Raw genomic sequence first — 72,089 nt, forward strand, 5'->3', positions numbered from 1 at the left:
CTACATACAGGTTGTTCCATTTAAATCATTGATAAAAATTTCACTTGCCATGAGAAAATTCTGAAGAGTATTACAAAATATTATCCAGTCAACCAGGCAATATGCATTTTCAGTAGGAGAAATCACAAATGGCAGGCTACATATTTCTCTCATATGACACAAAACTATTTGTGAGCTCCCGACTGCGATGTAAATACCTGTAATGCCTCACCACGCACAGTGCACCTAGTGCATGTCTTCACACATTACCGGTACCAGCATCTCCAGATAAACAAGAAAAATACATGTATGTGAACTGTTAGGAATGAAAGAAGGTGGTAGGAAGATGATATTATTTTTGGTTCCACTTTTCTGCTTTCTGTGCCACCCATATTCTCATTGAACATTGCACTGACAGTTTGATGATGATAACTGGGCAGACTAGGTGTAAGAGTGGATACAGGAAGATTCAAAGATAAGCAACACATAGTGGTGTCAACTGTCTGGCTGTGTATTGTGGCAGAAGCTACACTTTATTACCAAAAGTATTGGGACGCCTGCCTTTATACACACATGAACTTTAATGGCATCCCAGTCTTATTCCGTAGGGTTCAAAATTGAGTTGGCCCACCCTTTGCAGCTATAACAGCTTCAACTCTTCTGGGAAGGCTGTCCACAAGGTTTAGGAGTGTGTCTATGGGAATGTTTGACCATTCTTTCATCTGTGTATTGATCTGTTACTCTGGTGTTCTAGAGTTATCTGAGTTAAAAATTGACTACCACCCCTTCCTCCTCTGCATAAGTCGGAAAAAATACAAAATTTGTCTAGAGGGGATCTAGTACAAGGAAATACCTGCCTTATTTCCACAGCAGCCAACTCTCCATTTTTTTTCTCTTGCATTTTGTGTGCTGCTATTAATCTTTTTTTTTCACCAAGATAATTATCCATACAATATTCGGGTGAAGAAAATAATCACTGAGACATTTTTCTTCCTATCCATTATTAGTCTTCGTTTAATTGAAATGATTATTGCTGGAAATAATATGCTAGGCACACAATTGACTTTAAACACAATTATTTCCCTATCCAGGCTTTGTACGTACTGTGTGTACTTAATTACATGTACATAAAGAGCAAAGTAATGTGAGTAATAGTCAAAACAACATTTTTATATATAGATATATACTGTATACAAAGAGTATATGTGAGCTGGCAATACAGAAAATAATTGACTTCTAAAATCCACAGGTCGCTCATGTTGGTAATGGCTTACAAAATTGAAAATATGTATTTTGATATAGTTCAAGAGAGCATTCAAGACCTTTTTGACATTATTATTTCTGCACGTTGAGGGCTATGTGACTGTGTTAACCATACCTTGTACCTATAGGCATTTCCTTGTCATATACAGCAATTCCTGCATACTTTGATTTACTAAAAGGAAAACTCCCTCCTCATATATTACTTATATTTCCGCTACACAAGCTATTTTGAAATAGAATGGTATTAAAAATTACCTTTGCATTTCAGTCTGCTATAGTTATGATTTTTCTGTCAGAATATTCAAATGTTGCTTTCTTGCAATATGCCAGCATGAGGACATTTTGTACCCTGCATAGAATAGAGAGTATTGTGAGCCTTCCAGGAAAATGTATTTACCCCTTGTGTGATTGTCACAGACATCCCCAACAGTAGTGGTACCATAGGTTCTTTCTAAGGCTATTTCACACCTAAATGAATGCAGACTCTGCAGCTTTTCCTACACTATAAAGCCAGACATATGTGGGCATCCCTCCATATTTTTGAGTTTAGGTGCACAAAGCCAGATCCAATTAAAAACATAGTTTGACTAATTTTGCCATGGAAGAACTTGTATTTCCTGAAAAGAGCTCTGACATCAAACCTACTAAATACCTTTGGGATAAACTAGAATGTGTGGAAAGCCTTCTCTAAAGGTTGGAGGCTGCTTTAGTTGCAAAGTGGGGGCTAGATCCATCATTTTTCCCTTGGTTTTGGAATAGGATGTCTAACAATTCCATATAGGTGTGATGATCAGATGTTCACAAATTTTCGGCTCTATAGTGCATTATTACCCTGAAAGTGACCAGTTAGCTGGTAATAATAAGGAAGGATAGGCTTAATGTTCAAGTCGAATTTACGTTCGACTTGAACATTGGGTGTTCGTGTGTTCGCTGAACACATGAACACCCAGGGCGCTCGGTAGGAAGTTTGCCCGCCAACGAGCGCCCCATAATGCACTGCGTGATCATAGTGCATTAAGTGCCTGTGATTGGCCAAACCATGCACCTGACCTGTACACTTTGGCCAATCACAGCACAATGTCCTGTGAGAGCCATGATTGGCAGGGTGCCTTTAGCCAACCATGGCTCAGGGGCTAAGTCCACGCCCCACACTATATAAGGCTGCTGCTTACAGGCGTGTATAGTGTATGATAATTAGGTAGGTAGTAAGTTCAGTCAGTTTAGTGCAGTCAGTGTAGTGTACAGGCATACTCCACTTTTAAAATGTATGGATATGTTGTAGTCCTGGGTCCCCTCTTGGTGCTCTCCAAGTTTGGTGTCCCCGTCACTTATGGTTCATGAGCAGTGCCATGCCAAGCTGACCAACAATTCCTATAGATGCCAATGTTAAAGACAGGGAGCAGTGCCATGTCAAGCTTACCAATATTTCCCAGATGCCAATGAGAACTGAAAGCTAAAAATTGGTCTAGGCAGGAAGGGGTTGAAAGTGCCCTGTATTTAGGTGGTTAAGGGAAACCCTATGACAGAATTAAAAAAAACAAAGGTCTGGGGTCCCCCCCAAAATCTATACCCGGCCCTTTGGGTCTGTTATAGATTTTAAGGGGAACTCCATGCCAAAACTAAAAAAAAATGGGGCGGCCCCCCCCAAAATCCATACCAGACCCTTACCCAAGCAAGCAGCCTGGCAGCCCCCCCCCCCCCCCCTTAAACCATACCAGGCCACTTGCCCTCAAACATATGGAGGGTGCTTTGGGGTGAGGCACGGATGATGATGAAACGTAATAAAAGCATAGTCACTGCACCTCTCCTCTTGCCTTTTAGTGAAGGGTTAGTATACTGGATTCTCAAGGATTAAGTCTTTGTAAATGTAGGTATGGGCCCACTACCTCTGCTACAGCGGGACCTTGATAAGCATCAATGTGGATCAGCAGCAATGCCTTCAGAGATGGCAACTTTTCCAGCTGGTGAATCTCCCATGCCAGATGTGTAGCTGTATACCCAACAAATGCTGGGCCCCTAACAGGTTTTTAGGTCTAGCAGCATAGACAGTCCAATAGTAACTTCTCAGGCCTAAGCCTGGGGCAAGAGAACAAGTACACGGCCCTCCCAAATATTTATACCCTCCCCCATCATGCCCCAATGATCTGAACCTCCTACTAGGATGGCTTGGGGAAAAATAAATATTCATAACTCTACCTGGCAGAGAAGCCTCATACTATAGCCAGCGGTGAAGTGACACCTACTGGCAAAAGTGAGAGATCACCACCCCACTGAGCTTAAGGAGAAACCAAGTACACAACTATACACATTAAAACTGGGCTGACTACCAACCAGCCAAAAATTAATTTTTTTCTATCACTTAAAACCTATCAAGGAGGGTGCTACACTTATATATACACACAAAGCTTTTCCTTGCATTTCTATTTAAGGTCAAATGGATTTTGTTTTAATAGTTAAGGGTACATACTGTATACTTTAGGGCAGAAATTTGTTTGAGAAATTACCTGCTAAGGCAAGCATGAGTTTAAGTAGAACATTATAAATCTGCAAAATAAATTTGCTAAAATTCTTACAATGTATGTAGGTCATCTGAAATGGATTTTTTAAAACAAAACTGAAGATACTTAACACCAGAAATAATCGATTAAATCTGGTGGAAAAACATTTAGAATAAAGATGTCATTTTTCTGGGACACAGATGAGGAAAACAATAGCAGTGTGAACATTTCTGTCATATAAATGCATCTTCATAGGATATTTATCTCTGAGCACCTTATATACAGAGTTGTGAAATGTATTTATTTGAAATTTGGATCTAATTTTGAGAGGATAGGGTTACTCTGCTAACATAGGTTTATTTTGCTGCTGTGGGTGATATTATAACATAGATCTACAGTATATACACAAACACAAGGGTTTTGTTTTTCATGACGGCTTTAGTTGGTTTTATCTCAAATATGTCCATGGTTATACATACATACTAATATGTATGCATCTTTGTCATAATTACTTACCTTTGTGGTTGTGATTTCCAAATGTCCTGTATTTTCTTCATAGTATGTATTTGTACATCACATTTCCTTTACCTTATTTACTGTGATACCCATTTTTGGAGATGTCAGTGCCACTAGATACAGTGCCTTGCGAAAGTATTCGGCCCCCTTGAACTTTTCGACCTTTTGCCACATTTCAGGCTTCAAACATAAAGATATAAAACTATATTTTTTTGTGAAGAATCAACAACAAGTGGGACACAATCATGAAGTGGAACGAAATTTATTGGATATTTCAAACTTTTTTAACAAATAAAAAACTGAAAAATTGGGCGTGCAAATATGAATGCTTGGGATGCCTGAACACCTATCCATCCTACTCTGAATTCTTTAAACCAGTTGTCCCAAAACTGTGGCACATTGGCCAGATGCAGCCCTTTGCTACTAACACCAATAATGGGGCACAATTCATTCTACTGACACCAACGCTGAGGCCCAATTCCTCCCACTGATATCAACAACGATGAGGCAAAATTTCTTTGTGAATTCCAATGATGAGCCACTATTCCTCCAACTATCACAAACAATAAGTTCCTGACACTTACGATGGGGGACTAATTCTCCCACTGATACCAACAAGAGAGCACAAGTTCCCCCATTGACACCAATGATGGGGCGCTATTCTTCTCACAGATTCCAACAACGGGGCACAATTCTTCCAACTGACACCAAGGATCGGGCATTTTTCTGCCTCCCCCTAAATTCAGGTACTCTGATCATTTTCACACCCACTGAACACCATGTCTGGGTGATTGTTTATTTTCTGATGACTGATGTTGGGGCATTTTCTACTCTTATGGGCTACAGTCTGATCCCCATAAAGTCTGAAGGACTGTGTACTGACCATTCATTTAGATAGTTTGAGGAGCCCTACTTTGCTTCAAACAGCAAAACTGGAGACACGTTGTTTCTTTTTCTCAGTAACGTTTGATCAGCCTCTTCTCTCCTACATCAACAGCCAAGAAGCAATTTCAAAGACCAATTTGAAAATTCAGATGATATATAAAAACATTAATTACATGTTGAGTAGTTTACAGAAATAGTTTGTGTTCTTTAATTATTATCAAAGGGGCTTTTATTTTGTGTTTTGCATTTTTTTTATACATTAAAGCTCTATTATTGGATTCTTTGTATATAGAGCACAAGTTGGCTAGGGGCCCGATATGAGCAACCAAGTGTTACTGGAGGCAAATGAATGTCACAAGCGTCTGCGCACACTCTAACAGATGTTTCTGCACATACTCAATTACAGTTCTCCCATGACATTCATCCATACACTGTATATGGAGAGCCACTTGTAGATACTGACTATTCACAATTCAGACGGAAAAGAGTTCCCTCTTGACATCTGCCCCATAAAATGATCTGTGAATTAGGTAAATCACTGGAAATCTAAGAACAAGTAAAGAACGGCCTAGAAAATGATCAGCTGGTGTTGTAAGTTGATTTACAGAAAGCAAAATAGTTGCCTAAAGGTTTTTTAAAGATATCAGAAAGTATAGTTAATTAAAGGTCACAACAGCTTTTATAATTTCAGTCTTTCAGTACAAAGAGTAGAATTTACAGCTCATTCCTCCAGGCACAGACAAAGGTTCCCATAGTCATGAGATGGCATCCAAACATTTCTATGGGTAAGGCAAACACGGGCAAACCAAATGGTAGACTGGACAAGTTAGATAACCTGTTAAAGTTGCTCCCACTCCCCCAAGAGTCAAGTAGTGGCAGCAAATGTGCAGGCACAACCTGAAATTCTTTAGGGACTTGAATTTGTCCGTAAGCAAACAAACGTGGGCACTCATCTCTGCCAAGCATTCATGCTATTCCTATATTAGGATGACAGCACTGCTTGTATTAACCCACCAATTAAAGCTATTTTCTCCCTTAATGGTTTGTTTAAACATACCTGCTATTTTAGCTAGTAGTTAGAGTTGTAATCCCTTGAATTGAGGTCTTCTGTATACAGCATGATCCATACGCATGATCCATAAATGGATTCAATTTAGCCAAGAAAGTCATTTTAAGAGGTTCACTTGGAAAGAGTTAAAGTATATCTAAAGCCAAACATTTTTTGACTTTAAATGGTGGTGAGGAGAATAGGCATATGCAAGGGGTGTGCCTGGGCACACCCTAATCCAGGGGCAGATCAAGGGGGGTGCTTGAGTTAACCTCCATCTCTGCAGCCATCTCTGTCACTGGGTTGGCAAGGTCTGCCTTTGACTTTCTGCCCCAGCTGCAATGTTTTTCTAGTGCCCTGTACATAGCATGCTGAGGCTTGCAGTCGGCGGGGGCTTCCAGCTGTATCTCCTCGGACTAATAAGGGGGTGGGCGGGCTTATTACACACTGACAGGTGGCTACTCTGGCTGATCGAGCAGCTGAAAACTGGGAAGAAGGCAGAACAGAGATGGCACCTGGCAGTCCTCTAATTCCAGCCATCTGGTAAGTGGCTGATGGGGAGAAGTTTACCTTTATCACTGGAGGAATTCCCTCTATGCTCTATTTGTGCTGCTCCATCCCCTACACTAGACACAAAGAACTGGGGATTGCACCTAATCTTTTTTGTTAATTTTGCAAAAAAGAAAAAGAAAACTCAGTTGTGATCAAGTTCCACCAAAAGAAAGCTCTATTTGTGTGGAAAAAAAAGATAAAAATGTCATTTGGGTACAGTGTTGCATGACTGCGCAACTGCCAGTTAAAGTAATGCAGTGCTGAATAGCAAAAATGGCTTGATCATGAAGGGGTGAAACCTTCTAAAGCTGAAGTGGTTAAAAAATGCTTTAATACATTTTAAAATTTTTGTTTACATATATGTATAAAAGTATGCATGTATTTATGTATATATATATATATATATACAGTATATCTATCTATCTATTTATCTATCTATATAATATATATATATATCTATATATACACATACATGTGTTTAAACTTAGGGGTGTACACCCAAATGCAACAGGCTGTGCAGACTTATGGTGAGGGGCTATAATATTGTATTGCTGTCTGTGTCCCATTTAGGGGACACTTGAGGGACATAACTCCATAGAGAAAATGTGCCTGGTGGGATTTAAAGCCTACACCCAACCATGCAAAGCAAACGGCATTTAGCTACTGAGGTAAATGCTGAGTAATTTCAAACAGTTTAAAAATACACTGTCCTCTTGTCTATGCAGTACAATGTGAAAGTGTCTCTGGAAGGGACTTCCACCATCCTCGTATACTCAACTTGCCTACACTCTCTTGAAGCTCCTTTCTCCTGGCATAAGCAAGGTGACATTGGGGTTGATTTACTTAAAATGGAGAGTGAAAAATCTGGTGCAGCTGTGCATAGTAGCCAATCAGCTTCTAACTTCAGCTTGTTCAATTAAGCTTTCACAAAACAAAAAAACGGAAGCTGATTGGTTTCTGTTCAGAGCTGCACCAGGTTTTGGACTCTCCAGTTTTATTTCAACCCCATTGTCTCTTTAACTTATTTCTGGAGAACATTTTTAAATTTGGACACCAGGTACAATAAAAAACACAAATAAAAGCAGTTCAACACCATTTCCAGCTAGTGTAAGTGCCTGAATGTCTTATTAGCCTCTTCTAATTCTCTGTACATCAAAAGCAATTTAGGAGATAGAGGACAGCCAATCAGATATATGCTATGCCCATGTGCTGATAAGGAACAAACTGACAGAGGTAGAGATCAGTGTAAGCAAAGGGGTAACCTGCTGCTACTCCTTTGCTGTCTATTGATCTTTGGTTTTGGCTAGTTGGAGAGGGATTGGAAACACCTGTCAGGTTTATATTGCTGTCTATGTCCTTGTTAGAAAGACTCTCCATCTTTGTTTGTCCTGATGACCAATATCACTGAAAGTGAAATAAAATCTCAAAGTTTGAGTTGTCATCAGAACAGCAATAGAAATAAATTTTCCAATGGCGAAATTAGTTCTGGCAACCCTGGTATTCTCTCAGTTTGGAGGGATTTCCTCTCATCTCTTGGGGAAATTTCCCAAAGGGGCACAGATAGTAAAAAATACTGGGGTTATAACCCCAGATCTTACCTAATCTAACCTGTTCTCCCCCTCCACAGATACTGTACATACTTTCCTAGATCTGATGGCAAAGGTTTTGCTGTTCGTTTTCATGCAGAGGTGCAAGTCTTCCTGACCATGCCTGTGCATTAATGCCTTATAGACATTTGTGGTGCTGTGAGCTGAGACTGATGAGAGGCAGTCCCATAGAAGTCTGTTTGGCTGTTATATGGAAGCATGACCTGGACGATGAAGACTTGAGGTGCTGGGCAGAGATGTATAGTAACTAAGTAGAACTACTTCACTACTGTACTTAAGTACTGAAAGGCGATATCTGTACTTTCCTGGAGTAGAATTTCTTTCTCCTACTTCCACTTTTACTTCACTACATTTTTTCGATGATTTCAATACTTCTACTCCAATATTTTTTTTCGTGCTGCATAGTTACTCGTTACTATTATAAAAATTACCACTGCCAGAACAGTAGATGGCAGGTTTCATGAAGCTCAAAATGTGTATTATCAGCGCATACGAAAATAAATGCTACTGTATGTATAAATAAAAGCTGCATTTGAAATAATAAAAAACAATATGATGTTCAAACTTTTGACTTCTTTCTTTAATAACTACATAACACAGAACTTGTACTTTTACTTTCAGTACTTGAGTAGCAAAATTTAAAAAAAAACTACTTGCAATACTTAAGTACAAAAAATGTTGAATACTTTAGTACTTCTACTCAAGTCACTTTTTGATTGAGCACTTCCACTTCTACTCAAGTCACTTTTTGATCGAGCACTTGTACTATTACTCAAGTATGGGTTTCGAGTACTTTATACAACTCTGGTGCTGGGTGTAAACAAACAGGAATCATGGCCATTAGATAAAGGTAAGTATGTATCAGCGGAAAGGGAGGTGGGTTAAGTTAGGTCAGAGGAAGAATAAGAGCATTTATTATGGCCTAACAAAATACATTAAAAGTGCACCCAAAAATGTATCATAATGCAAGTGTGTAAATTTAATTCCAGTCTTGGCTCCCCAGTGTCTCTAATCTCCATCTTGAAGGCAATTCTTCTAGGAATGTAGAATAGCAGTTACATAATTGGCTTAATCTCTTCCCTTGACTAGGAAAGCCAATTTGGAGTTTCCTATCCTGAAGAAACTGCAGTTTGCTATAGGTTTGCATTACCTGCACACATGCTGTATGTTATTTCACGGAAGGAGGTGCTTTCATAATTGTTTTTCTCTTTTGTAAAGAGAAAGTGTGCACCTCACATAAAAATCAGCACCATAGAAAACCTCTACACACCTTAACCTCTTGCTGACCACGTATCATATATATGAAGTAGCAGAGTGAGTAAGACCAAGGTTTCCATGCCAACAACACATTTACTGTGTATTCTTAGCAAAATTACCAAGCTGTCGCTAGTATCTGTGTACAATTGGGCTCTCAATCATTTGACCAGTGTGACAGCCAATCACAATGATCACTTGAACAGGAAGTCCAGCCTGCCTCTCGACATTAAGACCAACCTAAAGGTCTGCCAATAGACAGAGGGAAGGGGTTAATACAAGCTCTGCAGCTGCCATATTGTTGGGTACAAACGAACACACAATTAAACTCACCTTTTACAAGTACAAGCGGGGTGATTCTTCTTCAACACTGTAGTAAGGAGCATTCTCTTTTGGGAGGGTTGTTTTTTTTAATGGATGCACTCACTTAATACTTTAAAAATAGTTGACCAGTCTCTTTTTTTACTGTTGATCTGCCTGATTTCTCTTTTACAACGTTATTTTTTGTTATTGCACTTGTTCATATGTTGAAAATCTCAATAAAATTTGATTAAAAAAAAAAAATAATAGTTGACCAGAAAAAAAATCTTTTAGATTAGGAGATGAAAAATAAGATGTAGATTTTTAAGTCTTGTTTTCAATAAACCATTAATCAGTTCCTACCAGATAAATGCTTTTAATTTTCTGGTATTTGAAGATCACTGTTATCTATTAAAGGTAATTGGCAACCTTTATTTTGTTATAGAGGGACAAAGAAAACCGAAAGTTGGTTTTTACAGCTGGGTACAAAATTCTTCCAGGGAACTGACCCGTGTCAAGTCACAAAGTCTTAACATCTCTATGTCAGGCTAGTCTATCAGTCTATAAAGCCCCGCTCTATTTGCAGAATGTTTTGTTTTATGCATGGCAGGATCTATATTGCTGATGTACTTGAGTTTGTTTGGTCAACGGACAAAAGTAAACCATTAAATAGTATGCTGATAGGAATGTTAGTGGGTACTGTTTTCATTCTTACAAAAACTGGCCTTCTCCCTGTCAACATGTTGAAAAAACATTACCATCATCCCTTGGTGTTCCCAGGATGCCTTTGTTCAAGTTTCATCAAACACTAGGGTGGTATGCAGAAACTCTGTCAAGGGGAAGTACAGGGACTGCCATTGCTAGTGTCCTTCTGAAAATGCTGAATGTGTTGCAGTGTATGCTTTCGGGGCATGTGAGGCTCAGACCCAGAACAAGCAGTAAATAAATGTCAGGAAATGATCAGAACTCTTTATCTTTATACATGTTTCAACAACTCAGCAAAGAAGTCAGCAATGGCAACCCCCATTATTCTCTCTAAAAATATGCCCTTACTATAGTTTAAATGTACAATTAATTTTGTGTTCTGAAGTGGGCAGAGCGTGGTCCTTTGGGCATTAAGCCCCTAGTGTATGACATCCTGGTGATCTGGTGTGAAGGGAAGGCACAGGTAAGCCATCCAGGTATGGAGAGTACACCAAGTGTTACTAACATTTAGGGCAGTATGTGCCTAGGGACTAATTACATTCCGGAAATTCACCCTTGGGCATGAGGCCTAAAGGTCCCTGCAATAGAAGAAGTAATACACTTAACTCTACTGTGATAGTGCAATCCCAGTGTCCAAAATCATGTGTCTCTGTGGCCAGCCCAGTATAAGTAAAGCGTATCTATTCTAAACCCAAGAACAAAAATGGAATGTATTTCAACTTATCTTTCCTCGGACAACTTGGCTGTATTTGTCCCCCGCACACACACGATTCTGCCAGGAACACATTTCCTTTCCTAGGGTGACAACAACCATACTGTATTTAGGAGGAGTAGTGTTGTTAACCTAGGAAAAGGAGTGTGTTCTGACTACCTAACACCTCCCTCTCACCTCATCTCCATAACATAGGCAGTAGGTGTTTTGTAGTCCATTGAGATTTCAGGAAACTTTACTAACTATTAACAGTCTGCAGAGGCACAGCACAGAAAATTATCAGCTCAAAAGATTTCTGGCTGGATGAACAACTAGCTTTTGCACTGTTAAACAAATATAATAAAATATTTTCAGTGTTATATTTAACTGACCATTAGGGAGCAAATAAAACAAGATTATTGTTTACATACACTTTAAAAATCACCTTAGCCTGACTGGCAGGAGAATATTTAGTCCCACTCCGCTATATGTTTCTTGTCTCTGCATTGTGACTATGCTCTATTCCTGCCTAACCCACCTCTCTTGTACCTCATCTACCTCTCCAGTAGCATGTAGCCTCCTATTAGTTTCTGGACAGGTTGCCTTGTAGTCAAGGCCGGGACAAGGGGAGGGCAGAAGGGGGGGGCAGCCCTGGGCACTATAGTATTGTGTGAGGTGGGGGGTGCCACAAGGATATGGGGTGGGAGGGAATTTGTGTTGGAAGGGGGAATGTGGGGGTAAGTATTGTTCTAGGAGAAGAAATGTGGGGAGGTACTAAAAGTGGTGATCAAGGGGGATTTATGTTGGGAAGGGGGATGGGGGGGGGGGAAGAAGATTGGTGCTGGGAGGGGAAATTTTAGGTGGTGGGGGTGGGGGGGGGGGGGGTTGTGGGGGCATTTGAGCTAGGGGGATTCGGGGGCAAATATTTGTGCTGAGAGGGGAGTTTCAGCAGAGGGCAGATTAGTACTGGGAGGAGGGGGAATTTATGTTAAGGGAGTAAGCATGCAGATTAGTGCTCGGTGTTTTTGTGGGGGGGGGGGGGGATTTTGCTGACACATAATGCTCATAGATCTTTGGGGGGGGGGGCACAGTTTGGCATGTTCACCCTAGGCTCTACATGACTTTGTCTCTCCACTGCTTGTGGTTGATCTAGCTCTGAGTCTAACCTATTCTTTCCTTTTCTTCCCTCTCCCCTCTCTCTCCTATTATTACTTAACCAACATTGCTGAAAAATATGCAAGCCAGTTATGTTTTATATATTTTACAACAACTTATACATCTTTTTAAAAGTTGCATGGACTTTAGTTGTAAGTTTACTAAAAAACTTAATGACCTTCACATGGGTGCATGGAACTTCTGCTACCCTTGGAATTGCTATCCCAGAATAAATTACGCACTATAATTACCAGCACATTTGCAATTTCACATCCATGACAAAACTGCACATTGCCCTGATCGATACATCTATTCATCAAAGGAGTGATATTGTCTCAGATGAGATAACATCATGTTATGCTGTCATTCTCAGAGGATATTCATCAACATGTCTAACTTCACCCATTTTTTGATGAATCAGCTTTACAGAAGAACAGCACAAGGTTACTTCAACTTACATGATAGAACAACAGGACTTGATGTGTTTACAATATCTTATGTCATTGAATGTGCACAAGTCATCTATACTTCCGAAACCTAACATTAAAACAGTTTTCAAAGTGAGATGGATGGTAAACCTAAGCTGCACGTTATAAATGACCAGTCCTTATATTTTTTTACATGTACAAAGAAGTATTTATTTGATTCCATGCCTCAGAGAGGTTACCATATAATTTCCTTGCCACAGTCATCGAGACACACATACTAGAGACATTTTCTTACCAGTTCATTTTATGTTTGTAGCACCCTCCTAGGTAGGTGCTAGGTAAAAGCATCTTATGCTCCTTCTGCTTATCAGGGGAGCCTGATCTATTAGGTTGCCTGTTGCATGTTCTCAGGTGTAATTCACTGGGTTTGAGGGAGTGTCCCAACTGTATCCAATAAGGGAGCTTGTTGGACAGTGGAGGAAACCTAACCAGTGGCACATTGGCTTTTATGGGAGTCCCAGTGGGAGAGCACTCCTGCAGGGCTTCCTGGGATTGCTCATAAAAGCTGAGGAGACATGTGACAGGGCGTCTATGGTGGGAAGCAGAGTCCCAGGAGGAGGCTGATGGCTGTCTCTCCTCCTGTTGTATGAGGAAAGTGGACATAGGCAGACCGCCTAGTGAACCAGGTGTGGAGCTGAGCTGCAGAGAATCCAGTAAAGCTGACAGTAGAGCTGCTGGCAGAGTCTTCCAGGAAAAACAGTGTCTGTGAGTACCAGGGGACTTGCCAAAGGGTCTGCCCAGGAAAGGGAACCACTGCAGTGAAGTCAGAGGATCAAGGGGTCAGCTCACACAGAGTGTCAGAGTAAAGGGGATGCCGTGTAGAACCCTGAAGAATAGGGACAAAGGGGGTGCCAAGTATGACCCTGAAGAGTGATTCACAAATACATTGCAGTTCATTTAATTCTTCTTCACTATAGTGGCAAGGTGAAGCAGCGGCCTTGCCACATTCAGTGTTAAGCAGAAGTCCCAGCAATTGTGCATAGTTAATCAGTTGGAGTATCCCACTCATCCCTTCTCCCATCCCAGTTATCAAATAAAACAACAAAAACCTAAACCCCTGGACTGTTTTCTGACTGAGCCAAGCACTTAGAATATGCTATATTGTCAAGTTGTTGCTATGGGTAATCCAGGGGAATCCGAAAACTGCAGCTCCCACGGGAGTAGTACTACATGTTACAGGCAGAACACAAAGCAAAAACTGCAAACTTAAGGCTATGAATGTACTAATTTATTCAGGTCATGGTATATCTAGTAGTAGGTAATTACATTTAACTGGGTTCAAAATCTTGAAGACATTTCATGGCTTACCAAGGCCACTTCAGTTACAATGAGCACCAGGAAAACTCCCCAGTATTTAGATCTATAAAGGTATCACCAATACCTTGATCTAATTGCTGTAGAAAGTTTGTATTCGTTTCCAAGAACAGGATGGGAGGTGTAAAATTGTGGAACCACCTGTTCTAGTTACAAGTATGGAATTAAATAAACAAAGCAGGAATGTTCCACAACTTTTACACCTCTCGTCCTGTCTTTGCACAATGACATCTTTCTTTCCATAGTGGTTGGATCAAGATGTTGGTACTACCGATGTGGATATAGGTGCTGGAATATTTTCTTGACACGGGAGAACTAATGTGACCTGGATAAGCTATGAAACATATTCAACATTACAGGACAAGTCTAATTGAATCTGAATACCTACAACTAGATAATGCAAACATATGCTAAAATAATATTCAAACCCAAGATCCAGGATTGACCCAATCCAGTCATTATGATGATTATAAGGATGATCAAGATAATTCTTACGATTATTTACCTAGAAATAAATGCTCTATCTTTCTGAGGTCTCAAATTAATGATAAACTGACAGGGGTTTTAGAAAAATGTTTAGTGGATACAAAGCCTGAGCAAGGTTATGTTAAAGTTATTGTAAAGTCTATTTTGTTTTTGTACAAATAACAAATATGTCATGTCTGTGTAATGGTTTTGCACAGAGTGGCCCAGATCCTCCCCTTCTCGGGTCCTTCTTCAGTGCTCCTGGCCCCTCCCTCCTGTTGAGTGCCCCACAGCAAGCAGCTTCTATGGGGGCACCTGAGCTAGGCAGTAGCTCCCTGTGTCCATTCAGACAGGGAGCCATGACCCGGCCCCACCTCTCTCTCCTCATTGGCTCACTGAATTTGATTTTACAGCAGCGGGAGGCAATGTTGCCGAGCTGCCGTCTCAGCTAAGGAGGAGGGAGAGTCTCGGGCAGCCAAGACAGTCCTTCAACATCGTTTGATAGAGATGGGGCTCAGGTACGTATAAGGGGGGGCTGAGGGGGGATGCTGCACACAGAAGGTTTTTTTATCCTAATGCATAGAATGCATTAAGATAAAAACCTTCTGACTTTACAACCACTTTAAATTACATAGGACATGTTAATATTTGTTACAGAAAGAACAAAGATTAGCTCACATAGTTGATCATTGCCTTTGCAAAATGGAAATGACCGGCTGCTTACAGGTTGTATTGATGACCGATTAGTCATAAAAAAACAAGTCATAAAGACTACTGTATTCCACACTAATGAACATGTTTAATAAATAATGCAAATGGGATGTGCAAAGTACAGCATCCCACCAGTACCAATAAGAAATAATCTCTAAAATCAACCCTTACTTTTGCCCCTCATTCCCTATTAAGCTGTCCCTTTCACATACTTCTCTGACCCGAGTCCTATGAAATAATTGGTGATTTCAGAAGATTTCCTTCCCCCTATGATGCAAAACTTGGCATCTGAGTGGATGATGGCTGGTGTGTGCTATTACTTGGTCCAACAATTTCACAGGAATCTAGTGGTTAATTGGTGTGATAAGGGAGCCAATGTGCAAAATACTGTTTTGTCTTTTTATAAGTTACTGTATTTTTTGTGTAGACGTATGAGCATACAAGCTTACAGATACTGTATATTATGTGATACTGATTTAAGAAATGTTGATGGAGTATATAAATAGTGTCTGTATACACTAATGACCTAGGAAATCGATCATATGACACACACTGTAGTGTGGGCCAAACATTGGCCGGGTCTTCTAAGGGTCCCCCAAGACTTTGGAAAAAAGGTAATGACAGTAGAAGGAAAATAGAGACGAGGGAAAGGAAATAGAGTAGAGGGAAAGGAAATAGAGTAGAGGGTAAAAATATAAAAATTTAAAAGGGCACACCAGGCTTCCTGACCAAGTTTTGTCCACCGATCATTACTCCTATGAACTGTTCATGAAGATATTTTTCTATTTAGGCAAAAGTTGAAATTGTATCCAAAAACAGATTTGTTTTAACTTATCACAGTTATCCCAAATCTGGTTTGTTGCTATTTGTTGCTTCACTTTGTACTTTCTTATCGCTCTTTACACAGTCTTACTTATACAGTAAGGCATAACCTGAGCATGATTAACTCAATGTTTGACAAATCTTCCTGTCCCTAACAGTCATTTTCATGTGGGAGAAAAAAAAAAATAAGAAACTTAGTGTAGCTACTCCTCCTCAGAAGCTCACATTGTCAGTAATGGGATGGGCACGATCCTAAACATGGTAGGCACATACAATCAGTTATTCTAATTGTACATTTTAGGCAATTAACAATTGGCATAGTTCCATCACCAGAAATTTAGACAAATGTGTTAAATGACTTTATATTGTGAATATGGTGGTTTACCTTTTATGAAATAACGTTCTACTTCCATCAATGCTATCTGCAGCCTCCTGTCACTCTGCTGGGAGAAGGGGTGGTCCCTCGTCATTCGGTGCCCCATCTGAAAACAGTGCCCTCTAACTGTGGCCAGGAAAAGATCACAGCGCAGATGGGGCAAATACACGGTCAGGCCAATCTGTTGGAAAATCCATTTATATTGAGTAAATGCAGTACTGACTTTTTCATAGGCTGTAATGACAGGTGTGTGCAAAAAGCTGTGGTCACTCAACCTATACAATGCAATGACAGGCTGAAGGCCACAGCTACATGTGACTGTTCACAGCTGTTTGTACAGCTAGCGGTTAGAGTCAGGTAATCCTTGCAGGATGCAATCTGTTTGCATTCAGCCAGGATCAGTGCAGGTAATAGCTGGCTGTGTGAACAGCTGCGAACAGTCCAAGAAAGCTGCTTTTCGCACACATCTGTCATTTCAGATGCAGGAATCCATAGACTCTTGCAGCTGGAATCTGTAGTGTGTGCTAATTTCCAATGTGAATGGATCCTCACACAATTTTTCCAATCGTGTTTTGGGTCAGTAACCTGGAAAATTAAGGCCAGAGAGTCATCATAACAGCCAAGCAAAAAAAATTTTTAGTATTTTGTCAGCAGTGGCAGAACCCAGTTTTTTTTCTCGTTGTTGTTTATTTTAATGTTATAAAAAAAAAGTCAATGTTAGCTTCATTTGAATTCCTTTAATGCTTAGGTAACAAATGATGTGAGATTTCTACAATGTAGTATCATATAACATCTTTTATTGCCTTATGTATTCCTATTTATGTATTCTGTTCAGTCTTAAGAAATGGGATACTGTATGTAATCAGCAGCCAGATATTGATAAGCATTAAAGAATCCAGGTAAAGCAGGTCAGGTCACAAGCACTTGCTGAATTTCGTTGCAGCAAACATCAATGCGCCACCTTGCAAGAGATTGATTTGACTCACAAGAGTTCAAGAGCAAGGTCATCCCGATAGCAGGTTTAGTCAATGATGGGGGTGGCGTTTTAGATTTCCTTAGACCACGCAGCTTCAAGGTCACAAAGGTGGCATCTCGATAATGCTCTGTGAGCTGATTGTCTTTCTAAGTTAAATCTATGTCTGAGTTGCCCATTTGGTTTCAGGGGTAAAGCATCAATAGTTACATGCTCCTGGGCTGAATCTTATTCAGGTTCTCTAAAAATATTAACACAACACATAAAATGGCTGTAAGGCCATTTTGTAAGTTAAATCAAAGCCTGTAAAAAGAAACACAGGGACTGTCATCACGACTGACTTCTTAAAAAAATGCTAGATACCTGGAAATCTCTGGCTTCCTTAATAACAGTTTTCTGCAATGTTATAAAAGTATCTTTCAACCCTCATCCATCTTTTATTTTCTATGTAGCTCCCTTCTAGCATAGGATGCTAGGCAAATTTAATTTTGCCTCCATCTGTAGTTAAGGGAGCAGTGATAGCTTGCTCTGGTCTGTTCGGGGTTTCACAGGCTGGGGGTTTGATTGCTTCTCCCTGCTTCAGGAAAAAGTTTAAAAAATATGGGGTTGGGAGAGTCAATTGACCAGACTGCATATTTATGATACAGGGATGGTTCCATAGTCTTCGGACTGCTGCCCCTGAGGCAGCCTGTGGACTGTGTAGCTCATTTTGAGACTTCACCTGTGGCAGAGCTGAGAGCCTGAAGTAATCCTTTTGAACAGCTGTGGGATTTCACCATAAGGAATCTAGTCTGGAGAAGGATTGTCTCCCTCACTGGGACATGTGTGAAGAAAGCTGGAAGGTGTGCAGCTGTCCCGGGCACTTTTAACTACTGACCCTTGTCAGGAACTTGTAAATGCTCCTGTTCTTTGAGAGCTGCTAGTCTCATTCCAGCATCCTGGTTTTGGCTATGGTGCATCTCTGTCTGTATGTCCACCTGCAAAGAAATTGATGTGGTCAGTCTCTGGGTGATGACCAAGCCTGATTTAAGCCAGCCAAGCCTGCAGTCTCTTGCTTGTTATATTGTGTTTGTTACACGTGTTCCAAGCTCCCTGTTTGTCTGACCTGCCCTGCTCATCATTAATGACCTCGGATCGGATATCAGCTATTCTCTGAACCACTCTGCCTGTCTGCCAACCACAAGTAGCTGTTTGCTTTGCTCAGTTTGCGCAAGCCCTGGCATGGTAGCCAGGCACTATAGCATTGTGTCTACATCCCTGCGGCAACTGAGGACCAATTGGCCTGCTTGCCTTATGGGAAAGGGGGCTGTTATAGGCAAAGAACACAAAAGCCAGCTATAGTGTATGACCACCTGCGTTAAGGGTAAGCATGACAACCTGAATTGTAATCCCTAATGATTATGTGCTTTGGGATGTAATTGCCATAGGTTGCTATGGACTGAGAAAACTCCCATAGGGTCTCAGAGTACTATAAAGGGAAAAGATAAATTGCCCATCGTTCTCAACCTGTTCAGGAACTCCTAAACCACATGTTGCTAAAAATAAAGCTCAGTAAAAGAGAGCTCCAGCGAAAGCTGTAGTAAAACTATATAGCAATAAATAGCAGGTTAGCAGCTCATAGATCAAAAATACCCATACACAAGGAATGAAACAGATTGAAGTAGGGGAAAACTGAAAATTACAATTATAAGAGTATTGGATTATTATTAATAGGTATGCTAAATAAATGCGTAACAAATAAACAAATATATTTTTATAAATATCACCCGGAGATATAGCTGAATCTAAACAATAAGACACCTAAGGCCCCTTTCACACTTGTGGGACTTGTCCTGCGACTTGGGACTTCAAAGTCGCATGACAAGTCGTACCTCATGATTTCCAATGAGTCCGGTTCATATCTGTGCAACTCCAAGTCGCAGCAACCTCAAAGTAGTCCCTGCACTACTTTGGTATGACTTTGATGCAACTTGAGGCCCATAGACCTCAAGAATACACAGGAATTGCTTCAAGTTGTGTCAAAGTCACGGTAAAAATCGTGGCAAAATTGCGGTTTCAATTTCAGGTTGCACAAGTGTTAAAGGAGCTGGATAAAGCTAAACTGCCTCCTCTTATTCAGGCTTAAAACCCGGTAGCTGCAAGACAGACGAAAGGAGAGAGGGGCGCCAAGCAGCCATACAGTATAGTGTAATAATAATTTTTTATTGAAAATACATTGAAAACAAAGATGTTGCACTCACAAGGGCATGAAAGATCCAAGCATGTTACAGGGAAGCCGGTTGTAAACCAAGGGTGGATGAGGGCTCAACTGTGAGAGCAGGGACTCCTGAAGCTGCCGCAGCCTGTTGCTGCCACCAAAGGTTAACCCACTGGAGCCACCACTGGGAAGATGCCAGGACACCGCCGTGGGATCTATCAGAGTCACAAGGACTTTCCTGTGCCTCCCTATGACATGCTCAGATATTTTATGCGCTTGTGAGTGCAACACCTTTGTTTTCAATGTATTTTCAACAAAACATAATTACTACATAATAGTGCTATTTGGTGCCCCTCTCTCCTTTCGTCTGTCTTTCAGAGGACTGGTCATTTCTCTGTGTCCCCAGAATAATCAATGTGTGTGAGCCTAGAGAATAGTGTCCTCCTATTACCATATATGCGTTTAGTAGTATCTCATGCCCTAACCCCTCTCCTATTTTATAGTTCTTCAAGCAATAAATATCTAAAACACATCCTGTAGACTGAGTTATTGGAGCCTGTGTGCATGGATTGGTGCTTGTGGGCACAGCAGTCTCTGTGCTATTAGGAAAGAACCAATTATTACAAGTGGCTCCTACAGTGGTATCACTATATCTCTATTTGTCATATTGATCAAATGTATCTTCTTTGCAGCCATATTTGAGGACATGGCTTTCCAGAACCCTTAATACAGTACTATGTTCTTCTAACTGATTCTCTGCCTCTACCACAAGAGATACAGAGATCTGCATGTGTAAATCAATGCAAATAGGTACCATACTACAACAAAGAGACCAATAATGTGATTATAGTAGAAAGAACTTTTGGACTGTACTGCCAAAAAATAACAAGAAACCCCATTCTTACTTTATCATATAGACTTACCTTGTGTTACTGCTGATGTTATGGCCACCACCTATTTATCTGACCTTACAGAAAAAATGGTCCAACATACAATGTTCTATAGCTCTGCAATAGTTTTTCATTCACATTGATTTTTTTAAAGTGAACCCAATTGTAGGAGTCTTAAATATAAAAAATCTAAAGATTGTTTAAAGCCCAACGAACATTTAGTTTAAATCATCTGAATACATTTTATATGCATTCAAACAAAGGGTGCTTTGGGGTCTTACATATTGTTTTATATTGAGAGAATACACAACTTGGGTAGAAAAGCCTGTCTCCTGCCAACATGTTGTAGGGGAAATCCATTGCTCTATGTGTGGAAGCAGTGGTCTTTCTGCAGAGGTCCAATATGCCCCCTGCTTCTTCAGAATGAACAAAGGGAAAGCCGCTCAGGTGCAAGTTCAAAGCCTGGTGCAGGTCAGATCCGTCATCCAAACACAGAAAAATCCAAAAATTGAGACCGCACTCAAGGTAGTAAGATGAAATCAAATGAACTCCTTTATTCCTCATAAATGAAGCAAACAGACAGTGCACAAACAGACGTGTCGGGTTGACGCGTTTCACGATGCTGTAGATTGCTTACTCATAACCACACACTAAGCGATCTACAGCATCGTGAAAGCCGTCAACCCGACACGTCTGTTTGTGCACTGTCTGTTTGCTTCATTTATGAGGAATAAAGGAGTTCATTTGATTTCATCTTACTACCTTGAGTGCGGTCTCAATTCCCCTGCTTCTTCAGAGTCAGAGCTCTCCAATTAGCAGGACACATGATGCAAAAAAGTCTTTCCTGTAAAAAAAAAAAAAGGTATTACTTACCGGTTCAACTACCTATGCCTCAGAAAGAGTTTATTGAAAGGACAGCTCTCTTGAAAATGGCAGCTTATATTAACTGACAAATACAGATGGGAGGAACTCATATATTCTATGGGTCTGATGCAGATAAACAAGCCAAACCCTGGGCCATTTAGAAAATTAAAAGATGTTGGCTACTCAATGGAGCTCCTACACATTAATTGACCCAGGCCACAAAGGCTCTCAACCAGAAAGATCTCCCTCAGGAGCAGCCTGGATTAAAGTCCAGAAATACTTTGCAAAAGCAATTCTACAGTAGTCATCACTAATCCTGGTCTGATCCGGCACCACCACAACCACTACTATATACAGTATAAATATTTAAAAGTAATTTAGGATGATAGGGTGTTAATAGGAGCTTAACTTAGTAGGGTGTTGCAATGTGCAGCGACCAGTTTTATTTAATTTCAAAACTGAAAACACGTGAAATCTGATTGTACATTGTCATTATTATTTCCACAATTTACGAAGAAGGGTCAGATGGAGTTTTTATTCTCTGCAACAGGGGATGCCTATTAATTTAGGGGAAGTGTGTTTTCTTATGAGGAACTGTAGGAGGTTCCTCTTTATTGCACTGGAGCAAAAATGTAGAAAATAATGGCAGCTTATATCTAGTGATTATCACTAGGGTATTCATCGTATATATCTTTAAGATAGTTATGATCTTTTCACTGGTTCTAAATCAAATGACAATGATATGAACCAGTCCTTATAGCTGCTAAGGCTGTCTTTGCATGGGAACGGAGTAAAATTTTGTATGCTAAGTACAAAGGCTCTGAGCAGCATGCAAGCAGACAGACATCTATTTTACTACAACAGATGTCTCCTGAAATGGCTCATCTGCCACTTTGAATGAGTAATCATGGACTTGACACTGGCGCTGCAACATCATCCATCTTAACCCTAAATTTCCTTTTACACTAAATATGTATCAGAAGGGGCCCATCAATCATTTTACTAGACGCCTAAAAAGTTTTTGAAAATCAGTTTATTATGTTTATTCACCTGGAAATGACTCTTCATACATCTGAATCCCAGGTTTTAGAAAGGAATAGACATGTTCAAGAAGGTAACAAGGGGCAGTGTCACTGTTGTTTAAATCTTATATTAAATCAGTGGTAAGAGGTATACATGAAGCCACACTGAGGTCTTCAACAAAGATCTAATAATAATTGACAAAATTACCATTTGTTGGTTTAGAGAATGATTTTAAGTGACCGTTGTCTAAAAGTTTTTGTTTTAACTAGATGGAGCAATTATTGTTTTCTGTGGGTACCAGAAGGCAGCCCAAGCTCAGGAAAATAAATTATTGACTAGAATGTTTGTTTTTTTTTCTTTCTGGTTTACTGCTATTATTTGACCGGAAGAGCATTACGGTACCAGGGGTTCCTGTTTTCTCTCCTCCATTGCAATACCATTAGTGATTGTGATATTTTTTCATATTCTGCATGATATTTTCAGAGTGTTTGCTTACATACACCCTGTATGTATTTAAGAGAATATGGTAAATCAGAAACCTGGTCTAAACAGCACATTTGGCATCCTAAAGGCAAAAATAATTTTATGTATTAGGCTATACAAGTTTTTTCTTTTAAGAAAGACCTAGTGTGCAGAAATCGAATATGTACTTCAAATCTTCTAAGCCTGGAATAATTTGCTGTCTGTACCAAATTTCTCAACAAAAGTTTAAAATGTTTCCATTACGGAACTGCGAGAGGTACATGGTACACCTTAACCGGTTGCCGACCGCAGCAGGATATAGTCAGCCCCGGCCAGGCAGAGTGACGTATCGGTACATCACTCGCCTGTCACTGACTTGCGAGCCTATTGCGGGCGGGCGCGCGCCCGCCGCGGCTCGTTCACAGACAAGTCAGTGCGTGTGACCGGCGGACTCGATGTCCGCCAGTCACACTGCGATCGCTCCTGTGAAGGGAGAAAGATAGAGCGGCTTGTGTAAACAAGCTGCCTGTCAGTTCTCCCTGTGTAAAAGTGAAGATCTGTCCGTTCTACTATGTAGAACGGTTGATCTTTGCTTTTACACCAATAGGAATGTCCCTGCACAGTTAGAATCACGCCCCTAGGACACACTTAACCCCTCCCTGTCCAATAAAGTTAACCCCTTCCCTGCCAGTGTCATTTTTGCAGTAACAGTGCATATGTATAGCACTGATTACTGCAGTAATGTCACTGGTATCCCCCAAAAGTGTCAAAAATGTCAGTCAAGGGTCCGATCTGTCCGCCGCAATATCGCAGTACCGAAAAAAAAATCGCAGATCGCCGCCATTACGCGTTAAAAAAAAAAAACACCAAAAATGACAAAAATCTTTCCCTTTGTTAGTAAACGCAATAACTTTTGCGCAAACCAATCAAAATACCCTTTTTGCGATTTTTTTTTACCAAACATAGGTAGCATAAAACAAATTGGCCGAAAAATGTTAAAAAATTTTGATTTTTGCATTTTTTTTGGGGAATTTCATATAAAAAAATGTGAAAAATATTGTTATTTTTGCAAAATTTACGCTCTTTTTTTGTTTATAGCGCGTGATCAAAAAATCGCACAGGTGATCAAATACCACCAAAAGAAAGCTCTGTTTGTGGGAAAAAAAGGACGTCAAATTCGTTTAGGTACAGCGTCGCACGACCGCGCAATTGTCCGTTAAAGTCACGCAGTAAAAAATCGCAAAAAAACCCCTGGTCCTTTAGCAGCCAAATCCTCCGGGGCTTAAGTGGTTAAAGTGTTTTTGACAGAAAGAATTGTGGTTTCTTTCACTTGGGTTATGTTGTAGGGTCATTTAAACTAGAAATTGTGTTTTATAAAGTTGCTTTTTAAAAAAAGAAATGATGGTCACATACTATAATAAATAACATCCGTTAAGGTTGGTATAGAATTTGTGTTTATGCAGAAAGAGTGAAGATAGGTGAGGAGGTGAGTGCCCAGGAGAGTAATGGTGGGACTGGGGGGTAGACATGTTTTCCCCTTTCAGTGGGGTATCTTTTGGTAATAGTGTGGTAGGGCACCAATCACTTACATTTTGCACAGAGTAGCCATTTATCTTAATGTCTGTTTGTGGAAAGATTATAGGTTGGGGTCTACTCATAGGCAGCAGTGCTTTAGATTTATACATCAGATGTAAAGGTATGAGACAGTACGCTTTTTTTTACAGGAGGATTTCCAGACAAAAGTCTGGGCACAATTGACTCTTCTTGAAGTTTTCCATAAAATAGCAAATGTGACTTTTTGAGTTCAGGTCCCCTTTAAAATGTACAGTAATCCCCCGCTACATCGCGGTTCAGTTTTTGCGGTCCCGGTAATTCGCGTTTTTTTTTGTAATGTTATTTTACTATATAAATCATTAAAAATGAAAGATTTTTGTGTTTTTCATAGCTCTTGCTCTGTCTCTAAGTATCTTTTATGTGTTTAAATGAGTTTCTATTGTTTTAAAAGTGTGTTTAAAGACCTTAAAATGCTTCTACACGTACAGTGACAGTAAAAAAATCATGCCTACAATGCATTTTAATAGGGTTTTTCTATTTCGCGGAATTTCACTTTTCGCGGCTGGGTCCGGAACGTAACCCCCGCAATGGAGGGGGGTTTACTGTAATTCTTATTTCAAAACATAACCCTTAACATTTTATGTAGATCTAAAACTAGCTCATGTAAATTTGACAAAGTTGTTTTCACTCTTTTTAAAACTGAGGCTTTTAGTAAAAAAAAAATAATCGGTCATCCTGCCATGTAGATGCTTGCTCAGGCACTTCCTGTTTTGGAATGACAACTGCCAAGCAGGGTTCACCACTGTCCGTATTAGAAATATGGCACAGACCAGTGATGTGCAACCTACACTGAGTGCATGAAGACAGGAAGTGGCTGAAAAGGGCTGGAGATTAATAGCACAGAGTTAAAGGGTTAAACTCTATTTTGGGAAAAGCAAACATGGCATTTGTTTAGTATGCATTAGCATTTGCTTTAGGGTACAGATCTACTTTAAAACATAACCTCCTTACTCTAACACTTAACCTAACTTCTAAAGTGAGTCTCTTGTCCTCGCTTCGGCAGGACATATGCTAAAATTGGAGCGATACAGAGAAGATTAGCGTGGCCCCTGCTCAAGGATGACACGCAAATTCGTGAAGTGTTCCATATTTTTTCTCTTTCTTCTGTTTATGTCATGAGATTCAGTTTATGTTACTAGCGTGCCTTAAACCGATTGCAAGTTTCCCCCTATCTTGAGGTGAGTTATACAATCCTACGTTTAATGCCTATATTGCTTAACAGGATCTCTCTTCTGGTTGGCACCTCACTTTATAGTTTGCAATTGCTTTATCTTGTCTTCAACCTCTAGACTTAACGTTTATGATTTTATTATACCATTTATGGTGACTGTGCGGGCTGGCTATGGGCGATAGCCATCGGCTGGGCCTTCACTTCACCCTGTGGCTCTTTTTCATGTTTTCTTGTTTTTTTTCTTGTTTTTTTGACTCTAAAGTGAGTCTCTTACCCATCCATTCTCACCATTTACCAACCCTTTCAAAACCAAAACCGAATATTAACCCTAACACGCAATCCCTGAGCCTAACATTTATCCAACATAACTGCTAAATTCCTGTCACTAAATTTCCCCTTTCTGCAGCATACATACTCTGTCGTGTGTCTAATATATCTTCCACCAAGACACAACAATACTAAAATCCTTAGAGCAGCAGCTACTCACATGGTGAAAGAGACCTCCGGTAGACAAGTAAGTGAAATTCAAAATGATTTCATGACGTGCTGTATTACTGGATTTGGTCCATGCTAAAGTTCGCAGTTAAATTTTAAAATTGAACTAATGTGTGAAATCTCAACTTTAAGCCTAGAAATTCCAGTGTAGTGGACATGTTTGAGCACCAAAATCAGAGTGAGAGCTGTCATTAGCCTTTGTAATAGAAGGAAGACACCTTCCGCTACCAAACTGTATCATAATATGCAGTTTTCTAAATATATTTTATTTTATGGTCATAATACCAGAATATTTATATGTCATTTTTATTAATTCTAGAGCGTTTTTTTAACACCTTGTAAATGGAGCCTGCAATTTAATTACCACATGGCCCCACATAATTAAGGCATATGTAAATTTAATTGAAACTAAAACAAAACAAAAAGCAAGTAGTAAAATATTTAGTTAAGCCCCATAACATTTAAGTAGATAGTTCTGTTTTAGTGACTTTGTAGTGGTGTGTCACCCTAGTTAATGTAGCAATGTTATTAACCTTTTTAAATAAAATAAAAAAAGGATACTACTTATGAAAACAAAAACCCATTAGGTTTGTATGTGAAGCGTGAAAACTGTATTTATTTGCCAGTGGGATTTATAATTAGCCATTTTATTTTTTTGCTGTACCAAATATCATGTGACCCAGGGGTACCTGCTGATATCAGAAATAGCTAATTGGATAATTTCTTGATCTGATCAGGAAATCAGATTCTGCTTTACTATTGTTTATGGGAGGATAATATAAAAGCTAATATAAAAGCAGGTTGATATATCATTTAAAATGCACTGTAAGGGTTTTTATCCCTTTTCTGCAAGAGCTAATTTTTCCTTTTTGCACACATCTTAAAACTCCCAAAATATGAAATATTTCTGAAAGCAGAGAACCAGGAGAATAAAATGATATGCAATTTTAGCAAAACTGTTTATTCAGACCATTTTTTAAGGAAAAAAATACACTAATATAGATTTTTTATGCCCACATACATAATATATTATGTATATATTATGCATTCGAATTTGTTTGTGCATGTAAATGGGGGTGGGAGGCTTTAAACATATTTGGATATTTTTTTATTGATTTTATATTCTTTTCACTTTTTTCTACTTTTTTTTTCCCCCTAACCCTATTTTTATTACTATCATAGTGCAATAAAAGTGACAGGTTCTTTTTGAGAACATCAGGGTTCCACGGCAGCTGGGGAGTGAAAGTACTACTCAGTCAAGTGATGAAATGCATTTCACTTTCATTTACATTCACCAGAGGGATGATTGGGAAATGGATGTTTACTTATCCCCTTTCGCTCTACCTGTTAACACCCACCATGACCATACTGGGCCTGCAGGAGGGACAGCAGAGCCTAGGATACATGGTGGTGGCGGCACCTTCCAGTGTGTGTGAAAGAGATCAGGCAGTGTTACAGCCAATCAAATTACTTCCAACAGAAAGTCAACAGTCAGTTGAACAAACACAGTCCCAGCGGCTTTAGAAGCCTGGACTGTATTTAAGTAATTGTGCTTTTACAAACATAAGTCGTACATCAGTGGCAGCAAAATGGTAATGCATAATGTACATAACTGGATTCATTGTGAGTCTTTCTTATCTATAGTTCTGTTTAAAGGATGCATTGCTGCATAGCACAAAACCTTTCTGTTACAGGAGATAATAGCATTTACTTGTTACTCCAAGCAAGAAACAGATATAGTCAGAACCATTAGAGTCTACCTCAAAGCTACAGCTTTGATCAGACAGATGGAATCCCTGTTTGTCCTATCCCCAGGACCTCGCGAAAGACACCCTGCTTCCAATTCCACCATCACTTGATGGATATCTAATCGCTGAGTTTACACACCCAATAACAAATCTCCTCCTGCTTTTTTAAATGCCCATTCCACCAGGGGCTTTCAGGATCAGGCCTCTTTTTGCCTAGCTTTGTAAGACATAAACCTCTGTTTATACTTTTACAAAGTTCTAATGGGGGTTGCTGGTGCCTCAGACCAGATAAAGTGGGACTTTATGGGCAAGTGAAGGGTATATCAAGCAATATACATTGTATCATTCAAAAAATTATGAGTAAGGTAAAATACAATAGTATTTAATCTGTAAATACCGGTAGTGTATGTTATACAACAAGCATTAAGTGACAGTAGTGCTTGGGACAGAGCCCAAGTGTGAAGAAAAGAAAGATGATTCCGTGGAATCAGTGACAATGGTGTTATCAGGTGACTTAAACAGTGGATTTTTCTGTTTTCCCTTTGATGTTGGAATGGGAAATAAACTCAGAAAAAATCCTAAATTGCTGACGCGTTTCGGCTCTCTTGTGGGCCTTTCTCAAAGCGTTCAGTCACTCAGTCTGTGGTCTATGAGAGTAATATAAAATATAATATGTAAGGATAATTTTAACCAATCCTTAAAATAAATCATACATTCTTGGAGTTTGAAATAATGTATAGTTACATACATGGGTGCATCCATTCCTTCCGCGCATCAGCCCCTGTATCCGTTCACATTCACAACGGGAATCATGTGTTGCAGGGCCTAGGATTATAATTATATTGTTGCTTATGGTGTGGCTCAGATGGATCAGATGAGTATATATATGTATTTTCTTATGTATATATATATGTGTATATATTTCACTTACATCTAAATGCACTGGTGGGAGGGTGTCTCCAGGATCCTGGGGGTTGGTTTCCCTCTTTTTTATATACCAGGTTTGGATCTAGGGTATAATGGACAATTGTATCGATAGTATTTAGCCAGACATACATACAGTGTCCGGTAAATATCCCAAAAATATATATGTGTGGCAGTATCTATAAATACTTAAAAATGTAAGTGCTTAGAAGACTACCAGATGGTGGTGTGTTACATCAAAATAAAATAAAAGTGACTAGAAATGCTTGGGTGCCAAGTTTATTAAAAACCATAGTAAGGGCTTTGCAGTCCGTTGCACTTACATTTGTTGTCCTTCTGGCTTGCGCAGTGTAAGAGGTCCGTCCTCTCCTCTCCACTGGAGAGAAGTGAGGATTGCCTCACGTTCCCCGGCCTTATGAAGCGCCTCGCGCATGCGCATTGCGCATTGCACCTAGATGGTCTCCATGGCGGCGTGACGTAGGCACCGACGTCTGCGCCTGCGTTGGCTGGATGCGTGCGCAGGCTGCAACCCCGTTGCTGGGGACGCCGCTCTGGCCGCCGACACGGAAGGAGGAGCCGTCTTCTCCCCGAAGGGATTGGTGGGTCCTGATAATCCCCCACAAAGTAGGGGTTACCGTGCCGGGTGTGATTGTGCGGTATACCTAGATCGACCCGCGGGGACATGGAACACACCCCAGTATGCACTACTCATATACATTACAATGGTATAATGGTATAAATCATCACATAGGATTCAAACAATATTGTAAATTCTCTATATATAAACTTATAAGGCGGAATGAGAATAGAATGTTATAATTAACAGCAGTATTACATATAGCTCCACCATGGGTAGCCGTGGGTCAAGGAGGGACAGTCCTGATTACTTGACAATACTAAAGATCGTCCCAGGACTATGTCAACATGGAATCGGGTTCCTAAGTATTAATAAAGGAACAGTATTTTTTCAGTATGCTATTATAGCACTAGAGAGGATTGAGGGTAAGGGGTGGGAGGGGGGGGGAAAGGGGAAGAGGGGGGGGGAAATCTAATGTATATTGAATCCTGTTAGGAGATGTATATGGCAGTCACAATAATAAGGACGTTTAGGATGGATGGATGGGTATTTAATCTGTCTTGCCAGAAGCAAAACCTTCAAGAAACGGACGAAAACTTTCATTTTCATTCAGGCCAGGGTATTTAGTGGCATGGAGGCGTCTAATCCACCTCATTTCCATCTGAAGTAGTCTCTTGTTCCAATCCCCCCCACGATGTGGTATATGGATTCTTTCAAGTGCATTAAAGGTCACTTGAGGCATTCTATTTTTGTGTTCGTGGGCAACATGCCTCCCTAGGGGTACATAAAAATTACATAATTGCATGCTGTTGATGTGTAGATTTACTCGTTTGCCAAATTCTTGTTTGGTCTTGCCTACATAGTAGGAACCACATTGACAACGCATGAGGTAGACGACTCCTCTTGTTCTGCAATTTGTAAAATGTCGGGGTTTAAAGAGCTCCCCATTGGGGAGTATGGTGTTGACGCATTTTTGTATCACACTGCATTGTCCACAGTTTCCGCATGGGAATGTACCCATATGTTTACAGGGGTCTTTCCTTGTTTCCCTGTACTCACTATGCGTGAGTGCTTGCTTCATTGATCCTGCTTTGCGGAATGTTATTTGTGGTTTTTCTGGTATGAATGGTTTTACCATCGGGTCTTCTTTTAAAATCAACCAATGTTTGGAAATAATTTTCCGTATTTTTTGGTGGTCGTTGATGAACCTCATAATTATGCGGGTTTTGTTATCCTGTTCTTTAAGTTTTGTGGTATTTTTATTTTTAAACAGAATGTTGTGTCTTTCTTGTTTCTTGACTCTGTTAAACGTTTTTCTCAGTGTCGTCTTAGTGTAACCCCTTTTAAGTAACCTTGCGGTAAGGATGTTGGCCTCTCTTTGGAAATCTTGTTCAAGAGTACAGTTTCTTTTAAGCCTAAGAAACTGGCTGTAAGGAATGGCGTTTTTCAGTGGGGTCGGGTGGAAACTTGACGCGTCCAGTATGGAGTTGCCTGCTGTTTCCTTTCTATATAACGTTGTCTTTAGGAGTCCATCTTCACCTTTGATAATCCAGGTGTCCACAAAGGTCACTTTGAACAAGATTTCCAAAGAGAGGCCAACATCCTTACTGCAAGGTTACTTAAAAGGGGTTACACTAAGACGAAACTGAGAAAAACGTTTAACAGAGTCAAGAAACAAGAAAGACACAACATTCTGTTTAAAAATAAAAATACCACAAAACTTAAAGAACAGGATAACAAAACCCGCATAATTATGAGGTTCACCAACGACCACCAAAAAATACGGAAAATTATTTCCAAACATTGGTTGATTTTAAAAGAAGACCCGATGGTAAAACCATTCATACCAGAAAAACCACAAATAACATTCCGCAAAGCAGGATCAATGAAGCAAGCACTCACGCATAGTGAGTACAGGGAAACAAGGAAAGACCCCTGTAAACATATGGGTACATTCCCATGCGGAAACTGTGGACAATGCAGTGTGATACAAAAATGCGTCAACATACCTTGTGTGTTTTAATAAAATTGCTATTTGCTACGTATATATTTATTTAATATATGGTACCATTTGCACGTTGTCGCATTTTCATTGCACCATTTCATATGTACGTGGGTTCACAACACCTTCTTAGGTTGTGATCCTATGTTGTATGTTGTTTATTGATATTTTATATCACATTATATGTACATGTTTCAATAACATAAATCACCAGTAGCGCAGCTTTACTATTGATATATGCATTTTTGGTGTTTTCAACTTCTAGCTGCAGCATTTTCATTTTATTTTTGGGGTGTCTAGCGTGGTTATTTTTGTTAATACTCTTAAAATAGATATAAACCTTTACTAAATGGCCTTTAGGGAGAAAAATGTTGTGTATTTTGGGGAATTTGATAGTGGAGGGAGGGAACAGTTTTAAATTTGCTGTCTCCCAAATCCTCTCCACATGCACTGTCTTCCTTCATAACAGGCTGGGTGTCTATTTTTATAAGTGAATATTATCTATTTTTTTGCTGCCTGCAATTTATTTGTTTTACAGCTTGTCTTCCAGTTCAGTATTTTGACAGGTTAGAATACTTAAATGTTGCTAGCCGCAATTTCTTTATAGGCCCCTTTTATCCTACTCTAACCTACAAGGTGGTATTCCTTGCAGCCATCACTTTTGCTTGTCCATTCATTTTGTTGCTTCAAGGCAACGGGCCATAGAGAGTTTCATTGTATTTTTCTGACTGGATCAGAACTTCTGTATTTGCTTAAGGCCAGCATGACCTGCATGACTGTTTTCAGTGAAGGACCTTTTCAAAGTTTGGTGTAATCAAAGTGTAGCATTCAATGTTTCTGATCATCTGTTCTTGGCAGGGATGCATCGATACCAGTTTTTTTTAAGCCTGAGTAAAGGTACCGATACTTTCCCTCAAGTACTCGCCGATAACTTTTTTATTTAAAATTATTTTAACACTGTTGCTTTAACTTTTTTTTTTATCAACTTTATTGCTATTACAAGGGATGAATGAACAACATCCCTTGTAAAAGCTTGGGCCATGACAGGTCCTCTTTATGGATCTGAGGTCTATTAGATGCAGTTGATCAGACACAGATCAGTCTGATCGGTTGCTTTACTGGCCAGATAAACAAAGAGCCGAAACCCTCATCGCTTCCTGTTTCTGATGTCACACAGTGGGAGGAACAACATCTGTTCCGCTCACTGTCTGCATAGAACTGGATGCCACCAGTCGCATTCTCTACGGGCTCACTGATCACTTAGGAGAGCCCGGTAGAGGCGGCGATGATGGGAGGGGGTGGAACCCGCTATTGCCACCTGTAAGAGTAATTCTGTAGCTTGTTAGCTGCATGGATTACTTTATCTAGTGCAGAATCACTGGGGCTAAAGAATTATATCTCAATCATTGCTGCAGTAATGACCAAGATATCACCCTTCCCGTCCAAGCACATCCATAAACGTGGGGCCGATGGGAAATGGTTAAATGCAGGACACCTTGTTGGGTCCAAGAACTGTCTATCTCTCACAATGTGAGTGATACTGAACAGAGTATAAAAGAATATAAAGTGAAGGCGATGTCTGATCTCTGATGCCTTCACTTTACCTTCTGTTATCCTTTGTTCAGTTTCGCTTTCATTGTGAGAGAGACACACATTGACCAAAGAATCCTTCGATCACAGGTGAACTGACAATACAGCACTCACTTTTTCTGCAGTTTATGGTGTCTGCAGTGACACCTATCCCAACACGTGGTTATGGGGTCTCCTCTCCAGCTCCTCCCCTTCATGGTCCGCATTGTTATTTGTGAGTATCTGAGGCGGTGGCCTTATCTGGGAAGGAACCCCCTTTTTTTTTTTTTTTTTTGCATAGGGACAAGGTGGTGTTGAGGGCTAGGACTTTCTTCTTGCCTAAGAAAAGTATCCTGTCTGTGCTTGCATCAGGGCAGGAATGGACCTATGAGGAAACAAAATGTAAAAAGTGGATCTGTAAATAATATTAGAATAAGAATTAAAACATAGTGATGGCGGGTGGAAAAATAGCCGGGTCTGGACCATAGTTTGGCTCTCAGTACTATTAAAGGTAAGGTTTTTGCTCATACTTTGTTGTTTTAGAGACTGCTGGCCCTTCACTCCTTGTTTAAGACCTAAACTGGTTCTTTGTGCTTCACAAATTTCCTTTTTTGCCCATGAGAGTCATTCTTCTCTCTACTGTCACCTACAAGGACCAGTGTCTAAGCTGGGCGCCTTTTTTGTTTTTGCATAAGGACAAGGTGGTGCTAAGACCAAGGACTTTTATCTTGCCTAAAGTGTTACGCAATATGCATTGCCATGTTTGCCTGTGTTTGCTTGACCAAAGCAGAGATAGCCTTATGAGGAAAAAAAAAAATGTTAACATTTTATAAATTAAATCTGAAAATAATGTTTAACAAAAAAGAAAAAAAAACAAAAAAACATTCTGCCTCTGAGTGCAGAACTTCTGCATATCCCTTTAGGCCTGCCTGAAAAATTTGAAATTAAGGGGATTGCTTAAATTTATTGGCAGATATGACAAATATTTGATGACATATGCTATGATATAACATACTGCAAACAAAGGGCAGCCTAGCGAGTGTCAGCAAGCACCTCAATCTTCCTCCTCACTGATAATATCCCAACCCTCCTCCTCCTCCTTGTAGTCCTTCTCTTCCTCCTGCTGCCCTCATGGCATTTTATGTGTTGGTGGATAGCGTGGATGACCTTTTGTGCAAATTCCTGGGTCTGGTGTATGGCCTTCTGGACAAAAAAGTTTAATTCATGCCACTGCCTTGTAGCACAGGCCACATTGTTTCAAAAAGAGGTGTTTGGAAATACTGGAATTAAGATGCTGGAACGGTTCTGCTGCACCAGAAGTTACATCAAAAAAGGCCCATAAGAAAAAAAATAAAAATACTGCTGAGTTCTGTTAAAGGGTTTGTAAAGTAAAGGTTTTTCACCTTAATGCATTCTAAACATTAAGGTGAAGCTGCCCCCAGAGCCCCCCGCCCCTTTTTCTTACCTGAGCCCAGACACAGTGGGAGCCACTCAGCGAGTCTGATGGATGCGATGGCCCCCGGGACCTGCCGATCGTTCAAGAGAAAGGCAGAACACCAGTCTGCTTATGTAAACAAGGCAGACCGCCAATCTGTGAGAGGGGAAAGTGCTGATCCTGTGTTCCTGCTAAACAGGAACACGGATCTTTACATTCCCCCAGTCAAAGCACCTCCCCCACAGTTAGTAATCACTCCCAGGGAACACAGTGAACCCTTGGATCGCCCCTGATTTTAATGCCTTCCCTGCCAGTGTCATCAGTACAGTAACAATGCATATTTTTTAGCACTGATCACTGTATTGGAGGGGAGGGGCACAGCCGCTCTCCTTCTTGGCACCCACCATCATCCACTGAGACATCACACAGGACCTTTATACTGCAGTACACCTAGGAGACACAGCTGATTATACCATGGAGACAGGTTGGTTTCTACCCAGGCAGATCACTTCCTGTCATCTTTTCAGCCTTGGGTCCCTGGTATGTGCAGCCTTAATACAGTGTTATTGTTGGTATGATGGATCACAAAATTTTTTTGTACATTTCGTACAGCCGTTCCAAGTCTGTTTGAAAGTTTTATTTGACTTATGAATAAACTATTCACTATTATCATCCATTGTGATTGTATCCATATTGTGGGACTACAAGTAACAGCCGGCAAGTACATGGATTATCATAGGGCTGTATAGACTCACATCCCCCAGAGCAATATTTAGAGGTTCCTTTGTTGCTTCTTTCCGCAGAATTCCCCCCCCCCCTTCCATACCAGGCCCTTCAAAGCACATTATCCCCATGTTAATGGGGACAAGGGCCTCTTCCCAACAACCCTGGGCTGTGGTTCTGGGGGTCTGCAGGTGGGGGGCTTATTTTGTACTCCTACTCATTCACCAAAAAAGTGTCAAAATGTAAGAACCACAGGAAACAGTTTTTGACAAGTCCCTCAATGTAAATCCATTGTCAATCACAAAGCCGTTGGACCCAAAAAAAAAAGCTTCCACCTCTTGGGAGGCGCCCCGCCAAATGCCTTCTCTACATTTTGACAGCTTCTATAAAGGCAAGGGGCAGGGCCATCTGGCTACGTCACCCAGTGGCCCTGCCTTTTCTGATGTCACATGACGTCAGAAGAGGGCAGTGCAACTGAGTGATGTAGCTGGGTGGCCCTGCCCCTTGTCTATATAAGAGTGTGTCAAAGTGGAGAGAAGGTATTCGGCGGGACACCTCCTAAGAGGCGGAAGCATATTTTTTAAAAAAACTATTTTGGGTCCAGTGGGCGTCGTGATTGACAATGGATTTACATCGAGGGACACTGTTTTTTTTTTTATTTTTATTTTTTATTAAAGGACTTGTCAAAAACTGTTTCCTGTGGTTCTAACTTTTTGACACTTTTTTTGGTGAATGGGTAGGGGTACGATGTATCCAGATTCTGATAAGCCCCCCCCCCCCCAAGGATCCCAACAACCACAGCCCAGGGTTGTCGGAAAGAGGCCCTTGTTCCCATCAACATGGGGATAAGATACTTTGGGGTGAAGGGGCAGAGCTTCCCTGCCCCAAAGCACCCAACCCCCATATTGTGGGCATGTGGCCTGGTATGGTTCAGGAGGGGGGCACTCGCTCATCCCCCCCCCCCTTTTCTTGACCTGCCAGGCTGCAAGCTCAGATAAGGGTCTGGTATGGATTTTGGGGGGGATCCTACACCATTTTTTAAAACTATTTTGGCATGGGGTTCCCATTTAAATGAAGGGCATGGACAGGGCGGGGGGGGGGGAGACTCCAGGCTGTTTTTTCTATTTTTTTTTATTTGTATTACCAGGAGCCGGCAATACATTACAGCTGCGAGCAAGTTAAATTAAATTTTTTCCCTTAGAAATATTAGTATTGCTGCAGCATGTTCTATACATCATACAGATGCGCCACTTTACAGGCAGACTAAGGGGCCCCCCAGGCACGATATTTGAAGGAATTTTTCATTTTTATTGTTTCACTTTAAGCATCATTAAAATCACTGCTGCTGTAAAAACGATTGTTTTAAAAAAATGTTTGCATTGATACATGTCCCCCAGGGCAGTAACCCGGGTCCCCATATTCTGGCAGTAAATTGCATATAAGCCTTCAAAATTAGGACTTTTGATTATTCATGTTCGTGTCACATAGACTTTAATGGAGTTCCCATGTTCGCTAGAACTTTTTCCATATTCAAGATGTTCTGGTGCGAACCGAACAGGGGGGTGTTCGGCCCATCCCTAGTGGCTGCATTTGTTTTCTTTTGTTTCCTGGCTTTTTTAGTGGTAGTTAGAGGGTGGTGACAAATCATTTAACAATGACAAAGAGTGCTTACAATGGCCAACTTTTATACATTTATGCAAAATATTTTTCCCAAATAGAAAAAATTGCTGCTATAACTCCTTAAAAAGTGTTAGCAGGAATTCTGCTTAAACCACTTCAATACCAAGCACTTTTTCCCCCTTCCTGCCTAAACCAATTTTCAGCTTTCACCACTATTGTACTTTTAATGACAATTGCATGTTCATTAAATAAGAGGGGGGGTTTTGGGACTTTGAGTGAGGTATGGGACCAATGATGACCATGTTGAACCAAAAAAGTAAGAGACGTAAATGCATAATAAAACAATACATATGAGATAGATCAGAATATGGACTGATTTAATGATATGCAAAAGATGGTAAAACGTATAATAATGAAGACAGTGGATTGCGTAGATGTGGTTTAGCAAAGACCGACAATTGTAAAAAATGTATACAATAAAAATACAATGTGAAGACAGGAATGGTTGTAAATCATGATAAAATACATAATTCGTAGAGATTGTGACCATGTAAGCTCTACGCGTTTCGTGTTGAGTACACTTCTTCAGGAGCTGGTACAATCAGTAATCTACAAGAGAGGTATGTATAAAAAATATAGCAATGTATATACAGTTATAAATGCCCAGAACGGGCCATGTCCACCACAATGCATAAATAACTTACACAGATAATTCAACACTGTACCCATAAGAAATTTTTATTAATTTTTAAACACAAATAGAGCTTTTTTTGGTGGCATTTAATTTGGTGTTTTTTTAAAATTTGTTCTAAATAAACAAAAAAAGACTGAAAAGTTTTTCTTAGTTTCTGTTATAAAATATTGCAAATAAATAACCTTTCTTGATAAGTTTAGATCAAGATATATTCTGCTACATTTCCTTAGTGAAAATAACCCAAATTTGTGTACATTACTTAGTCTGTAGGAAAGTTATAGAGCCCACAAACAGTATATCTGGAAATTGATCAATCCTGATGTATTGACAACCTATCTTATTTCTTGAGACCCAAAAATGCCAGGACAGTACAAATATCCCCCAAATGACCCCATTTTGGAAAGTGGACAATACAAGGTATTTAGTAAGAGGCATGGAGAGTTTTTTAAATTTGTTATTTTTTGTCACATTATTTTGGAAAATAAAGAATTTATTTTCAAAATTGGAAAAAAAAATACTGTCACCAGTGCAGTACAGTCAAGTATATAACTGGTGTGGCAGTGATCAGGGACACTGACTGCTGACAATATGTAAAAAAAACCCCAAAAAAACATTGTAATTACAAACATTGTAAACATTTTTTTTCTTTTTTTTGTTTTTTAACACACTGTGACTGAAGCAATATAGTGTTACCATGGTAACACTGTACTACTTTGGGGAAGTGATTTGTACAAAACCATGTGCATATATGCACAACAAACCCCTCAAGGACTCTAAGACAGACTCATATTATAGAGTAAAAAACATATTTTTATTTAGACATTAACATCATGAAAGATTTTTTCTTTGAAAGATACAATGTGAACATTTAGACATATACAAACATTAATGTGTTACAAGTGAATGCCCTTAAGCCAAATACACAACATCAAAAGAGCCACGCTAGGACAATGATGGGCTAGCTCCCATGAGCAGTGGTGATGGAACCCGACTGTTTAAGTCCTTTCCCAGGGATTATACATTGGGCATTAGCATTTCTAAAATATAAATATATATTTATATTAGTGAGCATCATAATAAACACATTTGTAATATTACAGTTGTCTTACATACTGCAATAAATTTACATATCACACAGGCTGAGGGTGAGGACATATAATCTGTAAAAAAAAAAAGTACAGTTGATTCCTGCTGGATGTTGTGGTGTACAGCTGGTAAACAGGAGGGGGAGCCGTCAAGGCTAATTTTCCAAGCACAAGGTACATTAGATTGTAAGCTCTTCTGAGCAGGGCCCTCTTAATCCTCTTGTATTTTATTGTATTGTAACTGTATTGTCTCCCTCTAACATTGTAAAGCGCTGCGTAAACTGCTGGCGCTAAAGAAATCCTGAATAATAATAATAATAATACTCGAAAGGGGCAGTGAGCCCCAAAATCAAACAGTCAGCAGGGATGAGATCTATAAGTAAGTAAACAATAGGGCATAATAATGTTTGGACATGATATCTAGGAAATTATATGATTATATAAGATATCGGCACAGTTGAGTGAGTCACAGATGCATCAAAACCGTCTTCCTGTTAAGGACAGGCATCAGATATTTAGGGTCTCAAAAAGTAAGAAACAAAGAAAAATACCTGTCTGTCATATAAATCCCTGTGTCACCAGTCAGCACACCCCATGCAGCATATAATGGCTGCATGGGATGCTGAATAAATACCTTTCTGGCCATGCGCGCATTCCAATCGCCCTGATGGCGATGTATTGCAGCTGGCTGTTGGCACCAAGCAGCTCGCTTGATCCACATAGTGGTGAGTGGCGTCCATGGTGGGTCCCTCGATGTCACGGCACGAACCCGCCCCACTAGAAAGGCAAATAAGAAAGGGAGGCAGTGGCAATGAACTAACTGATCACAGTTGTGGGCAAAGAGCAATTCATACGCGACTTGCTCTTTGCTCATTTGTATGAGCTTTCTTGAAAACAGTTTTGGAACACCCACTTTGAAGGAGTCTAGTTTACAATGGGCCTCCTTTTCAAAGACTAGATCAGTAGAACAATAGTGTCTTGTCCTTATGTACAGCCCATATGGGATAAAGGCCAGTAAGGGTTTGGGGTGAAAGCTTGAGGCATCTAATGTCGTATTACCCATTGTCAGGTTGCAAAATAATTCACTGTAGAGTTGTGCGTTTTGATGTTTATGGATCATAACATCCAAAAAGGTGATATTTGATAGGTTGTAGGACATGGTGAATTTCACATTAAAGGTATTATTGTTGTTGATGTAATTAAGAAATTAATTTAGGAGGCTCTCAGGTCCATCCCATAGCATAAAAATGTTGTCAATGTAGCGGTATCACGCGACAATGTGATCTACATACATTGACGCTGAATCATCAGAAAAAAGGAAATGCTCCCACTCCTCCAGGTACAGGTTGGCATAGAAGGGGGCACAACCAGTCCCCATTGCCTCCCCCTGCACCTGGGGGTAGTGTGAGTCTTGAAATGCAAAGAAAATACGTCTAAGGATGAGTTCTAAGGATAGCAAAATAAACTAGTTGAGTTGGCATTTGTGTTGGCTCCTCTGGGAGAGAATGTGTTGAACTGCCGACAAACCCTTGTCATGGGGAATTGAGCTGTAAAGGGCCTCCACATCAATGGCCACCATAATTGTTTGATCAGTGATGTTGAGGTCCTCCAGTATTTGCAGAAGATGGATGGTGTCGCGTGTGTACGATTGTAAACCATCAACAAAAGATCTAAGATGGCTATCGACAAAACGACTCACATTCTCCATGAGGCTACCTTTCCCAGATATAATGGGCCGTCCAGGGGGATCCAGGGGATTTTATGTACTTTTGGAAGAGCATAGAACATTTTTGAGGGCGTGGCTTGGACCCGATCCAATATGGCCGCTTGAATCTGAGCTCCTGCGCTGTGGAGTCTGCCATTGCCTTTTTCTGAGCCCTTTCCCCGCGTCTGTTACATTCAGAGACATGGGAAGCAAGGCTAGAAGCTCTTCTGCCACTCGGGTGGGCACCCCGAGGGAAATGGAGTCACAGCCCAGCCGCAATATCCCGGAGATCTTCCGGACACAGCGGCCTTCTCCATCCCCCTCAGCTTCTCAGCCCGCCCGCTCACGTTCCCGCTCGCCGAACAGGCAATCTGCGGAGCTGGGTGCCTCCCTGCCTATGCCTCTTCACGATCCCCCGAGGCCACCGCTGACTCCTCCGACCCTCTCCATGGCGGATTTACAACTTGTTGCGGCTGACATTAAGGCTGCCATGGCGGCGGCCATAGCTGAACTGCGCAGTGATTTCCAGGCCATGTCGGCAAGAGTGGAGGAAGTTGAACAAATCACTGCCCGCCATGACACCTCCCTGGGTCATGTCCACCAAGTGACTGAGTCGCACGCTGTGCTCCTAAGGGACCTTAACCGGCATGTCGAAGACCTGGACAATCGGGGCCGCCGGAGGAACCTGAGGGTGCGAGGGGTCCCCGAGAGTATTGAACATCAGAATTTACCTCAGGCCGTCTCCTCCATTTGTAACGATCTTCTTGGCAGACCCCCTGAGGCGCCCGTGGCATTCGAACGAATTCACAGAGCCCTGAGGCCCCGTGGCAGGGAGAATGATCCCCCGAGGGACGTGGTGTGCTGCCTGGCCAACTTCCAGCTCAAGGAGGATGTTTTGCGGAATGCCAGGATGCGGCAGCACCTCACGTTCCAGGGCGCGGATATCAAGCTGTTCCAGGACCTCTCTGCCATAACCCTGCAGAGAAGGAGGGAGCTTCGCCCGCTGCTGGAAGAACTCAGATCCAGGGCGATCGTTTATCGCTGGAAATTCCCCTTCGGCCTGTCAGCCACGTCGCAGGGTCGCACCGCTCTACTGCGAGTTCCTGAAGACCTCGAGCACTTCTGTGCCACGCTGGGCATACCCCAAGTTAATGTACCCGACTGGTACAGTGAATTCCGCTGCTCTCCGCTGCATCGGGCAATCTCTATGGATGGCATCCAGATGGCTGACAACTTTGTGTAGAGTCGCCGACGCTCCCACCCGCCTTCTTCACCTCCGGGCTACGGTAGGGATGTTCCTCGCAACGGAAGCCCTTCGGCATCTCCGGTTCACCGGAGGGCACGTCACGACCACTAGATGCCGGAACTCACCGCTCCTCCTGCTGGACAGCACAGGGACCTTTCACTGCTCTTCGGATGTCTGCTGGATCTGACTCTCTCCACTGATGGATTGCTGCTACGCCTTACTTACCTCCGTGATGTGCCCGCGGTCCCGGATTTTTCCTACTCCATCGGTCTGCCTGCTGCCTCTCAGCAGTTGCCTTCTGCGCATGGTCCCGCGGGCGCCATTCATCTGGTGTCTTGACCTCCTGTGAACCGTGAGTTGCCTTTCTCATGCCTTCGGCTTTGGATTACTCAGCTATGTAGCCCCTTCTCCCCATGCACTGCTGACTTACGCTCTTTGTGACCCCTACCGGTATGTATTCTGGTTTACCCCCTCATCTTGCCGGCATTCTCCCCCCCTCCCATCTCCCTTGCCTTCACTGGTTTCCCGGGCTTCCCCTTTTAAGGATACGAGACTGTTTGCCTATGTTCTCCTTTAGCCCGGACTTCAGCCCCCGCACCTCTAGGTTGCTTCCCCCTGGTATCCCTTTCCCCCGGTCTTTTATATGGCTAACAAAGGCTTTCTCTACAGGTTTACAGACATGGACTTGGTTTGCCTAGTTGGTGCTTTGCTTACTAATATGCCGAGGACTGTATTCAGATTTATGTGTTTTCCTTGCATTACACTTCATCGCCCCCTGAGGTTTCCCCCCCCCCTTTCCCCTTCAGCCCGTCCCGCTCTCCATTCCTCCCCCTCCTTCCCTCCCTTCTTCCCTCCCTCTTTCCCTTCTTCCCGCCCTCTCCTTCCCTCCCCTCTTTCCCTCCCCTCCCCTCCCCTCTTTCCCTCCCCTCCCCTCCCCACACTCTCTCTCCCGTCGCTTATCCCTCCTCCCCCCCCCTACCTTTCCTCAGATTCTCCATGCCTGCACATGTGGACAGCCTGTGCTCTGACCCTGTTGTTCTACCTAGATGATAGTATGCCGCAGGGAGTGGAGCCTCTGCTTTTCTTATGGGGCTTCTCTTTCTCTTGGTTGATTGGGCCGCTACTGCTGCCTCTATGCTGCCCGCGGGACACCACTGCTCTGCCTTGCCTCCCCCCCTGGCGCTTGTTTCCGCCTCTGGGGGGGGGGGTGGGGTGGTCAGTGGTTGCCTATACCCCTTGTGCTGTTTCCCACTTGAACTGACCGTGGGCGCCGGGTCCCGCTGGCGGCTCGCGCCCCTGGCTACAGAATCCTTGCCAGCGTTCCTGGTGGTTCACACCCGCTAGGGTGTGCTGGGGTGCGAGCCGGCGGCGGGTCCCTGGTGCCGAGGATGGTAATGGCGGTGGCTACTGCCCCGCCTGTGCACATTACACAGGGACAGGGGCTATGTGATATATGATCTATGCCTACAGGAGAGTGTCACTGTTGTTTTATTGCATTGCTGTTCCTTTGATGCATTAGACCCAGCACACTTTTAGTTAGCATGTTTCCCTGTGCTATGTTGAACGTTGACTCTTACAATTCCTTGTTAATGCCTGTATTGATCGATCTGGTTGTACCTCACCTGATTGCGCATCTTTTATGAGCTTCTCCCTCTCTTGCATGGCTTTCTTTCCTGATCTCTCTTCCTCCCTTTTATCTGTGTGCCTGCCTGTCTCAACCCTGACTGCCCCCAGATGACTTGCCACTGCACGACCATAGCGCTGCTGACCTACCTGCCACCTCTCATGCCGCTCATGGCTCGCCCACGGAATTCCACTCTCTCGCCATTGTCGCATTCACCTCCCGCCTCTCTGACTTACGTCCCTACCTCCGGCTTCCTCTTTACGTCTGTGCCCCTGACATTCCCTCGCTGACCTGCTACGGATCTTGCCTATTTTTGACCCCTGCACTGACTCTCCCATGCTCTCTCGCACATCGGGCTCCTTTAATAGCTACTAGTGACTCCTGCAGGTCCTTGGAGTTCTGGCCACCGTATTGGTTGCCTCCTTCCACGCCCGCCAACGGTCGCCGTCCCCTGACGGTCGTCCGACTTTTGCCGACTTCCAGACTCCCCCACCCGTTTTGAGTTCCTCAGCAGGTCTGTTGGTTCTCACGGTACCTTAGGCCTTCTACCAACCCCCGCCCTTACCTCTTCCTCCCCTCCTGTTTGTGTGTTCCCCCCCCCCCCCCCTGTTTTTTTTTTTTTTTTTTTCTCTCTCTCTTCTCTCTCTTCTCTTTTCCTTCTAGGAGTGTGCCTAGATGGCCGCTTCCGCACCACAGCCGAGTGACCTCCGTCTTAAAGTAGTCTCCTTAAACGTCCGTGGCTTACACACGCCCCAGAAACGCTCTAAACTGCTTGGGCACATGCACCGACTCAGGGCGGACGTGGTGTTCTTACAGGAGACGCACTTTCGCTCGGATGCCCTCCCGCGGTGCACGAACAAGTACTTTACCCAAGCATTTCACGCTTCGTCGGACACTTCTAAATCTAAAGGAGTCTCCATTCTGATCGCTAAATCGACCCCTATCTCCATTTCTGATACTCTGGTAGATGCCCAAGGACGCTACCTGTTTCTTAGAGGTTCCCTTAAGCATGTTCAGATCACTCTTGCGAACGTCTACAGCCCTAACAAGTCTCAGGTTTCGTTTTTCAGATCAGTACTGGGTGAACTGGCACCCTTTCAAAAAGGCACCTTAATTCTTGGGGGCGACTTTAATGTTCCCCTGGAACCACTGCTCGACACCTCCTCAGGTTCCTCCTGCCTGCCCTACAGGGCTCTCAAGCAGATCAAGCTGTGCCTCCGGGATCTCCAGCTCCACGATTCCTGGCGGACGCTTCACGCACGAGAAAGAGATTATACTTACTTCTCCCCGCTCCACGCCAAATATTCACGGATCGATTATTTATTCTTATCCCAGTCGGCCCTATCGTCCCTTATTGAATCCTCTATAGAACCGTCAATACTCTCGGACCATCACCCTGTCTCTCTCACTCTGTCCTTCCCGGTGACCCTATCCAGGGATCGGGTCTGGAGTCTTAACTCCGCCTTATTGACGGATAAAGCTAACTTGGCCGCAATACGCGAAACCTTGACGGAATACTTTTCTATCAATGCGACTCCTGACACATCGACCCTCACTCAATGGGAAGCCCACAAGTGTGTGGTCAGGGGAAAATTAATAGCGCTCTCAGCGGCACTGAGGAAACAAAGGGAGGCTCTTGTCTCTGATCTGCTCTCGCGCGTTCGTACCTTAGAACTTGCCCACAAGCAATCCCTTGCACAGGACACCCTATCGGCCCTTACCTCCGCCCGTGAACAACTTACGGAGGAACTGGACAGAAGGACCAGGCGGAACTTCCTCCTGTCCCACAAGGTTTTTTATGAACAGGCCAATAAGAGTGGTCGACTGCTGGCCACAGCTCTTCGCCAGAAGAAGGCGAAGACCACGGTCCACTCTCTTCGCTCACCTTCTGGCTCTTTGGTGGCTAATAACCGAGATATTGCGGCCACATTCGAGGCCTTTTACAGCACTCTTTACAACCTTGATTCAGCCCGCTCTCAACCCGTCTCCCACCCTTCCAGATCTCAGGCCATTTCCGACTTTCTTGCGACCAATGTTCCTCAACAAGCTTCGTCCGACTTTCGCACTGCACTGGACCTCCCCATCTCCAAACAGGAATGGGACTTGGCGCTGAAATACATGCAACCCAACAAGAGTCCCGGCCCTGATGGCCTACCGGTTGCATACTATAAATCCTTCCCTGAAGTCCTAGCCACCCCATTCTTATCCGCCTTTAACTCAGTTTCGGCTGAAAACCCCCTGTCTTCGCGGATGCTTGAGGCCCACATTGTGGTGATCCCGAAGGAAGGGAAAGACCCGACTTCCCCGGCCAGCTACAGGCCGATCTCACTCATCAATGTGGACGTCAAGCTGTTCGCAAAGATCCTGGCCAACAGGCTACTCCCCCTCCTGTCCAGAGGGATTCATAAGGATCAGGTTGGTTTTGTCCCGGGCCGTGAGGCCCGTGATAACACCATCAAGGCACTTAATCTACACCATGTCCTCTCTACCACTAACCAGAAGGGGTTTCTGCTCTCCCTGGACGCTGAGAAGGCATTCGACAGGGTGTCGTGGGATTTCATGTCGGCGACGCTTTCCGCCTGGGGCTTAGGTCCCCGATTCCTTGGATATGTCAAGGCTATGTATACTTCGCCACAGGCACGGGTACGTGTTAACGACACCCTGTCGGGTGCCTTCCGTATTTCCAACGGTACTAGACAGGGATGCCCCCTGTCTCCCTTGATCTTTATCATGACTTTGGAACCCCTTCTTCACAAGATTAGACACTCTGATACGGTCCACGGGGTTCGCTTCGCTGACGGTACATATAAGCTTGCCGCCTATGCGGACGACCTACTGTTGTTTCTCACCGACCCCATCATGACTCTGCCTGCGCTCCTTAAATTATTCGACGAATACGCTTCTCTCTCCAACTTTCGGATCAATTTTTCCAAGTCTTTCGCGCTCAACGTCACCTTACCCCGATCGGAGGTCGAACGCTGTCAGGCGAATTTCCGATTCGTGTGGAAGTCGGACTCCATCACTTACCTAGGCATCGAAATTCCATCTGATCTCCAAAACCTCTTTGATCGTAACTTCCCACAACTCATTGCACGAATATCGAAGGATCTCCGGTCCTGGTCCAAACTGCAGCTGTCCTGGTTCGGCAGGGCGGCTGTCCTGAAGATGAACGTCCTGCCCCGCCTCCTCTACGTTCTCCAGACGATCCCCATACTACTCCCCCCTTCCTTCTTCAAGACCTTTCGTCGTATCAGCACTGTCTTCTTATGGGGGGACAAACAGCCACGCATCTCCTATAAAACTCTCACGAGGCCAAAATCCAAAGGAGGTATTGGCCTTCCTGACCTGTACAACTATTATGCTGCCTGTCACCTTACTAGAATAACAGATTGGAACATACATGAGAGCCACAAGGACTGGGTTTCCATAGAGAAGGGCTTTACCGCTCTGGATCTCTACTCATCTCCGTGGCTCAAGGACGCACATGTCCCCCCTGCCCTTAAACTCCATCCCCTTATTGGTCCCACTCTGAAAGTCTTCCGGACAGTTTCCGTGTCTCGCTCTATCTCCGCAGTTCCGGGTCCCATGACTCCTGTGCGCTTGAATCCAGACTTCCCTCCTGGCCTGCACCGTACCTACCTGGCCTCGAACTGGGCTCCAGACCAACTGAGAGCCCATCATCTTTGGGACAACGACGCCCCTCTTTCCGTTTCCTCCATTTCTGCGAAGTCTGGCATGCCCCCCATACTTCCCTGGTCACACTTGCTCCTCCAGCAGTACCTTAAATCTCTTTCTCGCATTTGCCCCTCCTTGTCCACCTTGTCCCCGTTCGACCACCTTTGCCAACAGGAAGGCCCGGTCCGCGGATTACTTTCCACCATCCACTCTTTCTTGTTAGATGAGCCTGAGCAGAGGAAGCTCAAGCGCTGCGAGGATTGGGAAGCGGAACTGGGAGTCGCTTTCACCCCGGAAGACTGGGACCTTATCCATGCCAACAATCACAAGTGTTCACTTAATGTCACCACGCAGGAAAGCGGTTACAAGCTGGTCAGCCGCTGGTACTACACCCCCACGAGATTACATAAGCTTTTCCCTTCCACCTCGCAGACTTGCTGGAGGTGTGACGCTGAACCTGGCTCGCTCCTCCACATCTTCTGGACCTGCCCTCGCCTCACCGCTTTTTGGGAGGAAGTTCATAGGATTATAACGCGAGTGACCACAGCGGACATCGCCTTCACTCCTGCCCAGTACCTTTTGCACCACTCCTCTACCTCCAGTAGAACTTACTCTAAATCCCTTGCGATTCTTATGGTGAACGCTGCCAGACAGTGCATCCCGGCACTTTGGAAAACCTCACAAGTGCCGACCGTCAAGCAGTGGTTCCAGCGCCTCTCCAAGGTTGCGGAAATGGAGGAGCTCATAGCCGTCGCAAGAGATGCTCCTTCCAAACATTACAAAAAATGGGCATGCTGGATTGACTATACTTCCACGCCGGAATACTCCCGACTTTGTCAGTGATGACCCTGTGGTACCATTATCGCTGACCTCTTGGGTGCTTCGCTCTTTCTGCTTTTCATTGTCTCCTTCCCCCCCCCTCCCTTTTTTTTTTTTTTTTCTCTCTCTTCCTCTCTCCTCTTGGCCCTCCCCTCCCCTCCCCGACCCCCTTCCCCGTCTCCCTTTCCCTCCTTGTCCTCCGCTGGAAGCCGTGTTGTCTCTGGGCGGGCCCGGACACCTGGCTCCCCCCCTTTTCTGCACATCCTCCTGGCTTTGTCGTCATTCCCCCCCCCCGGACAACCCCCCCTGTCACCCGTCCCTGGGTCTTTGTCCACCCAGGCCATGGGTCATGACTCGGACTTGCCTGACGTGTTTGCGTGGTTCTCCTGATGACTCGCATTCCTCTTTGATGTCTAGTGCTTCTTCTTTCACTTCCACCACTCCTTTCCTTTCTACTTCCACTTCCTGTTCGTATGGATGCGCTTCACAGGGCGGAGTTGTCCTGGTCCCCCTTGGTTATTGATGATGTTTGCTTTACACAGTTTCACACAGTTACTTTTACCAAAGATGGCTGATTGTTTGTTTGTAACTTTACAATCTCTCTCTTTGCATAATACTGTACGGCCTCATTGTCTACTGTGGCTGTTTGCCTGTTTGTAACTTTATATTTTTATAATACCAATAAACTTTAAAATCTTAAAAAAAAAAAAAAAAAAATAGAACATTTTTCAGCATAATATTCCAATAGTATGCTTCATCCACAAGAAAGTAGAATACTTTAGTGTAATTTTCTAATAAAGATTGAGGTATCTGATAGTAACAATCTGAATTGGTTAGAATCTTATAACACATCTGGGTTTATTTTGAGTTGTCTAAGATTACAATGTTGTCCTCCTTATCGGAGGGCTTGATTGTAATAGAGTAGTTATGTGCCAAAGATTGTAATTATTCTGTCTAATTTTTGTTAAGATTACTGTAAGAGTTGTGGGACATTTTTAGGTCCTGGATGTCTTCTGAAACAAGTTTAAAAAAAGGCAGCTGCGTTTGAGTTGGAGCCAGGTAGGGAATATGCTGTTCACTTCTTTTTGAGACAATTGGGTAAGGATGTACCTATAGAGGGGGAGATAACCTCTACCAATAATGTTTCTAAGTCCAAGGAGTCTATTAGATCCTTTGTTTTATTTTTTTTTAAATATTATTTACCTGTCCACTTTTTACGTTTTCATTTCTCATAGGTCCATTCCTGCCCTGGTAATGCAAACACGGCCAGAATACTTTTCTTAGACAAGAAGAAAGTCCTAGCCCTCAACACTAACCTTGTCCCTATGCAAATATAAAAAAAAGGTTCCTTCCCAGATAAAGCAACCAGCTCAGATACTCACAAATAAAAATGCAGCAGAGTGAATTTCATTGGTATAAACAACAATTTTTTACTGAGTGAAACTGATTCATTCAGTGTCTTTTGTTGTGATTAGCTGTGTTTGATCAAAACTAATCACATGATACAGAGGGGCTGTGTGATTGGCCCTGTCTGTACCATTTGATCACTGTGACCAATCACAGCTAGCTAACACAACTGTATACAATGGATGGCATGAAAGGAAGCCATCCATTGTTTAAATTGTCATGTGATCTGCTGCAATTGGCTACAGCAAACACATGACACTGGCAGCGGGCCAGGAAGGAGGAAAGTCCCGTCCGGCCTATAGCAGATTGACGGCCAGGCGGTGTTAATTTGTCAGGTCTATCTAAATATGCTAGTGCATCCAACTCTACCTTCTTACCAGACTGACAGCTTCTGTCCAAGGGTGTCTCTGTTGCTCCTCCATTATGGTGGAGACAACCTAAGGCCTCATTAACTCTGGCACTGTCAAGCCTGCATTTATAAGACATTTCTAAATGCATATAAATGCGTGCAATGATTTTTGCTATTCACACTGGACATTTATAAGTGTTTTGGAGCAGTGAGTTTAGCTGCATTTAGAAAAAATGTAATTCTCCTACATCCAAGATCTAATTAGTCTCTGCTTTCCCCTCAGCCTGGGTTCTCTCTCCCCTCTGGGTATAGTTCCAGAATTTCAGCAAATAGGTGTCTTCTTCATCACGTGGTCTCATCTAAAATGGCCCCTACTTTCCCTGTACTGGAGACACTTTCCAGTTCAGCATTGTCTACGCTGCAGAAAAACAAGAACAAACTGCAGCAAGTGGGAAATGCTCAGCAATCTAGTTAAAGGAACAATAGACAAAACGAAATGTGAAGCACAATCTGGCTATTTTACAAGCAGTTTAGGAATGAAATGATATCTTATGGGATGAATGATGTTTCTGGAGAAGGAAGGCCCCAATAGTGGGGTCATAGCTTTCTCCTAGCTATTCTGAAACTATTAAAAGTGTTTCCCCCCTTAAAGCTTAAATAACAAGGCTCATTTAAATGGAGAGTAATTACTTGTCGGTACACAGAAAAACTAAGCAGGAGAAATCAATGGCATCTAACGAGGCTTTACCAATCGGACAAATTTTTATTTGTAACACTCACATGATATTTTGTTATTGCATGTACCCTAGTGCAATGTATACTATGTGACATGTAAGGGTAATTAAAGAGACCCAGTATAGCGGAACACTACTGTGTGCATCAAAGATCTAATATGATGCGACAGACTGGTATGTCCAGGAATTTCTGAAAAATCCACGGTGGATTTATGCCATCTTTTTGTTCTATTGTATTGAGAAAGTGGGCGGTTCTAAAAAAGAGGGAGGTTTGTGCCATCTTCTTAAAGCGGTTGTAAACCCAAAAACGAAAAAAAAAAAAAAAAAAACCTGCAAGACAAAGGCATAATGAGCTAGTATGCATCGCATACTAGCTCATTATGTATTACTTACCTTAGAACGAAGCCCCGACACGGACCCCCGGACATCGCTGCGGGCGCCGCCATGATCCCTCTGCGTCTCTTCCGGGTTTGGCGGCTCCGGCGCTGTGATAGGCCGGAGCCATGATGACGTCACTCCCGCGTATGCCCGTGGGAGTGATTTTCCGGCAAGCTCCCGGCAAGGAAAACTGGAGGTCCCCCCGGACCTTCAGAGCGCATGCGCCGCTCGCGTGAGCGGGTGCATGCACTGCAAATATCTCCTAAACCATGCCTGTTTAGGAGATATTAATTGTACCTACAAGTAAGCCTTATTATAGGCTTACCTGTAGGTAAAAGTGTCAAAAAGCGGGATACTACCGCTTTAACAGGAATTCTGTTAACAGGAATTAACAGGAATGCTTCTTGGCCTAATTTTAGATGGGACAATAAACTACAGTATCTCACAAAAGTGAGTACACCCCTCACATTTTTGTAAATATTTTATTATATCTTTTCATGTGACAACACTAAAGAAATTACACTTTGTTACAATGTAGTGAGTGTACAGCGGGTATAACAGTATACATTTGCTGTCCCCTCAAAATAACTCAACAGACATCCAATAATGTCTAAACAAAAGTGAATACACCACTAAGTGGAAATGTCCAAATTGGGCACAAAGTTTTAAAAAAAAATTTGTGGCCACCATTATTTTTCAGCACTGCCTTAACCCTCTTGGGCATGTAATTCACCAGAGCTTCACAGGATGCCACTGGAGTCCTCTTCCACTCCTCCATGATGGCATCATTTTGCTGGTGGATATTAGAGACCTTGCGCTCCTCTATCTTCCATTTGAGGATGCCCCACAGATACTCAAAAGGGTTTAGGTCTGGAGACATGCTTTGCCAGTCCATCCCCTTTACCCCTCAGCTTCTCTAGCAAGGCAGTGGTTGTCTTTGAGGTGTGTTTGGGGTCGTTATCATGTTGGAATACTGCCCTGTGGCCCAGTCTCCGAAGGGAGGGGATCATGCTCTGCTTCAGTATGTTACAGTACATGTTGGCATTCATGGTTCGCTCAATGAACTGTAGCTCCCCAGTGCCGGCAGCACTTATGCAGCCCCAGACCATGACACTCCCACCACAATACTTGACTGTAGGCAAGACACACTTGTCTTTGTACTCCTCACCTGGTTGCCTCCACGCATTAGACCACAGGACTTGGTTCCAGTAATCCAAGTCCTTAGTCTGCTTGTCTTCAGCAAACTGTTTGTGGGCTTTCTTGTGCATCCTCTTTAGAAGAGGCTTCCTTCTGGGATGACAGCCATGCAAACCAATTCGATGCAGTGTGTTGTGTATGGTCTGAGCACTGACAGGCTGGCCCCCCCCCACCCCTTCAACCTCTGTAGAAATGCTGGCACCACTCATACATCTATTTCCCAAAGACAACCTCTGGATATGACGCTGAGCACGTGCACTCAACTTCTTGGGTCGACCATGGCGAGGCCTGTTTTGAGTGGAACCTGTCCTGGTAAACCACTGTATGGTCTTGGCCACCATGATGCAGCTCAGTTTCAGGGTCTTTGCAATCTTATTTAAGCCTAGGCCATCTTTATGTAGAGCAGCAATTCTTTTTTTCAGATCCTAAGAGAGTTCTTTGCCATGAGGTGACATGTTGAACTTCCAGTGACCAGTATGAGAGAGGGAGAGCGATAGAACCAAATTAATTTAACTCTATACAAATTTTTTCCGTGTAATTAAGGCCCTTACCCCTATGAGAGACCAACAAAAAATAGGATAGAAAAAGATGGGGCTTTGCAGGCCAGTGGGAGTAGAAGGATCAGACGCAAAACCAATTTGTATAAAACCAAAATACATTTTATTGATGGTTGCAGGATAAAACTACGCATGGACAACCATGCATACTCAAAAACAACAGACTGACATACAATACTAAAATCAAACATTTAAGAGTCACTAGCAATATAGAAACAAATCCCTTAAGGGGATATGACCAGAAAAAAAGCCTGTGTAGGGTGGAAAGTGGGTCTCAAGCTGGATTCGGTCAAGGTAGGTCCCCAGCAAGCCGACGCGTTTCGCTCAAGGCTTCCTCAGGGCCTGAGAGACCATAACAGACCGGTATTTCCTTCTTGGTAGTGACTCATGCTAGACGACAAGGTTGTAGCGATACTAGATGCTGCTTGGAAGATGTTTCTTCCGAAAATATAAATTCTTTACAGACGTCATAAACAGATTTATTGCACTGGATCCGATACTTTAAGTCCCAAATGTGTCACCAAACGCAGGGCTTCTAGGTTTACCCTTAATGTAGCCTCCTGAATAGGGATCGCAGCCAGAAAGGGTAGGGGTCCTCTCCTTGGTATCTTTTCAAATTATATGTGTATATTACACCATAACTATGATGGATCTAATGTTATATAAAAAAGTGGCTTTGAGTAGGACGAAAAGCAGCCTTTTCTGTGCGTTCCAGGGAATACTAAATTTCCAACCTCTGTACTCTGGTTGGTAGCAGGGAATAACCTCTCCTTAGTATGTGAAGTGCTTCAGGCAGGGAAGGGGGGCATATATGCATATATATATTCAATTATAGGGAACAATCGGTCCTGGGCTACCTAAGCCCTCCGTGATCAGTATACAGCAACAACCTGCCTGTTGTTGTTGCTGTATACTGATCACGGAGGGCTTAGGTAGCCCAGGACCGATTGTTCCCTATAATTGAATATATATATATGCATATATGCCCCCCTTCCCTGCCTGAAGCACTTCACATACTAAGGAGAGGTTATTCCCTGCTACCAACCAGAGTACAGAGGTTGGAAATTTAGTATTCCCTGGAACGCACAGAAAAGGCTGCTTTTCGTCCTACTCAAAGCCACTTTTTTATATAACATTAGATCCATCATAGTTATGGTGTAATATACACATATAATTTGAAAAGATACCAAGGAGAGGACCCCTACCCTTTCTGGCTGCGATCCCTATTCAGGAGGCTACATTAAGGGTAAACCTAGAAGCCCTGCGTTTGGTGACACATTTGGGACTTAAAGTATCGGATCCAGTGCAATAAATCTGTTTATGACGTCTGTAAAGAATTTATATTTTCGGAAGAAACATCTTCCAAGCAGCATCTAGTATCGCTACAACCTTGTCGTCTAGCATGAGTCACTACCAAGAAGGAAATACCGGTCTGTTATGGTCTCTCAGGCCCTGAGGAAGCCTTGAGCGAAACGCGTCGGCTTGCTGGGGACCTACCTTGACCGAATCCAGCTTGAGACCCACTTTCCACCCTACACAGGCTTTTTTTCTGGTCATATCCCCTTAAGGGATTTGTTTCTATATTGCTAGTGACTCTTAAATGTTTGATTTTAGTATTGTATGTCAGTTTGTTGTTTTTGAGTATGCATGGTTGTCCATGCGTAGTTTTATCCTGCAACCATCAATAAAATGTATTTTGGTTTTATACAAATTGGTTTTGCGTCTGATCCTTCTACTCCCACTGGCCTGCAAAGCCCCATCTTTTTCTATCCTATTTTTTGTTGGTCAAATTAATTTAACACACCTGCTCCCCATTCACACCTGAGACCTTGTAACACTAATGATTCACATGACACCGGGGAGGGAAAATGGCTAATTGAGCCCATTTTGAACATTTTCACTTAGGGGTGTACTCACTTTTGTTGCCATCGGTTTAGACATTAATGGCTGTGTGTTGAGTTATTTCGAGGGGATAACAAATTTACACTGTTATACAAGCTGTACACTTACTACTTTACATTGTAGCAAAGTGTCATTTCGTCAGTGTTATCACATGAAAAGATATAATAAAATATTTACAAAAATGTGAGGGGTGTACTCACTTTTGTGAGATACTGTACATATTTAAAATGCATTATTATAAGTATAGGATAATTTTGCCTTATTACCTTTTACAAATTATGGATGACTTGCCTTTTTCTTTATACATTAGGTGATTAGGTATTGTTGCCGTATTAGTGCACTTGCGACAGAAACAATTGTGTACTGACCGTGATACTTTTTTTATTTGCACTAACGCACAATATTTCAGGACAAGCTTTCGGGGTATGTCCCCTTCATCAAGGTCCAAGCAGTACTGATTCACCAAAGATTTAGCAGAATGGTAAAAAAAACGCAATCTCTAAGCCAAAGGAAAAAAAAGGAGAAAACCAAACAAACATAAACAAATGTAACTGGCAATGGTAATAAAACTAGCATAGTTAGTGAGATAAGACAGAGGGAGAGCTATAGACTGTGGGTGGGGTTGATAGTTACAGAGGGGGTCGTAAAACTGTAGGATAATGAGTAAGGAAACCCATATCTAAATTTATTTGTTGTTGTTTTTTGGGTCAATTTTTGATATCTTCATCATATGGACAGAAGGTGAAGAAAATCTAAAACAGTTTTTCTCATTGGTGAACACCTTTCACCCATCTATCAAACTAAAAATGGATTATTCTAACAGGCATTTCAACTTCCTAGACACCACAGTATACATCAGAGATGACAAGCTCTATACTTTGTTATACAGGAAACCGACTGACGGATGCAGCTATCTCCACAGTTCCAGTTTTCACTCCCAACACACTAAACGGGACATCATACACAGCCAGGCCATCAGATACCACCGAATCTGTTCAGATCCAGAAGACAGAGATAAACATCTCAGAACACTAGCAAACCCCTTCCGTAAGAAAGGTTAAAAAAGACCGAACCATCAACACCAGCATAAACACGGCCCTGAAAACCCAAAGAGAAAATCTTCTCCAATACAAAGAGAAAAACACAAATAACCGTGTACCTCTAGTCACCACATACAATCCAGCACTAGAAGGGATAAAAAGATAATCAAAGATTTACAACCCATCATAACAGAGGATGCAACTCTGAAAGGAATATTCCAACAACTTCCAATACTGGCTTTCAGACAACCACCTAACCTCAGACAAAAACTAATCAGCAGGAAACTTCTTTCCGATTTATGAAGTCACAAATAATGGGAGCAAACCCTGCCATAAAAAATGCTGCAAACTGTGCAACCAGATCAATCTGTCTAAAAGTGTCACAAACACAAATGGGACCTTCAGTATAACAGGATCATACAACTGCACCTCCAGTAATGTTGTGTACCTCATCCAATGCAAAAGATGTAGCAAAGGATCTTATGTAGGCGAAACAGGACAGAAGTTGCAAGCGAGGATGAATTTGCACAGACGTACCATCAAGGACCATAAAGAAAACAGTTTCTGCACACCTGTGGGACATCATTTCTCACAACCGGACCACACTATAGAAGACCTCAATGTTTTAGTTCTTAAAGGGAATTTCAAAACTATCCAGGAAAGGAAAACTTTTGAATTAAGAATGATACTTCTTTTTGACACAAAAAACAATGGCCTAAATTTAGATATGGGTTTCCTTACTCATTATCTTACAGTTTTACGACCCCCTCACTAACTAGGCTAGTTTTATTACCATTGCCAGTTTTATTTGTTTATGTTTGTTTGGTTTTCTCCTTTTTTTCCCTTTGGCTTAGAGATGTGTTTTTTTTACCATTCTGTTAAATATTTTGTGAATCAGTACTGCTTGGACCTTGATGAAGGGGACATACCCCAAAAGCTTGTCCTGAAATATTTTATGTTAGCGCAAATAAAAAAAGTATCACGGACAGTACAAAATTGTCTTTATACATTATAAATATTTTGTGTCTTTTTTTAGTCTTTTGTGATTTGGATACTGTTGTTATTGTGCGTTTGTAATATTGTGTGTAGAATTCTGCACAAAACGTCTGCTGTCCTCATTCACTTGCATGCCTATTTACTCTGGTTCATATTTTCCTATGTGCCCCCTGCTTGTGTTTGGGGTGGGCTTAAATGGGCTTATAAGGGGAAGTGGACACTGATATTTTGCTATGACTAAGACCATGATTTAGCACAAACACTTTAGCATAAATTGCTTCTCTGCCTTTTGGCTAAAATCAAGTGTATTATCTGTTCTTATCAGTGACCTGTAGGGGTGCTATGCTGCCATTAGGGCTTGAAGGCTAGTACCGGCTAGAAAAGGCTGTCGGGGGATGGGAGTAATTCCCCTGGTAATACGGGATGGGCCCAGTTCCTCCTGATTTGAGTGGATCTACCTTACCTGGCTATGGGCTAGGAAGGCAGAGAGTCGGCAGTGTCTGTGCCCCTTGGGAGTGGTTGTCCTAGGGGTGCTCTTACTACTACTTGGATGTGGGACCCAACAGTGTGAAATGGCACATGGTCACAGTCACTAAAACTTTTTCTGCGCTGCGCCTTTTGGGGCTGGACCTTTTGGTCAATATTTGTTTTGAAGGCCTCAGGGCCTGGCCAGTGCACATGCATGGCCACTTATTTATTTTATTTAATTTTCTCCAGTTTGTCACGGTTTCACTTTCATGTGTATTTTTTCTCATTAAGATGGAGGGCATGAGCCCTCGGGCTTGCCCTGACATCTAGGGGGAGGATGGGTGACTCTCAGGTTCCTTTCTCCCCTGCCTCTCTTCGTGAGAGCCCCTTCACCTAGTATATTATGGTCAGCTTCGGCTGACCTAGAAGAACTGGGTCTGCCAGGCCTTTTGGCTAGGCAGACCAATTGAAGCCTATTTCCCTGTCAGGAGTCTGGTGTCCTGGGGGATCAGGGAGAGGTCCTATCCCTTTGGGGGTGGACAAATCACATCCTTAGGTGCACTTTTTTAGTGTGTGTTTTTACATGCCTGGTTTTTGTACAGTTAATGGCTTTTCCATTTTTTGCAATACCGCAGATTAAAAGAAAAACAAAAAACCACTATAGCATGAATGTGACTCATTTATCCTGATATGCTTAAGATATAATATAATGTTTGTATAAAGCACAAATGCTGTCTCTTTTCAGATTTTGCTTGATTTGTTTTAATGTTTTTTGTCCTCATGACCACTATCTCATATCAATGTGTGGATGTAGCTTATTATTTTTTAAATCCATCTGTTCTACAATTTTTCTTTCTTTTCAACTTCTCTATTCAAATCTCACTATTATTTATTTATTATTTAAAGGTAAGACTTCTGTTTTCTTATTAAATCTTCTGTTGCCTCTTGTTAGGCAGGGAGTATAATGCAAAGGGTCAGAACATAGGTCCACATTTTCCAAACATCCGTTATCCTTGCTCTCTGAATTTACCCAGCAATTTGTATTTATGTGTGAAATAATGATTTCATTCAATTATTAAAAACAACATAACTGTGGGTTTTTTGAGACTGAATGATTTGAGGTTTTGTTTTCTAAGTTTTTTTCTTGGGTGACAACTGTGTGCATGGACACGATAGGATCGAATTTGTAGTAGAGGCTCTTATTAAAGTGAATATTAATTTTGCAAAGTGCATGTTCACTGAGTGTAGTGAATAAGGTAAATATTTCTTCATGTTCATCATCCAATCAGGTGCCCTCAATAATACATTTTTTCATTCCCTCACATAATTGGGTTTTAACTGTGAACACTGCTTCATCTTATTCACTAAATGAAGTGAACATTCATTTCCAAAGTAAATATTAATTCTGGTAACTGAGCAGTCCCTAGGAGTAAGGAGCAGAAGAAAGCAGAATCTTTTACCAATATAGAAGATGTAACATTGTATTTTTATGTGAATACTGACAAATGTATACATGGTGACTTTGTGAGCTGATCTAGGTACCCCCACATTCACTTATATTTCCTGACAGACTCCATGGCAGCACATGTATGGGTAGGCTCCGCCTCCTCTCCTACTCTTTAGGACCCCACTCCCATAAATTTTTGCTCCAAGCCAGGAGCCGTGTTCCTTTTTTGTCCTCCTCCTGCAAGAGAAGTCTTACCTTATAGGATGCGTTTTCTTACATACCTGGTGGCGTGTGGCTTTCCTGGATGATGCCTCTTCTATCTCAGTCCAGCAATCTCAGTATTATCTGGGTGGACCCGGGCAATTTGAAATGATGCCGGAAGATGCCGTAAATCCTGAATGAGAGGTGGGCTGCATCGCTTGGCCAAACGTCCTTGCTACTAGCGGGAGGCCCTTATGCCCTGATGCACATGCCAGTCTCCGGTTGAGGAGCGTTCCAGGGTCTTCTGATGGTATCAGTGGTAATGTAGTGCTCATTTTTTGTATCTTGTGTTTTTTGCTTTTCCTGGTTAGTATGGCGGCTGGAGCGCTTCTGCGTTCCAGACCCCCGCTCTCGGCTCCTCCCCCGTTTCCCTGGTTCCCGATTGGGTGTTCAGGGTGAGGCTTGGTTCCCTGCAGTGGTCTGCGCATGAGTACACTCTATTTCCGGTCCTCGATGACGCAGCGGCTTTACGGCTCCCGGGAAATTTAAACAGCTGTTTGAGCTGTCATTCTTGGGATGTCTGTGGGCTTTGCGGCGGCCTCCCCATGCTGTGTCTCTGCCTGTGTTGGGTAAGTCCTGTGCTGAGTCAGTCCTGCACGAATGAGGGAGGGGAGGGGCAGCTGTGGGAAGGTAACATTGGATTCTTACACTCTGCCTATTGCAGGTCATTTCGCTGTGATCTGCAATGGATGCCTCACCGCCCCCCCGGTGGCCAGTCCTGCGCAACAGGTGAGTTTTGTTTTAAACTCTCGCTTGTCTGCCAGCTGGCTTACTGTAGCCCGAGCTTTTTCTTTCCTATGTGTTTCAGCCCATTTAGGTCTGACCAACGTCCTGCATCTGGATCAAAGGATAGGTCACCTTCAGGCCATCATCATGCATCATCCAAATCCAGGCACCGTAGATCCAGGTCTAGATCTAGGCGCCATGAGGATAATCCAGGCTCAGTCAGCCTCCGGTCTTCCCGCCATGCTGACTGCCCCACACGCAAATCCTGCTGGGGCTGTAGGGCTGTAGTCCCTGAAGACAGATCCCTGTGTGACGCCTGTTATTCTCGGGCGATCAAGGAAAAACAGGTCCCTAGATCAACCAGTGGGAAACTCTGGTCAGGCGGATCGTTCAAAAATCCCTCAGGGATTGGGATCCTAGCTGGCTGTCTGGTCATGCATCTGATACACCAGTTCCCCTTCAGAGGGAAGATTTAGAGCCAGGGACTTCCCAGCCGAGTCGCTTCTCAGAGGATTCCTCTGGAAGTGAGGATGACCTAGAGGACCAAAATACAGGTTTTGAATTTGCCATGGTCCCACCACTAGTGAAAGCGATAAAAGCGGCGTTAAAGTGGGAAGAGCCAGCGGATTCCCCAGCAAAACAGAGGAAATATTTAAACACCTCAAAAAAGAGTGAGATCATTTCCCTTTCCTGAGCGAACTGGGAGAAATTATCATGGATGAATGGGAAGGAGTTGAAAGAAAGAACTCCTTATCATCCAAGATCTCTAGGTTGTATCCTTTCAAGACTGAAAAGGTAAAACATCTTGATTCTGCACCTACGATAGACGCAGCCTTAATGAGGTTGGTTAAACACGTTACCCTGCCATTAGAAGATTCTGTCTCATTCAAAGATGGTCTGGATAGACGAATTGATACAGATCTTAAAAAGATATATCTGTCAGCTGGTATGACCTGCAAACCAGCCCTGGCTCTAGCAGCCATGTCTAAGGCTATGGAGGCCTGGGTAGACAATGTGGAAGCCACACTGCAAAGTGTCTCAGAGGAAGTAGCCAGAAATTCAGCTGTCCAAGAGTTAAGGTTGGCAACGGCTTTTTTGGGGGAGGCTTCCATTGATATCATTCGCCTGGTGGCACGGGTCATGCTCTCCTCTGTCACGGCCAAACGTGCTTTGTGGTTACGTCCTTGGCTGGCCGACCCTGCTTCCAAGCAAGCCTGGTGCAGGATTCCTTTCGAGGGTATGTCCCTTTTAGGCAAAAAGCTGGACAGTGCCATTACCCGTGCCACTGGTGGTAAATCGGGTTTCCTCCCTCAGGATCGCCGTTTGCTAGACCGTAGAAGATTTCAGCACAAACAGAGCTCGGATCGATTCAGAGAAGCCCGCTCTTACAGGCCTGGTCGTGAGTTCAGGAAGAACTGGAAACTATCTCAACCTACGGGTCAGAAGTTCAACAAGGGGACACCTTCAGGTGGTCGGGAGGCCACAAAGTCCTTTTGATATCAGGCCTGCCCAGGCGTTGCGAGTAGGCGCTCGCCTGCATCAGTTTGCGCACGTTTGGGCAGCCACGATCACAGATCAGTGGACCGTCAAGACCGTGTCTCAAGGTCAAGTTTGGTCCTTCGAAGAAACTCCAGTTCTTCGGTTTATTCCTACGGCTCTACCTCGTGTGGAAGAAAAGAAGTAAATTCTTCTGTCATACGTAGATTCCCTGATCTCCCAAGGCGCCGAAGAAAGGTTTCAAGGCCTTTATTCACCTCTGTTCATGGTGCTAAAGAAAAGCGGCACCTGGAGGCCGTTCATAGATCTGACTCATCTAAACTCCTTCATAAGGAAAGAGAGGTTCAGGATGGAAACACTCTTCACTATCCGTCAAATGGTGCAGCCAGAGGATTGGATGATCTCTATAGATCTGAAAGATGCCTTCTTTCATGTCCCAGTAGCAGCAGAGCTGCAAAAATTTCTTCGCTTCGCCGTGGGTCTGTAATGTTCTGGTACCTTTGGGTACCCTAGTTACTCTTTCATAAGTGTATGCGCCCCACCATTCTCTTTTGGTAAGGTGCGCATACACCTTTAAGACTGATGCTGTCATCACTGAGCGCCAGACTGGATGGCTATTTAGATCGCCGGCTCTCACTCACATGTGTTCGTTCAAACTGCTTTGTGCCTTGATGCTAACCTGTCTTGAAGCTCTCATGCTTGCAAGCATACCTCGCTGTCAGAACCACGCTGCGCTGATCCCTGTATCCCGCTACCGGATCATCCGCTCTTGCCGAACCTCTCCTCTGCTACATTGCTATTAGTGATAAGTACCCCACAGGGGAAACCTCTATAACCTTTATACTAAAGCTTACACTATCTAGCTCTGCATACTAAGGACTATTACTACATCTGCATTATTTAAGATTGCTAGCTCTTGAGCCTACTACCACCTGTTCTTGCACTGGGTTGATCTCTCTTGTATGTCCACCTGCTACTCTGTCATCTGCTACCATACATGATTGCTAAAACTATCTGCATCCCATCTGCTACTATCTTACTTTCAAGAACATTTCCTTTCAAGTGTCTGTCATCTACCATCTCTACCCAACCTGTCTCTTCAGCCTATCATCACTGTGTTACTATATACATAAGTCACTCTAGGAAAACATCTTATTGAGTGTGTGTATTTACTTGCTGAATTGAGATCATCCACACATGATGAGTCATTGAGAGTTGGGATTGGTGTCTCAGCGTTTCTCTACATGACTACTGAAGTGGAATATTTCTGCAGCTGAAAATCCACATCATATGTAAAACGCAGGAGCGTTACAGATTGAACGAACCACAAATGGATTCAGCAGAAATAACCACTCAGATGACACAATTAAAACAGCAAGTACCTGCGTTAATACACGCACTTGCTGAATTAAAAGAAGACAATCAGGCTCTGTCGCAGCAGGTAATTAGACTGACACAACTTACCACTGCTCAGTCCCCTGAACCCAAAATAAATCCTCCTTTGGTATTTACAGGCGATCGCAAAAAATTTCGCGAATTTAAAAACGCATGTGAGTTACTTTTCTTGCTAAAACCCCGTACCTACCTTACTGATCACATTAAGGTTTGTACTATTATTTCTTACCTAACAGGCGATCCTCGGGCCTGGGCAGACTCTCTTTTTGAGAAAAGCGATCAGCTTCTCAACTCCTATGCCTTGTTCCTAGCAGAACTCACTAGCCTATATGATGATCCCAATAGGCAGAGTACTGCCGATCTTCAATTAAGATCCTTGAAACAAGGTGGGAGACCTGTAGAAGACTTTGTCGCAGAATTCAAGAGATGGACCCTTGATTCAGAATGGAATGATGCATCTCTGAAATCCCAATTTAGGCTTGGCCTATCAGAGGCCGTTAAAGACGAGCTCGCCCGAGCGGATCTGCCAAAAACCCTGGATGCATTGATACAACTCAGTCAGTATCACCATAGATAGAAGACTACGAGAAAGAAAGGCTGAGAAAATGGGAATGCCATTATCCAGTTCTTCTCGGATTTCTGCCGTTGACCCCGTTCCTATGGAGGTAGGAACCATACGCCCACCTCTATCAACTATGGAAAGAGCCAGAAGACAATCTGGTAATCTCTGCTTGTACTGTGCATCCCCGGATCACAAGATAAACGTCTGTCCCCTAGTCTACAAAAAGAAGGGTGAGTGTTCACATGTCCTCCTAGGGGGATTGACAACTTCAATCACTAACCCTTACCTTTCTGTTTGCTTAACATTACAGTGGGACCAGAACAGGATTACTACTAAGGCCATGATTGACACAGGATCTTGTGGAAATTATATTGACATACGTTTTGCTGCTTTAAATAAAGTTCCTATTATTTCTAAACTTAAACCTGTCTCAATGAGTCTTATTAACGGTGTTCCTTTATCCTCTGGTCCGATCACTGATCAGACACAGGCACTCCTAGTCACTACTAACGGGTCTCATATGGAGACCACTACCTTCGATCTAATACCTTCACCCCACTTTCCCATTGTTTTGGGACATCCCTGGTTGCACACACATCAACCAACCATAGATTGGAAGGAACGGACCCTGACCTTCCTCTCTTGCTATTGCGAGGGTACGTGTAACCTCCCGTCTTTCGGGAAGATCCTGTCTGTGGTGACAGATGAGATTGCACCACTATGTTATCAGGATCTCTCTGAGGTTTTTCTTGAGAAAAATGCTCAAGCACTACCTCCCCATCGAGACTATGATTGTAGCATTGATCTACTCCCAAATAGCAAATTGCCGTTCGGTCATGTTTATCCTCTTTCACAGGATGAACTTTCCCATCTCAAAGACTATTTGGATGAGAATTTGGAAAAAGGTTTTATTAGACCTTCCACTTCTTCCACAGCAGCAGGACTCTTTTTTGTCCGCAATAAGGACTCAAGTCTCAGGCCTATCATCGACTATAGGCAATTGAATGCTATTACAATAAAAGATCGCTATCCTCTACCGCTTATCCCTGAGCTCATTGAGCAGGTGCGTGGAGCTACCTATTTTTCAAAATTGGACCTGAAAGGAGCATACAATCTCATTCGAATCCGTGATGGACACGAGTGGAAGACTGCATTCAGAACCAGATACGGATTGTTCGAATATCTTGTAATGCCATTCGGGCTATGCAACGCCCCTGCAGTTTTTCAACGATTTATAAACGATATTTTCAGAGACTTACTAGATGTCTGTGTTGTGGTATATCTGGACGATATACTTATATATTCACTATCCCTGTCTGAACACATAAGACATGTAAGACTAGTATTATCGAGATTGCTTGCACACAACCTTTATGTGAAACTGAAAAAATGCTTGTTTCATAAAGAAGAGGTACTGTTTCTAGGCTACATCATATCCAAAACAGGAATCGAGATGGACATGAGTAAGATATCCTGCATTCAGGATTGGCCTACACCAACCACACGCAAGGCGCTACAGCGATTCCTTGGATTTTCGAATTTCTACAGGAAGTTCATTAGAAACTTCTCTGCCATTGTGAGACCCCTCACACAGCTCACTAGCATTAAAAAACCATTCAAATGGTCAGATGAAGCAAATAAAGCTTTTCACCTGTTAAAGACAAGGTTTACTTCTGCTCCCATACTACGCCATCCAGACCCATCCCTCCAATACATTCTGGAAGTAGATGCGTCAAACATGGCAGTAGGAGCAATACTCTCCCAACGACCAACTCACACTTCACCACTTCATCCAGTCGCCTTTTTTTCTAAATCCCTAAGCAGTCCAGAGATAAATTACCCCGTGGGTGAAAAGAAACTGCTTGCTATAAAATTGGCTCTGGAGAATTGGCGACATCTACTCGAAGGCACCCAATTACCAATACTTATATACACGGACCATGAAAATCTCCAATATCTTCAGACTAACAAAACTCTCTCGCACCGACAGGTACGATGGTCACTATTCTTTCTAAGGTTTAACTTCCTAGTGACCTACACACCTGCAGATAAGAACAAAAAGGCGGATGCACTATCACGACTAACTGAAGAAAACTACTTCGAAATCCCTTCCGTTCCTATAATACCTCACAAACGCATTATTGGAGTTGTCCGTTCCTTGAAGGAAGAGGTTTTGCATGGTATAAGTTTGGATTCACCCCCACCACAACTAAATACTGATGCAGAAGGCTTCCTCTACTACAACGACAAACTTTACATACCACCTACCATACGCACCAAGATCTTGGAATTATCGCATGATGTGCCTATGGCAGGACATATGGGTATGACAAAGACTCTTAATCTGATTACCAGGCAATTCTGGTGGCCTGACATGAAAACATCTATACAAAAATTTGTCTCTTCATGCAATGTCTGTGCCAGGTCCAAAATTGACACTACGAGACCATCCGGTCTACTATGCAGTCTACCAATACCCCAAACTCCATGGGAAGTTGTGTCCTTGGACTTTATAGTGGAATTGCCTCCTTCCAAAGGATTTAATACCATCTTAGTGTCAGTGGACCATCTGACAAAAATGGCACATTTCATTGCTATTCGCAGACTACCTTCGTCCAAACAAGCGGCAGAACTCCTGATGAAACATGTCTTTAAGTTACATGGTATCCCAAAAACTCTTCTGTCTGACCGTGGATCACAATTTATTTCCAAGTTCTGGCAAGAACTATGTCACATACTACGGATCGAGCGTAAGCTCACTTCTCCTTACCATCCGCAGACCAACGGACAGACTGAAAGAGTCAACCAATGCATCGAGCAATATTTACGTTGTTACACTTCTTACCAACAGGATGATTGGGTGGATCTTCTCCCTCTGGCAGAATTTGCCTACAACAACGCAACCCACAGTACGACCAAGCAGAGTCCGTTCTACTTGAACTATGGGTTTCATCCCTCTATTCTTCCACCACGCATCCTTCCTTCAAATAACCCAGTAGCTTCAGACTATCTTACCCAAATAAAGGACTCTCTGGGTTTGCTTAATACTACCATTGCACACGCTCATAGTCAACAAAAGAAGTACTATGATCTTCGCAGAAGACCTTCTCCTCAGTACGCTATCGGGGACCTCGTTTGGCTCTCAACAAAAAATTTAAGACTGAAAATCCCTAGCAAAAAGCTTGGACCTCTGTTCTTGGGACCTTTCCCAATCAAGAAACTTATTGGAAAAGCTGCAGTACAGCTTACATTGCCAATAGACCTCAAAATACATCCCATTTTCCATGTGTCGCTACTGACCAAGGAATAAGGCCTACTATCCCACCTCCTCCTCCTGTACAAGTTGAAGGTGGAGAAGAATATGAGATAAAAGAGATTCTGGATTCTCGTATCCACAGAGGAAGACTTCAGTACTTGGTTCGATGGAAGAACTATGGGCCCCAAGACGACACCTGGCTAAACACCTCTGACATACATGCCTCTAGATTAATCCGCAATTTTCATGCGAAGTACCCAGACAAACCAGCTCCAGAGGCCTTCAGGAGCCGGCCTTAAGGGGGGGGTACTGTAATGTTCTGGTACCTTTGGGTACCCTAGTTACTCTTTCATAAGTGTATCCGCCCCACCATTCTCTTTTGGTAAGGTGCGCATACACCTTTAAGACTGATGCTGTCATCACTGAGCGCCGGACTGGATGGCTATTTAGATCGCCGGCTCTCACTCACATGTGTTCGTTCAAACTGCTTTGTGCCTTGATGCTAACCTGTCTTGAAGCTCTCATGCTTGCAAGCATACCTCGCTGTCGGAACCACGCTGCGCTGATCCCTGTATCCCGCTACCGGATCATCCGCTCTTGCCGAACCTCTCCTCTGCTACATTGCTATTAGTGATAAGTACCCCACAGGGGAAACCTCTATAACCTTTATACTAAAGCTTACACTATCTAGCTCTGCATACTAAGGACTATTACTACATCTGCATTATCTAAGATTGCTAGCTCTTGAGCCTACTACCACCTGTTCTTGCACTGGGTTGATCTCTCTTGTATGTCCACCTGCTACTCTGTCATCTGCTACCATACATGATTGCTAAAACTATCTGCATCCCATCTGCTACTATCTTACTTTCAAGAACATTTCCTTTCAAGTGTCTGTCATCTACCATCTCTACCCAACCTGTCTCTTCAGCCTATCATCACTGTGTTACTATATACATAAGTCACTCTAGGAAAACATCTTATTGAGTGTGTGTATTTACTTGCTGAATTGAGATCATCCACACATGAGGAGTCATTGAGAGTTGGGATTGGTGTCTCAGCGTTTCTCTACATGACTACTGAAGTGGAATATTTCTGCAGCTGAAAATCCACATCATACGTAAAACGCAGGAGCGTTACAGGGTCAAGTGCATCTCCAGTTTACCTGTCTCCCTTTCGGGCTTACCACCTCACCTCGGGTCTTTTCAAAGATCTTACTGGCTATTGTAGCCCTGATCAGATCAAAAGGGATCCGATTGTTTCACTATTTAGATGATCTGCTTCTTTTTTCACAAGACCAAGATCAGATTCTGCAACACAGGTCTCAGGTGATCTCCACCCTTCAAGAATTCGGGTGGCTCTTGAACCTGGAAAAAAGCCATCTAGATCCTACAAAATCCTTGATCTTCCTGGGGGCACTCTTCAACACCTCCAGGGGCACCATCTCTCTACCAGTGGAGAAGATTCCAGTGATCCGCAGCAGGATACAACCGGCAATTTCAACCTCTCATCTTCGGGCCTCTCAGTGCCTAAGAATAATAGGGACTATGGTCTCCACGGCTCCCATGGTCAAATGGGCACAGTGTAGGATGAGGCCTTTTCAAACCGGACTCCTCCATCAATGGAGCTCCGGGAACCCAGACACTCCTATCCGGATAACATCCTCCATGAGGGCGAGTCTGTCTTGGTGGCTTCAACTGGAAAATCTCCTAAATTGCCACTCAATCGTTCCCGTTCCTTGGATCGTTGTAACGTCAGATGCCAGCAGGACAGGCTGGGGCGCGCACTGCCTGTCGGAGGTGGCCCAGGGCAGGTGGGACTTTCCCACTCTCGGGCTGGTCTCAAATGTCCTGGAGCTTTGAGCGGCTTTTCGTTCCATCCAGGCTTTCCGTCACTTGGTGACAGGGTCCTCGGTTCTCCTGCGGCTAGACAATATGACGGCAGTCGCATATATCAAGAGACAGGGGGGCATCCGCAGTTCCTCCCTTCTGGAAGAAGTGAAACCGATCATGTCGTGGGCCCAACGGAATCTTTCCAACTTGTCAGCTGCCTACCTTCCGGGAGTCCAGAACATCCAGGCAGATTTTCTGTCAAGAACCGTTCTAGACAACAACGAATGGTCCCTTCATCCGGAAACCTTCAAGTGGGTCACCTCTCTGGGTATCCTTCCGGAGGTAGACCTGTTTGCCTCTCCAAGCAATGCCAAACTGACGAAGTTCTAATCGAGATGGCGTTATCCCCAAGCCTACGGGGTAGATGCTCTGACGGACCACTGGAAGTTCCACAAAGCATATGCTTTTCCCCCGGTCCCAGTAATATTCAAATTCCTGCAGAGACTCAGGAGAGAGAGAGTAGAGGTCATAGCAATCCTTCCGTTTTGGCTGAGGAGACCTTGGTTTCCCCTGTTGTTTCAACTGAGTTTCCGGGATCCTGTTCCCCTGCCATTCAGGCCGGACCTTCTGTCTCAGGGTCCAGTGCTGCATCCCTGCCCAGCGCAACTACATCTCATGGCATGGTCCTTGAGAGGGAATGACTAAAGGCTCTTGGTTGCCCAAGTGCTTCAATGTCCACAATGTTGAATGCCAGAAGACCAGGCACCAATAAAGTCTACGAGAGGATTTGGTCTAGATTCGAGGATTATATGGCTAATGAGTCTGGTTCCATCACTAATCCTAAAATTCATCATGTTCTGGGGTTTCTCCAGTCAGGCTTAGACCTATCCCTAGCTGTCGGCTCTCTCCGAGTCCAGATCTCAGCCATCTCTGCCTTCACAGCGACTGCATGGGCAAAACATCCTCTGGTTCGACAGTTTTTCAGAGGTGCGTCTAGGATGAGACCTCCCAGGAAACACAGGTTCTCCAAATGGGACCTTCCACTAGTCCTTGAGTTTCTCTCATCAACAGTTTTGGAACATGTAGATTCGCTCTTCCTTAAGAATCTTTCTATGAAGACGGCTTTTTTGATAGCCATCACATCGGCTAAACATGTCTCCGAAATTAGTGCTTTGGGTTGTAAAGAACCATTCTTGACATTCTTCCCTGATCGGGTCGTCCTGGTCCCTATGCTGGGGTCCAATCCGAAGGTAAACTCAGTCTTTCATGTCAACCAAGAAATAGTTTTACCTACATTCAAATCTCAAGATGTCCAGAGTATCCATCCGTTGGATGTGGGTGAAGTCCTACAGTTGTACTTGAAGTTCACAGCTTCTTTTCGCAAGTCAGACTATCTATTTGTTCTCTTTTATGGAAAGAAAATAGACAAGAGGGCTTCCTCCAGAACTATATCTAGTTGGATAGTTCAGACCATCCAGTGGGCATACAGGGCCAAGGGACTGGCTCCTCCGGAAGTGGTGACGGCTCATTCCACCAGAGGGATTTCTACGTCATGGGCGGCTTCCCTTTACGTTGCACCGGATGTCATTTGCAGAGCGGCCTCATGGTCCTCGATTAATACTTTCATGTCACACTATTGTGTTGAACCTGCTTCTTTATCCTCGGTTGATTTTGGTTTAAAAATATTGTCTGTTGACGGTGCAAATTAAACCTATTTCTGTTTGACCAGCAGTTGCCTGCCCGGGTGTGTATGGCTAGTTATTTCCCATACGTGTGCTGCCATGGAGTCTGTCAGGAAAACTGAAAATTTATATCCATACTTACCGTAATTTTCCTTTCCTGATAGACTCCATGGCAGCAGGAGTTCCCTCACATCTGCTGGAGTAGTCTATTTATGGAACACGGCTCCTGGCTTGGAGCAAAAATTTATGGGAGTGGGGTCCTATAGGGTAGGAGAGGAGGCGGAGCCTACCCATACGTGTGCTGCCATGGAGTCCATCAGGAAAGGAAAATTACGGTAAGTATGGATATAAAATTTCCGTTTTATATGTCATAATGAATTTTATTACTGATTTATATTTTTAACCTCCTCCCACCCGGCCACTGCATATAAACGGCCGGGTAGGAGCTCCGTAGTTCTGAGTGGACATCCCCCTACGTCCCTCATTACGAGCGCCTGCTCGCAGCTGCACAATCTCCTGAAGGCTGTGATCACAGGACACAGCCAAGACGAGATTGGGATATAGGCGCTGTGATTGACCCTCCCGATTACGTGACGGCTATGTCCAATCACAGCCTTCACAATGTAAACAGAGACGCTCTTCTCTGTGACAGTTCTCCCCTCTGAGCTCAGTGAAAGTTCAATGCTGGGAGAGAAGGGGGGGGGGGGGTCAAGGGAATTTGCAAGATCTGTGACAGTTCTGTGTGAAAGGATGATTTTACACACAAAGCTGTCACAGATTCCCCACAAACAGTATAACAAGCACCACTGTCACCCCTGTCCCCATACACATCTGTCAGTGTCCCCATAAAACATCTGTACCAGTGCACAAAACTTCTGTCAGTCCCCCATCACATCTGCACCAGTGCACAAAACATTTTAGTGTCCCATCACATCTGTACCAGTACACAAAACATCTGTCAGTCCCCCATCCCATCTGTACCAGTGCAGAAAACATCTGCAATAGTGCACCATTGTGACATCAACATCTGTCTGTGGCCGATCAACATCTGTCAGTGTACTAGTGTCCCACCAAAATAAAACATTCAAAGTGCCCCCATGCACGCGTGTAAAGGCAAATGCACACGTTGGTCCCATGTGCATACATAAACAGCAATAACACCACACATGTGAGGAATCGCCGCAAATGTCAGAGTGAGAGCAATAATTCTAGCACCAGACCACCTGTGTAACTTTAAACTGGTAACCAATAAAGGCTTATAAAGCATCGCCTATGGAGATTTCCAAATACCAAAGTTTGGCGCCATTTCACATTGCACAAATTTAAAGTGTGATATGTTTGGTATCTATTTTCCAAGCGCAATGCCATGTTTTATATTTGACTGAAAACTTGGGTATCTAATTGTCTCTGTGTGCAGTGAAATTTATTACAATGTATTTATTTTGCATTAGGGTGTAAAATTGCATAAATAAATAAAATTGCTGTGCAAAAATATCATATAACCATAAGGTGAACAATATCCAATCAATTTGTACACAGATGTAGGTAAAAACTAATAAGCGATAAATAATAGTGATATTTATTGTAAATAAATATATATTTATATATAAAATGTGCCCAATGTGTAGAAATCACATATATAAATGAAGTATTATCAGATTGGTGCCAAAATACAGTGCCTTGCGAAAGTATTCGGCCCCCTTGAACTTTGCAACCTTTTGCCACATTTCAGGCTTCAAACATAAAGATATAAAACTGTAATTTTTTGTGAAGAATCAACAACAAGTGGGACACAATCATGAACTGGAATGAAATTTATTGGATATTTCAAACTTTGCGAACAAATAAAAAACTGAAAAATTGGGCGTGCAAAATTATTCAGCCCCTTTACTTTCAGTGCAGCAAACTCTCTCAAGAAGTTCAGTGAGGATCTCTGAATGATCCATTGTTGACATAAATGACTAATGATGATAAATAGAATCCACCTGTGTGTAATCAAGTCTCCGTATAAATGCACCTGCACTGTGATAGTCTCAGAGGTCCGTTTTAAAGAGCATCATGAAGAACAAGGAACACACCAGGCAGGTCCGAGATACTGTTGTGGAGAAGTTTAAAGCCGGATTTGGATACAAAAAGATTTCCCAAGCTTTAAACATCCCAAGGAGCACTGTGCAAGCAATAATATTGAAATGGAAGGAGTATCAGACCACTGCAAATCTATGAAGACCTGGCCGTCCCTCTAAACTTTCAGCTCATACAAGGAGAAGACTGATCAGAGATGCAGCCAAGAGGCCCATGATCACTCTGGATGAACTGAAGAGATCTACAGCTGAGGTGGGAGACTCTGTCCATAGGACAACAATCAGTCGTATACTGCACAAATCTGGCCTTTATGGACGAGTGGCAAGAAGAAAGCCATTTCTTAAAGATATCCATAAAAAGTGTCGTTTAAAGTTTGCCACAAGCCACCTGGGAGACACGCCAAACATGTGGAAGAAGGTGCTCTGGTCAGATGAAACCAAAATCAAACTTTTTGGCAACAATGCAAAATGTTATGTTTGGCGTAAAAGCAACACAGCTCATCACCCTGAACACACCATCCCCACTGTCAAACATGGTGGGGGCAGCATCATGGTTTG

This window comes from Pelophylax lessonae (genome assembly GCF_965119305.1).
Source record: "Pelophylax lessonae genome assembly, chromosome: 7".
Taxonomy (NCBI): Eukaryota; Metazoa; Chordata; class Amphibia; order Anura; family Ranidae; genus Pelophylax; species Pelophylax lessonae.